Source organism: Leucoraja erinacea, chromosome 7 (genome assembly GCF_028641065.1).
Source record: "Leucoraja erinacea ecotype New England chromosome 7, Leri_hhj_1, whole genome shotgun sequence".
In the NCBI taxonomy this organism is placed as follows: domain Eukaryota; kingdom Metazoa; phylum Chordata; class Chondrichthyes; order Rajiformes; family Rajidae; genus Leucoraja; species Leucoraja erinaceus.
In genome coordinates, this window is record NC_073383.1 from 66,488,337 (window position 1) to 66,560,425 (window position 72,089).

Here is a 72,089-nt window from a genome sequence, read left to right on the forward strand (position 1 = left end):
TACAAATTTGTATGTTAATCCCTAGTGGATGTAGGATAGTGTTAATATGCGGGGATCGCAAGTCGGCATGGGCCTGGCCCGTCGAAGGGCCTGTTTCCATGCTGTCTGTGATGGAGTGGAAGGCAAGAGGAGTTGAATGATGTGATGCATGTGGTGATGGAGGAAGGTGTTAAAGGCAACTGAAATTAAAAAAAAAAGAGATGTAAATGGGCAAAGACAAATACTGTCCAAAATTATCAGTAAAACGAAACAGTGAATGCAAAAAATGTGTAATACAAAAAGGCAGGTCTTTATAGTAATAATGCCTACAAGGACTGTAGTTTGAGTGGTGAACCTTTGCAAGATTTTGACAGTATTCAGTATCATTCAGGAATAGCAGGCAGCGACTGGCAGAGTACGACGTGATGACATATTTTTCCAGATGTTGCTCAGAACCTTAGGGAGTTCGATGATGGTGATTAACATTTTCCATGGAATTTGAGCAGAAATAATCTGTCACTAAGGGAGCTCCTAACACCATACCACAGGTCCAAGGCAACCGCACAAACTGTCATCAACTCCTGGTGTTAGTCCCTGTAGCAATGGGCTGATGGAAATGTAAATATACTGTGGTAGCATAATGTCAAAGGTATGTTAATGAATAAGTAATCCAGAGAACGTCAGTTCAAATCCCATCACTACAGTTTAACAACAAATTCAGAGAAACAAAACCTAGAAATTTAAACGAAGCCTACTTTGAGAATGCATTTAACAATTTGCGTGATAGAGAAGATTTAAAGCGGATGTTGCCAGGACTCGTGGGCCTGAGCTATAGGAGGGGTCGAGGAGGCTAGGACTCTATTCTTTGGAGCGCAGGAAGAAGAGGGGGTATTTTATAGAGGTGTACAAAATTGTGAGATGAATAGATCAGGAAGATGCACAGGGTCTCTTGGTCAGGGCAGGGGAATCGAGAACAAGAGGGCATAGGTTTAATGTGAGTGGGAAAGATTTATTAGTAACTTTTCACACAAAGCATGGTAGGTGTATGGAACGAGCAGCAAAAGGAGGTATTTGAGGCAGATACTATCGCAATCTTTAAGAACCATTTAGACAGCTGCATGGATAGGACACGTTTTGAGGGATATGGGCCAAATGCAGGTACTGTAGGTCTAACTAGTGTTAATGGGTCTTATTGATTAGTGTGGGCAAGTTGGACTGAATGACCTGTTTCCACACTGTATGACACTATGACGCAGCAGATGCTAGAATCTTCAGCACACCACAAAGTGCTGCAGGAACTCAATGGGTCAGGCAGCATCTGGGAAAGAGATGGTGTGAAGTCTGAAGAAGGGTACCATCCTTAATAGTCAGCTGTCCCCGCCCTCCCAAGATGCTGTTTGACCTGCTGAGTTCCTCCAGTAATTTGTGTTGTGCTCAAGTTATCTTATTTATTATTTTGCAGGCATTAATTGTCTACTTCTAATTGCTCCCAAACTGAGACGGCATTTTAAAGTCAACCACATTCATCGACAAATATAAGCAAGATCAGGAAAGGATGGCAGTTTTTATTTATTCTTTGAAGGGAATTAGTAAAATCGACAGGTTTTTAAAACCAAATGCAGTTTAGTTTAGAGATACAGCGCGCAAACAGGCCCTTTGGCCCACCACTATCCTACACACACTAGGGACAATTCTTTACCCATACACCAAGCCAATTATGCCACATACCTATACGTCTTTGGAGTGTGGGAGGAAACCGAAGATCTCGGATAAAAACCCACGCAGTCACGGGGAGAACGTACAAACTCCGTACAGACTGCACCCGTAGGCGGGATTGAACCTGGGTCTCCGGCACTGCAAGCGCTGTAAAGCAGCAACTCTACCGCTGCGCTGTGGCTGTGGTGGGTAACTGCAATGTGGAACCCCTGCATTTAGGGGTTCCCTGCCGGAGACCCTGTCGTCTTTTATATTCCATCTCTTGGCTCCCATTTTGGCCTGTCTGTCGGACCATGCAAAACAACACACCAAAGGAACATCACCTGCTGTAGATGTGAAGATAGACACAAAATGCTGGATTAGCTTTGCAGGTCCGGCAGCATCTCTGGAGAAAAGGTATAGGTTTCGGGTCGAGACCCTTTTTCAGACTAAGAGTCAGGGCAGAGGGATACTAGAGGTATGAAAAGATTCCGAATAAACCCGAGCTGGCACCAATGACCAAGGAAAGGTGGAGCCCACAGTGGTCTGTTGTTGGCTGTGGAAGAGGTGATAATGAAGGCATATGGATGTGAACAGTATAATCAGCAGGACAACAAATACAAGAATTACGTTGTTCCTGGTGCTTATGACAATTAAACATGTCAGGCAGGACTTGTCAGGCAGGAAGTCATTGTACAAACACATTGCTTTTAATCCGCCTGTAGAAAGACCCAAAACGTTGCCTATTCATTGTGTTCACGATGCTATCTAACCTGCTGAATTACTCCAACACTCCAAAGACGTAGGTTAATTGGCTTGGTAAATGTAAAAATTGTCCCTAGTGGGTGTAGGATAGTGTTGATATGCGGGGATCGCTGGTCATCGCGGACCCGGTGGGCCGAAGGCCTGTTTCCGTGCTGTATCTCTAAAAGCTAAACTAAACTTGGTATTTTACTCATGATTCCAGTATCTGCAGTTTTACGTGTCTCCACATAGCTATTAATATTGTCTCCCATGTGATGATAGTGGAATTGTCTTGTAGCATTGGTGTAATTCTCCTGTGTATTGTGAAATTGTTCTTTTTCCTTATTGCCTTCATGTAGAATTTTTCTCAGGTTTAATATTTCTTCAAGCATTGTTGCTATTGCTGCTTAATTCAGAGATATCAAAAAAAAATGTTTTTAAGCAATCATAAAAATATCCATAATCAGGCTAGTTTATGTCTCTATAAAGTGCTCTCCTTCTATGATATTGCCACATTGGAGCATGCAGATGATGAGGCAAATTTCTTATCTGTAAAAAAATTAACTTACTGCTTGCTTGTCTGATCATCTGCAGATTTCTTGAATTTTCTCTAATTAAAGCTTCACTTTGCTAGCTTTGTCCTTGGTAAAAAAAAACATTCAGATCCTAAAGGAGAAAGACCAGCAAGTCTGCAATTGAAAAATAAAGATATATCCCAATCTTTAAAGGAATCCATTGTGAATTCAACAGAGCTTGTGCTTTCATGTAGCAGTTGCCTTGGCAACAGAAAGGACTTGGAGTCTGCCTGCACAATGCAGTTTGTTTGGTGTTAAATTCGTAGCAGTCTGGAAATAACCAATGAAGGAAAGGTACATTTGTCTGCAAAATTCAATTCAGAAAATGAATTTTAGGTCATGGTAAAGTGAATAGTTTAATTAATCAGCTTTCCTTGACCAATTCAAAGCACTAATGGTTTTTCAAAATTCTATTACGCTGAACTTTGTTGGCCGGAGATATCTAACTCCAATATGATCATTTAAAATTAAGCATTGTGGATTGAACTACAGTGCAAACAGTATTCCTCTTCAAGTCAATTATAAATTGATAAAACTTGGTATTAAAATAGTGAAATGCCAATTTATCCACATGATAATTGCAGGAAATTATTGATGTATTCTGGAGAGAGTTAGATAAAGCTCTCAGGGCTAACAGAATCAAGAGATATGGGGAGAAAGCAGAAATGTGTACTGATTTTGTATGATCAGTCATGGTCATATTGCATGGCGGTGCTAGCTCAAAAGGGTGAATGGGCTACTCCTGCACCTATTTTCTATGTTTCTATGAAATGGTCCTCTCCATGTATAAACCCAGCCCTAAAGTCTTCAGTCATTAATTTATCCAAATAGGCAATGTTGATTTTTGGCTGCTGGGTAGGTGGATAGAAGCTGATCAAGAGAGCCTCGAGCCATGATGAATGTTGATGGATGGGTCCTCCCTGTTTGCTGACCTGGAAGTAATATTAAGTATCCAACGAGAGCCACATAATCATACTTGTTTTCTCACTTTCCCTGCTATATCCTTGTTGTAGAAATGAGGTCCTACGACATGTCCCACGAGAGGAAGCTGTATTGTGTCAAAACAAAGAGGATTAAGATCAGGCCCAAAGGGGTCAAATTCAATTTGACCTTTTTAATTAGGAAACTGAGGAGATCCTGTAGAATGTAGAAACAAGGAACTGCAGATGGCTGGTTTATACCAAAGATAGGTACAAAGTGCTGGAGTAACTCAGCGGGTCAGGCAGCATTTCTGGAGAGAAGGAATGGGTGATGTTTCGGGTCGAGACCCTTAAGTTCAACCAGCATCTGCAGTTCCTTGCTACACCCTTAAGTTCATTCCCAGTTTGCTATTCAATAAAATCACAGTTCAGTGTTAAATAATCCCTTGATTCCCTTTTTTCTTCCTATTCCCTAAAATATATTGATCTCTGTCTTGAAGTTGCTCAGAGACTGAGACTCCATCTGAATGACGGATTCAACGTGTACACAACCTAGTGGGTGAAGGTATTTATTTTAATCTCGATCCAAAATGGAGAATCTCATATTTTGATGGTTCGAGACACCTTAGCCTGAAAAAAAGTGTCATTCCTGCATCTACCCTGTCAAGCCACATTAGAATATTGTATGGTAGACGCAAAATATTGGAGTAACCCAGCAGGACAGGCAGCATCTCTGTAGAGAAGGAATGGGTGATGTTTTAGGTCGAGACCCTTCTTCAGACTCGGTCTCGACCCAAAGCGGCACTCATTCCTTCTCTCCAGAGATGCTGCCTGTCCCGCTGACTTACTCCAGCATTTTGTGTCTATCTCCGATTTAAATCAGCATCTGCAGTTCTTTCCAACACGAGGAAAATATTAATCTACAACCCAATCATTGGTCTCTTCCATGCCCTCTTCTCACCACCCCCACTGGCATGCCTTCTGCTGAGGTTATAATGAAAGCTTCATGACATTCCCAACATATTTCATATATTTGGGACACTAGATTAGAACCTAATGTCTCCTTAGTTTTTTTCCCAGCGGTTTAGCGATCTAATGGTGAGAAGGGAACTCCAAAAGAACTCCATCCGGCACTCAAATACACCTGGACCATTTCGGAAATTTCCCTACCATTTCTCGACCTCACTATCTCCATCGCAGGTGATAGACTACTGACCGACATCCATTATAAACCCACTGACTCCCATGGCTATCTAGACTATTCTTCTTCCCACCCTGCTTCCTGTAAGGACTTCCATCCCCTACTCCCAATTCCCCCGTCTACACCGCATCTGCACCCAGGATGAGGTGTTCCACACCAGGGCATCGGAGATGTCCTCATTCTTCAGGGAACGGGGGTTCCCCTCTTACACTATAGATGAGGCTCTCACCAGGGTCTCTTCTATACCCCATGACTCGGCTCTCACTCCCCATCCCCCCACTTGTAACAAGGGCAAAGTCCCCCTTGTCCTCACCTTCCACCCTACCAGCCATCACATACAACAAATAATCCCCCAACATTTTTCGCCACCTCCAACATGATCCCATTATTTGCCACATCTTCCCTTCTCCTCCTCTGTCGGCTTTCTGCAGAGACCGCTCCCTCCTTAACTTCCTGGTCAATTTGTCACTTCCCACCCGAACCACCCCTTCTCCGGGCACTTTCTCTTGCAACCGCTTGAAATGCCACACTTGTCGCTTTACCTCCCCCCTTGACTCCATTCAAGGACCCAAGCAGTCTTTCCAGGTGTGGCAGAGGTTCACCTGCACCTCCTCCAACCTATTGCATCTATTGCATCCGCTGCTGTAGGTGTCAGCTGCTTTACATCAGTGAGACCAAGCGTAGGCTTGGAGATCGTTTCGCCGAACACCTCCGCTCGGTCCGCATTAACCAATCTGATCTCCCGGTGGCTCAGCACTTCAACTCCCCCTCCCATGCCGAATCCAACCTTTCTGTCCTGGGCCTCCTCCATGGCCAGAGTGAGGACCACCGTAAATTAGAGGAGCAGCACCTCATATTTCGCTTGGGCAGTTTGCGCCCCAGCGGTATGAACATTGACTTTTCTAATTTCAGGTAGTCCTTACTTTCTCCTCCACTTCTCAGCTCGCCCTCAGCCCTCTAGCTCCACCTCTTCCTTTCTTCCTCCCCCCCACCCTCACATTAGTCTGAAGAAGGGTTTCGACCCGAAACGTTGCCGATTTCCTTCGCTCCATAGATGCTGCCTCACCCGCTGAGTTTCTCCAGCAACTTTTGTCTACCTCCAAAGGATAGGTTTAATTCTGTCTTGTTGCCAGAGTTTAAATTGTTTACTGCATTTTGAGACCCTTATCAGTGCTTTCATCACCTTCATTTGCTGACTGAACGCTGTATGTGGCTGAGAGATACAACATCAGAGAATATAATGCATTCAGAGCTGATGTGGTACATTATATAGAAATGTTGTGGGACGTTATGTACACTTTTGTAGCAAAGTGAATCTCTATTCACTTTTGCAACAATGTAACTTCCATTTCTCATTCTCTTTCTCTTTTGTCTATTTTCTCAAAACTTTAATTTGGATGATCTATATTACTAAATCTCTGATCTTGACCGCTTTTGGCCTACTGTGCTGCGATTTCCGACAGAACGCCACCACCTATGGACGTCATTTTTGGCCACCTCGCCCAGAGCCCCTCCCTCTCCGCCTTACGGGTGCGGAGGATTTTTCCCATTGATGACAAATCAGAGACTGTTCACCAACTGATTTAAAAAAAAATGTCAGGATGTCTATGAAGAAAGACCCCTGCTGGTTTATAGGACTAGAATTTAGGGACTTTTTCACACAGAGAGTGGTGAATCTCTGGAACTCTCTGCCACAGAGGGTGAGTTGAGGGCCAGTTCATTGGCTCTGATTTACACTAAGGGAGTTAGATGTGGGCCCTGTGGCTAAGGGGATCATGTGGTATTGAAAAGGCAAATATGGTTTGTTTGAAGTGATCAGCCACTGATCAAATTGAATGGCGGTGCAGGCTTGAAGGGCCGAAAGGCCTACTCCTGCACCAAATGGTATGTTTCTATGTTATCGGTGCACTTCTCACTTCATTTGCTGGCTGAAGGCTGTATGGGTTGATAGATACAACATCAGAGAATATAATGCATTCAGAGGTCATGTGGTACATTACATAGAAATGTTGTGGGATATTATGTACACTTTTGTAGCAAAGTGAACCTCTATTCACTTTTGCAACAATGTAACTTCCATTTCTCATTCTCTTTCTCTTTTGTCTATTTTCACAAAACTTCAATTTGGATGATCTATATTACTAAATCTCTGATCTTGACCGCTTTTGGCCTTCTGTGCTGCGATTTCCGACCGAACGCCACCACCTACGGCCGTCATTTTTGGCCACCTCGCCCAGAGCCCCTCTCTGCCTTACAGGTGCGGAGGATTTTTCCCATTGATGACAAATCAGGGAGATATTAACGTTTAAAAAAAAAAAAATCACCATTCTCTCTGCTGCCCCTGCTGGAAGGTTGAAAGGGACTACTAAAACTGCAAATGGTGGTGGTGAAAGGCACTCAGTCTCTGCAAGATGGTGAAGCCTTGGGTCTCTTCGCTTGAATAAGTTGAACAAATGTCTACACTACTGTGAGTACCCTTAAATGGTTTGGCTTGAAAATATGGTTTGGTTTGGTAAAAAGGCACTGCCTGCAAATGGTGGTTTGGGTGCTTTGGCTTAAAGTTGAAAGGCACTATTTACTGCAAATGGCTTGGGAGCTTTGGTTTAAAGTTCAAATGCACCACTTACTGCAAATGGTGGTTTGGGAGCTTTGGCTTGAAGTTGAAAGGCAAAAATAGGTGGGGAGTAGGGCATTTGGCCCTCTCTGCTGCACCTGCTTCAATATGGGGAGGCTGACTATAAAACCAGGAAGTGGTGTGCCTCACAGTCTCCCCAAGATCCCTTTAGCACAAGGGTCACATCTCTCTGAGCTACAGCTAACTTACTGAACAAATGTCTACACAACTGTGAGTACCCTTAATTGGCTTGTATGAAAAAAAGTTTGGCACTTCTTACTGCAAATGGTGGCTTGGGTGCTTTGGCTTGAGGTTGAAAGGCACTACTTACTGCAAATGGTGGCATAGAGTTGAAAGGCACTACTTACAGCAAATGGAGGTTGGGTGCTTTGGCTTGAAGTTGAAATGCACTACTTACTGCAAATGGTGACGGGAGCTTTGGCTTGAAGTTTAAAAAAATCACCATTCTCTCTGCTGCACCTGCTGGAGGGAGGGGGAGGGACTATAAAACCAGGAAGTGGTGTGCCTCAGTCTCTGCAAGATGGATGAAGCCAAGGGTTACGTCTCTCTGAGCTCTGAATAACTGAACAAATGTCTACACAACTGAGTACCCTTAATGTGGTTTGAAAATAAAAATATGGTTTGTTTGAAGTTGAATGTCACTACTTACTGCAAATGGTGGCTTGGGTGCTTTGCTTGAAGTTGAAAGGCGCTACTTACTGCAAATGGTGGCTTGGGTGCTTTGGCTTGAGGTTGAAAGGCACTACTTACTGCAAATGGCAGCTTGGGTGCTTTGGCTTGAAGTTGAAAGGCATGAGGTTGAAAGGCACTACTTACTGCAAATGGCAGCTTGGGTGCTTTGGCTTGAAGTTAAAAGGCACTACTGCAAATGCACTTACTTCCTGTTTGCACTGTATATTGATTTTAGATAAAACGCTACACTTACGGCTGTGATTTTTGGCCATCTTACTAAGTCCCCCCTCCGCTGAGCAGGTGCAGAGAATTCTTCCCATCAATGTAAAATAAAAGTGTTATTATTGTAAAAAATGTTGAAAATCTCTCCTGTCAATCACGCCCTGAAAGCCACACCTTTTCCTGTGGGAGGGGGAGGGGTTATAAAACCCGGAAGTGTGGGTGTGGCTCAGTCTCTGCATGATGGGGGAGGGAGAAGTCATGACTGTCTGAGCTGTGAATCAATTGAACACACTGAATGTCTACTGAACTGTGAGTTTGGCGTTTTGTGTGGTTTTATGGTGGTTTCATCCTGCATGAAATGATGCGAAGCTGCATTTGAATTTGGTGGCCTTGCACCCTGCTGAAAGTGGTAATGAAACTGCACGAATTTGGTGGCCTTAAACCCTGCTTGAAATGGTAGGAACATGGATTTGAATTTAGTGAACTTGGATCCTGCTTGAAATGGTAGGAACATGCACTTGAATTTGGTGGCCTTGCACCACTGCTTGAAATGAATGTAGGAAACATGGTCAACTTTGCCCACCATTGAGTGACTTGCCCCTGCTTGGAAGCTGGAATTTCAAGAACCCATACCAGCACTCCAAAAAAGCCCCCCCCCCCACCAGCCAATATTGGAATTGGTGGAGAGGTGGAATATTGCGTCGGGGGAACCAGCCCTCCCATTTGAACATGGGACCCAACGGGTCCCACTTAGTCTAGTATATTTTAAAAATTAGACTCATCCTTCTTAAAACAACTCTGACAATGCCATCCCCTCCGGTGTGTTTCTCCTGTACCCCTCTCTCTCCTACCGAACCTTCCCTGGTCTCCACATTTTGGATCCCTTTCCCATGCCCCTCTCCATCTACTACCCATCGCTCATTTCTGTTCTCCTACTCCTCCTGTTTTCATGTATCTACTTTACACAAGTATCACCCAAAGGTCTTCCCCCCCTAATCCCCAATCTGGTTCTGGTTCCATCTGCCTCTCATTCTTTTCTTCCTTACTTCTTCCTAGCAGCACTGGCACATGTATTTTTTAACTACCTTCTAGCTGTGTTGTTGTGTTGGCTGCAGTCCAGATTATTTACCAAACCCCCCCAAAAGGCTAAGTAGTCAAGGGATTTTGAAGTAGAAAGTGTAGTTCAAAAAGATTGTCCTGTAAGAATTTTATTGTTCCGTTTCAGTAAATATGACAATAAAATGTCTCCTGACTCCCTTGACTCTTGTAAAATGCCCAAAGGCCACTTTATGATTCACAAAAGAACAGTGGCCTGATAAACATGGCCACAACAGAAGCTTGCAACTTAGACATTTGTGACAAGGTAGCAGTCAAGGAGCAAGGCAAGGATGGGCATTCAGTGAAGAGAACACAGACTACATGGACAATCAGAAGGCTACATCAGTGGATGGTGGGCATGAAGTGGTGGAGGTGGATGGTGTGAACATTCCTGTACTGCAGAGAGCGGACTCGACATCGTGAGTCTAACTCAGTCAAACCGTATATTTCTGAGAAATGTCCAGGCACAGCAACCATCAGCTTGGCTGAGGATTTGCAAATGGAGTAGTTTAGATAGATGATATTTCACCACTCTCTGTGTGAAAAATGTTTTTCTCATCTCGGTCCTAAAAGATTTCCCCCTTATCCTTAAACTGTGACCCCTTGTTCTGGACTTCCCCAACATCGGGAACAATCTTCCTGCATCTAGCCTGTCCAACCCCTTAAGAATTTTGTAAGTTTCTATAAGATCCCCCCTCAATCTTCTAAATTCTAGCGAGTGCAAGCCAAGTCTATCCAGTCTTTCTTCATATGAAAGTCCTGACATGCCAGGAATCAGTCTGGTGAACCTTCTCTGTACTCCCTCTAAAACACCATCTGGAACCTCATCTTATTGAGTTTTTTCTATGATTTTACTCAGTTCTGAAGGTATCACAGCTCCTGGTTGGTGGTAATTTCACATTTAGACCTCTTGTCTCATGTATCCTCTGTTGTGACAAGCATGTTCATGTAACAGCTAGGAATATCTCTTTGGTTTGTGTTTCAGACTGGAATTATAACTCGGGAGTAATCTTTGTGATTTTATTGGCTTTTCACAAAGGTTTTTCCTGTAGATTTACTGTGAGGGTCAGTGACTGCATTTTATCACAAAATTCTCTCCGTTGGGACTGGAGTTGAATTTCTCAAATTCATGTACAATTGAAAATAGCTCTTTATATGTTGAAATATATTATTTCTGCCAAAGTGAGCGCTTCAGATGGAAATAATATCAGTTTACCATCTTGTACCAGATTTGTTCTCGGGCCTTTAATGGAATTGCCTGCTTGTGAAATGACTTTATATTCTACAGTAACATGACAAGCTGATTACAATGCACACCTTCTATTCCAAATTTGTTACATTGCATTTCAAGGGGTCTTGGCCACTATGTTCAACAATGTCCTCAAGTTTGCCATATGTTCATAATATCATAAGATTATGTGAATTAGGCTATTCGGCCCATCAAATCTACTCTGCCATTCAATCATGGCTGATGTATCTCTCCCTCCTAACCACATTCTCCTGCCTTCTCCCCATAACCTCCGACACCCGTACTAATCAAGAATCTATCTATCTCTGCGTCAAATATATCCACTGACTATGCTTCCATACAGGGGCGGAAAACCCGGGGGGGGGGGCAGAAGGGGACACGTCCCCCTCATGTTTTGTGAGGTGGGGGAGACACCCCCCCAAGTTTTTGAAATCCGGATTTTAAAAACCTGGTGAAAGTGGGGGTGGGACTGATGATCGAGGGCGCCGATTGGACGAGAGATGTCAGTCAGCAGGCAATGGGGGCGGGACATGATTCAGCACGATGATTGGAGGAGGGAGGAGTGGGGGGGTGGGACTGAGGATAGTGTGCGGTGATTGGAGGAGGTAGACGTGGCACAGACCTGCACTTCATCCACAGCCACGATCAATCCCGGCCGACTCTCCGGTGCTGTCCCGAGTGCCCCCACCACCCCCCCCCCACGGGTGGCCAGAGAGGTCGGCAGCAAAGATCCTCCACTATAGGATCTTTGGTCGGGAGTCAGACGGGCGTGGTGCCCCCAGGCCCACAGCCAGCGCAGAGAAGCAGCGCTAAACCCAACTCAACTCTGCCTGTCCAGCCAGGTGAGCCCACAGCCCAGCTTGGACTTGCGGGAAATATGGTCAGCGCGGAGAAGCAGCGCTGCTATCCCGTCAGTCCAGACAGGGCTGTAGTTAACCCGGTGAGATAGGCAGAGTTAAGCTGCATTTAGCGCTGGATTGAGCCTCCGAAGACTCGCGCGTGTATGCGAGTGTGTGCATGCGCGCGTGGCCGCCAAAAAATTGTGTCCCCCGGTCACCTCCATGTTTTGATAGCGAGTTCCGCTCTTGCTTCCATAGCCTTCCGTGGCAAAGAATTCCATAGATTCACCAACCTCTGACTAAAGAAATTCCTCATCTCCTTCCTAAAAGAACGTCCTTTAATTCTGAGGCTATGCCCTCTAGTCCTAGACTCTCTCACTAGTGGAAACATCCTCTCCACATCCACACTATCCAAGCCTTTCACTCAACTGTACATTTCAATGAGGTCCCCTCTCATTCTTCTAAACTCCAGTGAGTACAGGCCCAGTGCTGTCAAACGCTCATCATCATGTTCTAGCTTGTAAAGAACAAAATAAATAAAACATCAGCTTTATTTGCATATTTTGACATAATGTAAGAGTCCATTGTGTCTATGCTAGCTCACAGAGCAATCCAAGCATTTCTTCCCCAATTATTTCCTTGTAACTTATTCTTCAGTACATGTCCATCAACTCGGTTGGCAGGGTGGCACAGCAGTAGAGTTGCTGCCTTGCAGCGCCAGAGACACAAGTTTGATTCTGGGTGCTTTACGGGGTTTATACTTTCTCCCCATGACCTGCCACACTCCAAAGACGTACAGGTTTGTAAGCTAATAAATTTGGTATGACTGTAAATTGTCCCGAGTGTGTGTAGGATAGCATTAATTTACAGGGATCGCTGGTTGGCGCGGACTCAGTGGACCGAAGGGCCTGTTACCACGCTGTATCTCTAAACTAAACTAAACTCCCTCTCATTCACCCATTACTCCCACCAAGCTGCATGTCCCAGAAAGTGGGAGGAATCCCACTTGATTAGAGGGAAGCCTGCAAACTCCACACAAACAGCACCAGAGATTAGTTTCAAACTGGCATAACGAGGAAGAAACTTCACCTACTGCACAATTCTGCTGCCCAGTTCCAGCCACTACAGGCTGCTATTCACTTCACCACTGCAATGATTTTTGAAGGCTGCAGAAGTGTTTCATGGTTTACTGATGAGGGGGGGGGGGAGGCTGAGAAATCACAATATCTGGAACGCGGATGACAGGGGCATGAGAAGGCTTTTTTTTTTTAAATAAAGGGGTCCATTTTTATGACTATTTATAATCTATTGGACCTATCGGAGATATCTTATTGGCAAAAATATTACTGAGGCAATTTATTTGTTAGAACAATTAGGTTAAAAATAAATCTGATCATTGGAGGCAGAATTATGATTAAATGATGATTGTTAGCAATATAATGCAAGTAAAAATTGGCATTGGATGACATGACATATAGAATTGTATTTATCATTCATCCTTAATTCCTCAATGCAGGCAAAAGCTCTCCAAAAACTAAACATCACAGGATGATGCAAAAAAACCTTGGACAGTTGTGGATGAGATGTTTAAGAGCACATCATTGTATTACAGGGAAATAAATGTATATAGTACGTTACGATACAACTTTATTCATGTTGTGCAGCCTACTGTATACAAAGCCCATGGTGATGCAGCAGTAGAGCTGCTGACTTACAGCGCTGGAGACCCAGGTTCGAACCTGACTACGGGTGCTGTCTGCACGGAGTTTGTATGTTCTCTCCATGACTGAGGGTTTTCTCCGAGATCTTCGGTTTCCTCCCACACTCCAAAGACGTACAGGTTTGTAGGTTATTTGTCTTGGTATAAATGTAAATTGTCCCTAGTGTGTGTGGGATAGTGGTAATGTGTGGGGATCGCTGGTCAGTGCGGACTCGGTAGATTGCAGGGCCTGTTTCCGTGCTGTATCTCCAAACTAAACTAAACTAAACATAGCGATTTGTTGCTGAGGTAGTTGTGATCAGGATGGTTCAAGCGAGTGTCTCTCCCACACTGCACAAAATACCACAGTTGATTCTGGGCCTACCAATTCAATCAGCATATATATATATATATATATATATATATATATATATATATATATATATATATATATATATATATCTCTCTATCTCTATCTCTATCTCTATCTCTATCTCTATCTCTCTATCTCTATCTATCTCTCTATATCTCTATCTCTATCTCTATCTCTATCTCTATCTCTATCTCTATCTCTATCTCTATAACATAGCACAATAAAATTGCATCCATCATTGGATTCAATCATACAACTCCAGAAATACAATTGACCCAATGATTTGTCAAATGTTCAAACGGGGCCTTTTAAAGAGTTTATTTATTATAGACTGCATGTACTGAGATGCACGGTTAATCATTAAACTAATTAACAACCTTTATACATGCCTGTCAATAAGCGAGTTCGGTATCTCGATAAATGCAAAGAATCATGGGATTTGTCAAAGGTCATTCGGGATTTAAAAAAAAAGCAAACAGTGCTCAATAAACTGTGAGTACATTTTTGGTCTGAGTTTTATCTTCTTTGAATCTTATAGTGGTTATGGCTGACACAAATTACGACGATATGACACTGGATAATCGTCTGTGATGGAAAGTCAAAGCTTTGAACCATTTTTTAGCGGACAGGGAGTTGAAAAAGACGGGACGAAAATACAAACTTACGCTGCATCATACATGAAGAAGCCTGTGCTACCGACTGCCGGTGAAGAAAAACGTCATCATACTGATCTATGCAAGGAACTCTTGAAATGTGAGAAAAATCTTCCCGATCCCATGAGCGAACTGAAAGATGGTTGGCTTGGAGAATCGGAAGGACTAAACTGCTGGCCTCCCACATCCATCGTCAAAGCTGTCAAATCACCTTGCCAGTTATGATGAGGTTGTGGCGCTTTCATGCCCACGTTGGTGTTGCATACACCTGTCACCGCTGGCGACTCGCCAGCAGCCTCATGGGAAGGTCTAGTCACAAGAGCTCAGCTACTCTCAGGGTAAGCCAAGCCAATTAGTGTGTCTGACCTTGGAGTTGTTAATGAGCTCTTGTGGCTGGACCTTCTCGTGAAGTTGCTGGCACAGGCAGTGTGCAAAACCAACGTGGGTGTGAAGGTGCCCAAGACTAACCAGCCAGCTATTTCACTGAAGTCTCGCCTGCTTAGCGACTACAAAGAAGGCAAGGCCTATAACTATTTTGATGATAAATGGCTGAAAGAAGTCTTCTTTCATCCCATATCCGATAATCCGGCAGTGTTTTTTGAAAGCAGACTGTACACCATTAGCACATTCTGAAAGAGTATGGCAAATCATATTACATGTCATGCCATGTTGGGGCATTTCACATTAAATTTTTCCAATATCTTTCAGGCTCTGCTCGACCTGCAATCACATGGCTGCTATTCTCTTCAAACTTGATTATGCTTATCAAAGAGGATGGACATCTAAAGCACGTACCTCACGACCAGGATCCAGGGCCTGATGGTCTGCATCCCCGGATACTTAAGGAAGTGGCTCTAGAAATCGCGGATGCATTGGTGATAATTTTCCAATGTTCTATAGACTCAGGATCAGTTCCTATGGATTGGAGGGTGGCTAATGTTATCCCATTTTTTAAGAAAGGCGGGAGTGAGAAAAAAGGAAATTATAGATCAGTTAGCCCGACATCGGTGGTGGGGAAGATGCTGGAGTCAATTATAAAAAATGAGGTAGGCGCACATTTGGATAGTAGTAACAGGATCGGTCCGGGTCAGCATCAATTTACAAAGGGGAAATCATGCTCGACTTACCTTCTGGAATTTTATGAAGATGTAACTCCGAAAATGGACAAGGGAGAGCCAGTGGATGTAGTGTACCTGGACTTTCAGAAAACATTTGATAAGGTCCCACATAGGAGATTAGTGGGCAAAATTAGGGCACATGGTATTGGGGGTAGAGTGCTGACATGGATAGAGAAATGGTTGGCAGACAGGAAACAAAGAGTAGGGATTAAACGTGTCTCTTTCAGAATGACAGGCAATGACTAGTGGGGTACCGCAAAGCTCGGTGCTGGGACCGCAGCTATTTACAATATACATCAATGATTTGGATGAAGGGATTCAAAGTAACATCAGCAAATTTGCAGATTTACACAAAGCTGGGTGGCAGTGTGAACTGTGAGGAGGATGCTATGGAAAAAGCAGGGCGACTTGGCAGTTGCAAGGCAGATGAAATTTAATGCGGATAAATGTGAGGTCATCCACTTTGGTAGCAAAAACAGGAAGGCAGATTACTTTCTAAATGGCATCAAGTTGGGAAAAGGGGAAGTACAACGGGATATGGGGGTCCTTGTACATCAGTCTATGAAAGTAAGCATGCAGGTACAGCAGGAAGTGAAGAAAGCAAATGGCATGGTGGTCTTTATAACAAGAGGAATCGAATATAGGAGCAAAGAGGTCCTTCTGCAGTTGTACAGAGCCCTAGTGAGACCACACCTGGAGTAGTGAGTGGAGTTTTGGTCCCCTAATTTGAGGAAGGACATTCTTGCTATTGAGGGAGTGCATCATAGGTTTACTAGGTTAATTCCCGGGATGGCGGGACTGTCATATTCTGAGAGAATGGAGCAGCTGGGCTTGTGCAATCTGGAGTTTAGAAGGAAGCGAGGGGATCTCATTGAGGGAGTTGTTGAGGGAGTCCAGAACCAGGGAAATAGGGAGTAAGCCATGTAGAATGGAGAAGAGGAAACACTTTTTCTCATGGAGTGGTGAGTCTGTGGAATTCTCTGCCTCAGAGGTCGGCGGAGGGAGGTTCTCGGGATCCTTTCAAGAGAGCTAGATGGGGCTCTTAAAAATAGTGGAGTCAGGGGATATGGGGAGAAGGCAGGAACGGGGTACCGATTGGGGATGATCCGCCATGATCACATTGAATGGCGGTGCGGGCTCGAAGGGCCAAATGGCCTACTCCTGCACCTTTTGTCTAATGACCATGTACGTAGAACCTTCCCCCCCCCCCCCCCCCCAAACAAAAACAATAAATGGTTGTTATTCATTGTCACACTCGCTCACTCACCAAAGCATAAAGCAATAAAACCACAAAAATCATCATAGTTTGGTACAAATGAAGCCTAAATACACCTAGTTAATAGTTTTGAAAGCAGTATTTTCTTACCTCGAAGAAGCAAAACTGGAAAATACATATGAAACGCTAGTCCGTACACACACAGCAGCTCAGCTGCTGAGAATTTTTATCCCGAATGACCCATGACCTGGGCATACGCAGTTGTAATACTGAACTTGCTTATTTCACCAATGTGTGATTTCCAACCATGATGGAAATAGTGCAACAAAATCATGTTGTGGCAATAAAAGATGGAAAATAGGGAGTGATAATCAGGTTTTTAACAAGTCACAGATTAATATTAAATGTTCAAAGATGCATTTTCACTATCACTGAAAATCCATATTTGTACCAATTTGTATTTGAATTCTGGCTCTGGAATGAAAATGTGATTCCACTTTATAACAGCCCATTCACAGAAGATCTAAATTGGTGAATAGAATGTTCCTTTACTCATAGATTCATAGAGTGATACAGTGTGGAAACAGGCCCTTTGGCCCAACTTGCCCACACCAGCCAACATGTCCCAGCTACACTAGTCCCACTTATCTGAGCTTGGTCCATATCCCTGGAAACCTGTCCTATGGATAAGGCACATGCCGTGAGTAATTACTCAGGGTAGGCACTAGGCAGTCAGTTGACATTTTAAAAATCGTAAAACCGTGCATGCGCAGATCGGTCCTATTGGCAGACAGTCGACATTTAACAACCATTTAATAATAAATTCAGAATTTAGTAAATGATTTATTTACTATTTATATTTAATAATTATATTTAATAGTGTTAGTCAGGATAGGCACTGCCTACCTTACCTACCCTGATGGCACATGCCTGCTATGCATGTACTTGTCTAACTGTTTTTTAAACGTTGGGATAGTCCCAGCCTCAACTACCTCACCTGGCAGCTTGTTCCATGCACCACCACCTTTTGTGTGAAGAAGTTACCCCTCAGATTTCTATTAAATTATTTCACCTTCACCTTGAACCTATGTCCTCTGGTCCTCGTTTCCCCTACTGTGAGCCAGAGGCTCTGTGCATCTACCTGATCTATTCCTCTCATAATTTTATACACCTCTATAAGGTCACCACTCATCCTCATGCGCTCCAAGGAATAGAGACCCAGCCTACTCAACCTCTCCCTATAGCTCACACCCACTAGTCCTAGCAACATCACAAGTTAATTCACATTCTCTCTCTGAATAACTGCCTTTTAAAAACTTTGTCTGGTTTTGTACACAAATATTACTGCAGCTACTGTTTCATTTACAAACCGACACTCATGCAGATAAAATAATTATAGGGCTTGCTGGAGCAGAACAATGTATAACCTATTGAGTTGCATTGACAAGATGCTGGGCGACCAAATATTCAGGTTGCCTCATATTTATTCAGTCTAGTTCAATCTATTGACAGCTGGATTGCTCTAAATTTTTAATTACATTTTTTTGCATTATTTTGAGTTAAAATGGGAGCCTAATCCCTGTTGTTTAATTTTTTTTTTAAAGAAATGCATGCACTCATTTCATATTAAAGCCTACCCTAGGGGAGCAATACTTCATACTGATTTATTCAATAACATTGGTGCTAGGAACACCCTGCCATATGAGATACCCATGTTCTTATGTGGAAAACATGAGCAGTTCTATCATCCTAATTGATTTTGCTTTGTGATCTGAAGTATTTCAGCTTCTGTTGGCTGCTTGTTATTTACATCCAGTTTCCAATAATTGCACATTTGCTTTTTGCATGGGTGTTTCTACCTTTCCACCACTTCTCTCAGTGCCTCCATTGTCTTTACCTTGACTGACAGTCAGTCCAGAATGAGAGGAGTCTTCCTCCAGGTGGACGTTTGGAGGATATGAGACGTTGCTTTTGGTCTCTGTCACCAATTCATTGCCGTTGTTTCCATCCCCACCTTTGACAGCTGTCTGAAGTGGTCACAGAATCGGTGTCACATTCAATCCTAGGTTGAGCTTTGGCCATTTATTTGTGCCATCATTAAGATCACTTGTTTACCACTTTGTGACACCAGCCAACTCGAACCTCATCTCAGCTCCATTATCACTGGAGTATTCGCTTATGACCTAGTGTCTCCGAGACCTGGCTGTCCTCAGTCATTCTTGCTGCCACCTCCTATTTTAAAGGTTGTAAACTAGAAACCACTCAGACTCAGCTATCTGTTTATTAACAGGATCCAGGTACATGTATCACACTGGATTAACTATCGGTTGTGCAATCTTGAGGATCTCAACCTTGTTTTCAAATCTCTCCAGGTGCCAGCCCTTCCCCAACTCCATAATTCCCTACCCTAACTCTTCTCCTTTAATTCTGATCATTTGATGATGCTCATATTTTTTCAGTTGGCCTCTCATCAATGCCAATGTTCTTAACTCTAGAATTCCCTCCTTTGACATGTTTACCTCCCTTTCTACCCCTCTTCCTTCAAGATGCATCTTGACCAAGATTTTCATTGTTGGCGTGTGATTACTGATTAGGGATCTATTTTTGCTTGAAACTCGTTCAATAACAAATTAATTGGCTTTTGGCTCTCCAACAATCAATGGACTCGATCCAAACTTCATGCTGACTCGGCAAAGCCGCCAGCATAACCAAGGACCAATCACACCCCGGTCACTCCCTCTTCCATCAGGCAAGAGGTACAGATGTTTGAACACGCATACCTCCAGATTCAGGCACAGATTCTTCCCAACTATTATTAGTCATCTGAACGGTCCTCTCATCAGCTAGAGTGTGGTCCTAGCCTCCCATTTACCTCATTGGAGACCTTTGTTCTTCCTTTAATCAGATTTTATTGGACTCTCATATTATATCTTGCATTGAATTGCATCCCCTTTATCCTTTATCTGGGCTCTGTGGATGGTTGGATTATATTAATGTATAGTCTTTTCTTTGACTGGATAGCACACAAACAAATGTTTTCACTAAACAAAAAAATTATGAAGGGGATAATAGTCTATACTTTTGAGGGAGTTGCAAAATTTTGGGCTGTAAATATAAGAGAGCTAATAATAAATAGACAATGGGTGCAGGAGTAGGCCATTTGGCCCTTCGAGCCAGCACCGCCATTCAATGTGATCATGGCCGATCATCCCCAATCAGTACCCCATTCCCGCCTTCTCCCCATATCCTCCGCTATTTTTAAGAGTCCTATCTAGCTCTCTCTTAAAAGCATCCAGAGAACCTGCCTCCACCACCCTCTGAGGCAGAGAATTCCACACTCACCACTCTGTGAGAAAAAGTGTTTCCTCGTCTCCATTCTAAGGTCCGTCTCCGCTCTAAATCTAATGAAATAAATCTAATTAAGAAAGACATTAACCAGAGGGTGATTTGATGTGGAAATGACTGCCACTGGAACAGTTGGAGTGAATAGCAATGATGTTTTTAAGGGGGGGGGAATGACAGAGAAAGGAACATTTCCCCAAACTCCACCCCCCACCATCAAGAAAGGCAAGGGAAACCGTGTGAAGATTACTACCTGCAAGTTCCCCATCCAAAATAAAACCTAAAAGACAGGTATATGGGTAGGAAGCGTTTAGAGGAATATGTTCCAAACGCTAGCATATGGGACTAGTGTAGATGTGACATCTTGGTCAGCATGGGCATGTTGGGCCGAAGGGCCTGTTTCTGTGCTGTATGACTCCAAGTGGCACATCATATTGACATGGAACTACAATATTGCTTCACTCAGTCTACAAAGTGGAAGTTATTATCGAGCACCAAGGGAGTCCTCACACCAGATCTGCAGCAGTTCAAGCCGTTGACTCGTTATGACCACCTTGAGGGCAATTAAGGATAGGCAATAAAAGTTGTCATTGCCAGCTAACCCAATATGAACAAATACAATAAAGAAAGAAATACAAATCTGCCAAAGACCAGTCACGTTGAATGGCTCATTTTGTTCTCTAAATACTCTGCTGCGTTCTTGCTAAAAATGATCTTATTTCCATGTATTCGCTGTCTGTAGAAACCATATCTTAACAAAGGTCAAATGAGTGATTTTCGCTTGTCAAGGATGTAATTTGCATTTTACATGTTCCACTTCAGTGAGTAGTAGTTGTAAATTATTGTGTGAAAGCATGGAAATGCCATGCATGGTGTTCGTGGCATTTTACAGACAGTTAATGTAAAAAGACTGCAAATGTTGGAACATGCCACAAAAGTCGAAAGGTGAGCTGGGTCTCTTCACCTACAAGATTTGCACTTTGTGGGATCTCTGAATGCTTCAAATATCCTGAATATCCTAAATGTGCAAGAGGTGTGTACAGGAAGATACTGGTTTGAAAGAATTGCAGATACTGGTTTAAACTGAAGATGGGCACAAAAAGCTGGAGTAACTCAACGGGTCAGATAGCATCTCAGGCCAGACAGTAATCTCCCAACACCATTCTTCCGCCTTATCCCCATCTCAAGGAATGGGTGACATTTCGAGTCGAGACTCTTCTTCAGTCTGAAGAAGGGTTTCGACCTGAAACATCACCTATTCCTTTTCTCCAGAGATGCTGAGTTATTCCAGCTGTTTGTGTCTATATTATGCAGGAGGTTGGTTGAAATAAAAAAACTAAAAATTCAGATAGATACTGGAAGTATGAAATATAAACTGATAATGCAGGGTGTAGTCAGCAAGTCAAATTGAATCCATCGAGACAAACATAGAGAACAATAACCAGGAAAAGTTATAAGTAAATAATGTTCAATTTTACTCTGAGCTTAGTTTTTTTTCCTCTCCTACTTTATTCCAAGATCGATATTTTCAGAATAAGCATACGGCCAGGATTTGATATTGGATTTATTAATTTCAGTTAACAAAACCTTCAGCTTGTGTCAGACTTTACCAGTTCTGTAGGCAGGTTATCAACCTGAAGAAGGGGTTTGACCCAAAACATTACTCATTCCTCTCCAGAGATTCTGCCCGTCCTGGTGAGTTCAATAGTTTATGTGAAAGGAGCATATTTAGGCCATTCGGCCCATGAAGCCTACTCCGCCATTCAATCATGGCTGATCCATCTTTCCCTCCTGACCCCATTCTTCTGTCTTTTCCCCCATAACCCCTGACACCCAGCATTTTGTGTCTATCATTAACCCGATTAATTCAGATTCTTTGTCTCTGTGGATGCCGGTTGACTTGCTGGGCATATCCAATTTCCTCAGGTCTCCGTAGTTCCCCCCATGTTTTATTTTTCCATCTCACCTCTGTCCCGTTTCAATTACATTTCTTCCAAATAGGCTATTTTCCATTGTCAAGCTTCACTGCCTTTGCTCAACAATCTCCAGCATTGCAGCATCTTTCATTCGCTCTTAGTCTCCACTCTACTGCAGATAATCCCTTCTTGCAATCGCTCTCACTTCACAGAATCTCAAGTTCTACCTTAATCAGCTTATGATGAGAGATCACCAACCTGTAGTCTTCACTCAGTTTCTATTTCGATTGAATCAGTGACTAATGGGCTACCGCAAGGCTCGGTGCTGGGACCGCAGCTATTTACAATATACATCAATGATTTAGATGAAGGGATTCAAAGTAACACTAGCAAATTTGCAGATGACACAATGCAGGGTGGCAGTGTGAACTGTGAGGAGAATGCTATGAGAATGCAGGGTTTCTTGGACAGGTTGGGCGAGTGGGCAGATGCATGGCAGATGCAGTTTAATGTGGATAAATGTGATGTTATCCACTTTGGTAGCAAAAACAGGAAGGCAGGTTATTATCTAAATGGTGTTAAGTTGGGAAAAGGGGAAGTACAACGGGATCTGGGGGTCCTTGTTCATTAGTCAATGAAAGTAAGCATGCAGATACAGCAGGCAGCGAAGAAAGGGAATGGCATGTTGGCCTTTATAACAAGAGGAATCGAATATAGGAGCAAAGAGGTTCTTCTGCAATTGTATAGGGCTCTGGTGAGACCACATCTGGAGTATTGTGTACAGTTTTGGTCTCCTAACTTGTGGAAGGGCATCCTTGTGATTAAGGCAGTGCAGTGTAGGTTCACGAGATTGATCTCTGGGATGGCGGGACTGTCATATGAGGAAAGATTGAAACGACTAGGCTTGTATTCACTCGAGTTTAGAAGGATGAGGGGATATCTTATAGAAACATATAAAATTATAAAAGGATTGGACAAGCTAGATGCAGGAAAAATGTTCCCAATGTTGGGTGAGTCCAGAACCAGGGGCCATAGTCTTAGAATAAAGGGGAGGTCAATCAAGACTGAGGTGAGAAAAAACTTTTTCACTCAGAGAGTTGTGAATTTATGGAATTCCCTGCCACAGAGGGCGGTGGAGGCCAGGTCACTGGATGGATTTAAGAGAGAGTTAGATAGAGCTCTGGGGGCTAGTGGAGTCAAGGGATATGGGGAGAAGGCCGGCATGGATTATTGATAGGGGACGATCAGCCATGATCACAATGAATGGCGGTGCTGGCTCGAAGGGCTGAATGGCCTCCTCCTGCACCTATTTTCTATGTTTCTACGTTTCTATGCAGGAAACATGTTCTCGATGTTGGCCGAATCCAGAACCAGGGACCACAGTTTAAGAATATGGGGCAAGCCATTTAGAATGGAGATGCGGAAGCACTTCTTCACACAGAGAGTTGCGAGTCTGTGGAATTCACTGCCTTAGAGGTCGGTGGATGCCAGTTCTCTGGATACTTTAAAGAGAGAGCTAGATAGGGCTCTTAAAGGTAGTGGAGTCATGAGATATGGGGAGAAGGCAGGAACGACGGGGTACTGATTAGGGATGATCAGCCATGATCACATTGATTGGCGGTGCTGGGTCAAAGGGTCGAATGGTCAACTCCTGCACCTATTGTCTATTGCCCCCACTACTTGAATACATTGAGCACTTTAACAAACATAACATAACTATGCTACTGAACCCTCATGAATTGGAATCAGGTATTTAGCAACAAATGGCCACAGGGTAGAAAGCTAGTGAATAGATATAGGGGAAGGCTGAGTAGGTGGTATGATCTTACAGGGAGCCTTAGATAAGGTAGGAAACAGGTAAAAAAGGGACAGCATACGATTAAGGTGAGGGTTAGGGTGTACTGCATCACCTTCCCTTCTTCCCATTCACCCCATATCTCTGATGCCAAGCTCTCTGAACTGTATTCCACGAACAGTATCCCATTCTCCCCCACACTTCCATTTCCTCCACATCCTTGCCCCACTGCTTCTCTTTCCTCCATCTCCTTCCAAATTCCTAATATCCACTTTTAAGACTCAAAATCATTTTTCATTGAAAGAACATGTTTATTTAGTTCATTATTGTGTACCGAGGTTCATTGAAAAGCTTTATCGCTGCATGCGATCCAGTCAAAGAAAAGACCATACATGATTATAATCAAGTCATCCACAGTGTATAGATACTGGGTTGCACTAACATTTAGTGCAAGATAAAGTTCAATTAAAGATAGTTCAAAAGTCTCCAATGAGGTAGAAGGGAGGTCAGAACTTCCGTACTTCTTGCCTGATGGGAGAGAGGAGGAGGAGGGAGTGACCGGGGTGAGATTGGTCCTTGATTCCGCTGACGGTCTAGCCGAAGTAACCTGAAGGAGGGCCCCAAACCAAAACATCACCTATCCATGACGTCCAGAGATGTTGCCTGACCTGCTGAGTTACTCTAACACTTTGTGTCTGTTTTTTTTATAAACCAGCATCTGCTGTTCTTTGTGTCTTTCTCTTGATTACCAGGCTGCTTGCTGAGCAACATCTATTGCATACAGTATGCCCAGAAGTGTGGAGGATTTAACATTTTTCTGAAGGGAATGTGAAGCACATGTTTCATTCACTAGTTCATCCATCACAACTGAAGTAGAATATAATAGTCTATAACCAGTACAGAGGGACAATCTTTCAAGATTGGTAATTGCTAATGTATGTCCTGGAGCCCTAAATGATCTCTATTGCCCTGTAATTTTGTTTCCTTGACTTCAATCTCTCCAGGAGATTTCGCTTCTATAATTGTGCATAAATTCTTTTGATGGTTATTGTTAAACCTGGAGTAAGCACCAGAGACATTGTTACTGCCTGTCGCAAGTACAGGTGCCTATTGAGAATGGGAGCAATGCAAAATACACTGGTAAGCACTCTGCAGTGTATATCCAAGTCAGTCTCAATTTAATTGATTAAGCTTATCAGATTATGGTTGGGTTATTTGCAATTAGTTCACCGGTTTGTGGTTCAATCAGCTGCGAGCAGTGTAGAAGTGCTTTATCTTCTTAACTCAGCGATATTCAAAGCCTGCTGTGACAATCCTTATAAATCTGGGGAAAAAAATTAATAGGAAGCGGTTTTGTATTGACTTATAAATGGTTAGATTTGTTCTGCCTATCTTCTATGACCCTTTGATGTGTTTGCGTGTCAGAGAAAGCCTCATGGGGAACATAATTATATTATTTCAAAAGGAAAGGGAGGCACCTGCCCTGGCAGTTCTGAATACATTATTCATCACAAAGCAATAGCTGAGGTTTTTAATATCCAAGTGCTTCATTTCCTATTGTCGATGGCATTCAAACTATTGTACTGAAAAAATCCAAAAAGATACATTTTCCACTGTAACTTATTTCCACATACCTTTGCACCATCCTATCCCCCTCCCTCCCCTCCCCTCCCCCCCCCCCCGGTTAAATCCCTCCCTACCTATGTTCAAGACACCTCAGATACTCTCCGTCGTCTCCGGGCAATCCATTCTCTAGGCCCTCACCCCCTCATCTTCACCATGGACGTCCAGTCACTCTACACCTCCATCCCCCACCAGGATGGTCTCAAAGCCCTCCGGTTCTTCCTCGACCAGAGAAGCAACCTATACCCATCCACTGATACTCTCCTCCGCCTAGCGGAGTTGGTCCTTACCCTCAATAACTTATCGTTTAACTCCTCTCATCTCCTCCAAATACAATGTGTAGCTATGGGCACGCGCATGGGTCCCAGCTATGACTGCCTCTTTGTTGGGTACGTCGAACAATCCTTGTTCGAGGCGTACCAGGGCCCCATCCCCAACCTCTACTACATCGATGACTGCTTTGGTGCTACTTCCTGCACCCACACACAACGGACTGATTTCATCCGCTTCACCACTAACTTCCATCCGGCACTCAAATACACCTGGAACATTTCCGACACTTCCCTACCATTTCATGACCTCACTATTTCCATCGCAGGTGATAGACTTCTGACCGGCATCCACTATATAGCAATGTTACAAAATATTGAGATTTTAAAAATCAAGTCTATAATTTATCCCATCCGATAAAGCATAAAAATAAGTTTAATTTGACACCTAATTCACTTTCATATCTTCAGTATTATAAAAGTTATGGCCATTTTCATACTCGGAAATAAGCATCTTGTTCCCTATTGCTTTTCCATTGACTGAACACAAAAGCTGTGATGGAGGACAGTCAAAAGCGTATAACTTTATTAAAAATTAAGAGAACTGAAATAAATTTTCAGTTATTATAGATTGATGCATTCTGAAACAAATATGAAACAATCTTACTAGATGACTTGAAATTAAAGCATATAGTTAGTTACCTAATTGTAGCTAATTACAAAATTTAATTATTAGATCTAAACATCTATCAATTTCTTAAGAATAGATTAACATTTTTAAATAGCCTAAGTGTCCAAATAACATTCACACAAGAATTCACAATGAAACATGTTTTTTAAATCTCATTGTCATGGATTTATAGGCCAAATGGAAGGAATTTAATGTTTAATACCTGTAGATTAATGGTCATTTAAATCAACTTGCGAGTGGGTTTTACTGGAACGGGATCATTTGGAACGTTGAGGTTGTGGTGATTTATACCCCCATATTGGCATGCCGGTTCGTATGGGGACTATATCACCGTTTCGCAACTTAAAATGTGAACTAAAGGCATCTTAAGAAACACTTTTATACATAAAAATAAACGACTTTCATTTACCTGTCACCTACATGAAATCCGTCCCTGTTGTCAGCATTTACGGCTTTAGAAGCTGGTTTTAAAATTGAAATTGTCGGGTGATTTAAAAAAAAAAGACACAGAACGGCCATCGGAACGATTCTTCAGCAAACGCTTGGACTCCGACAAAATATAATCCAGGACAAGGTAAGAGAAAATGGCGTTTTAACCCCGCCCCCCCCCGACTCAAACGCGCCAAAATTGTGCACACGGCCAGTGGCAGAACTGCAGAGCTGCTGAAGGTAAGTATTGTAACATACCTACACTATAAACCCACTGACTCCCATGGCTATCTTGATTACTCTTCTTCCCACCCTGCTTCCTGTAAGGACTCCATCCCCTATTCCCAATTCCTCCATCTACGCCGCGTCTGCCCCCAGGATGAGGCGTTTCACACTAGGGCATCGGAAATGTCCTCATTCTTCAGGGAACGAGGGTTCCCCTCCCCTACTATAGAGATGAAGCTCTCACCAGGGTCTCTCTTCCATACCCCGTAACACTGCGCTCTCTCCCCATCCCCCCATTCGCAACAATGGCAGAGTCACCCCTAGTCCTCACCTTTCACCCCACCAGCCGGCAACTACAACACATAATCCTCCGCCATTTCCACCACCTCCACCGTGACCCCACAACTCGCCACCTCTTCCCACCCACCCCCATCCCTGCCCTCCACAAAGACCCCCCCTTCCACACCCCCCCCCCCCCCCACCCCCACACCGCCCCCCCATCTCCCCCCCCCCCCCCATCCCCCCCCTGACCGCCCCGCCCCCCCCCCTACCCCACCCCCCCCCCCCCCCCCCCCCCGAAACCCCCCCCCCCCCCACCCTCACCCCCCCCCCCACCCCCCCTCCGAATCCAAACCCCCTGGGCCTCCTCCATGACCCAGAGTGAGCACCACCCGAAATTGGAGGAGCAGCACCCTAGCGGCATAAACAATGAATTGTCCAATTTCCGGTAGCCCCTGCTGTCTCCTCCCCTTCTGAGCTCTCCCTCAGCCCTCGGGCTCCTCCTCTTCCTTTTCCCTTTCTGCTCCCCACCCTACATCAGTGTGAAGAAGGGTTTGGGCCCGAAACGTAGCCTATTTCCTTTGCTCCGTAGATGCTGCTGCACCCGCTGAGTTTCTCCAGCACATTTGTCTATCCCAATTTTTATCTTGTTTCATTGTCCGGAATAGGATAAAAAATATCACAAAAGTCTTGACTAGAAGGGACTATAGCAAAATGTGCGAAAAAGAACTGTAGATGCTGGTTTAAATCGATGATAGATACAAAATGCTGGAGAAACTTTTTTTTTTTTTTTAATATTTTTATTAGAAGCAAGCATGTTATGGTAAAATATAGTTACATATGATAGTAAAAACTATATAGTAAAAAAATGCTGGAGAAACTTAACGAGATAGGCAGCATCTCTTGAGAGATGGAATGGGTGATGTTTCGGGTCAAAGAATGGTCTCGACCCGAAACGTCACCCATTCCTTCTCTCCGGAGATGCTGCCTGTCCCACTGAGTTACTCCAGCCTTTTGTGTCTATCTTCGGACTATAACAACATGTCTGTATCATTCCCATGGGCTGGGTATAGATCTTCATGGGCAAATGATATGTGATTTCCATCTCACTGTGACTCGAGCTGTCCCAATCATGGACTCTAGATAATTTCTCTTTGTCACTCTTGATGACAGTGTCCTACGTGGGAGTTTGTGTTGTAGAGCCATCAGTGCAAATTGGCCAGCAACCGCTGTGTCTCATTTGTGCTAATCTCCAGGGAAGCATCTGATGAATATTTTTGCTCTCCAGTTGTCATGTAACAACATTGTTAGGTTTATCATAATCAATGTGCCCAAAATAATTTGCGATATGCACAGAAAAATGAATATCTAAATCAGGTCATATACATTTTAGATGCACAAACGTGGAGTTTATTTCAACTATTGCTACCTTATATTACAAGCTGAGGCTCTTTCTCCCTTTCGTAAGATAACATACAAGGTCCGTGGCATAATGTGCAGAACACTGCCAGAATCATTCATGACCAATATAGAACCAGCATCACACAAAAAAGATTATACAGTCATTTTGTTTGGTGGAGCTTGCTCTGTACAAATAGCCTGCTGTGTTCGCCGATATTACAACAGCAACTACATTTAATTGGCTGTAAAATTCTGAAAATATGAAAGGCATTACATTATTACGATTCTGCTCATTCTTGTTTTTAAATGTTTCATTACATTCAGATGATTCCAAGTATGAATTCAACATGCCTTTGAAAATGTAAATTTCACAAGTCAAATGCAATTCTCTCTGCACTCTTATTACAGAAGGAAGATATGGAAGGCTGGTAACCTTGACCTCCAGGTTGGAGAACAGCTTCCTACCACCAACCATCAGGTTTGTGAACTCCACAAAACACAAACTAAATCATGAACTATAGACTGTCTTGGTAGCACTGGGAGGATTTGGATTTTTTCCAATAGTATTGCAGTATTTAATTTATTACAATTTATTTTTGTTTTTATACATTATCTATGAATATTGTGTTTACAGGCCTATAATGCTGCTACAAGTAAGAATGTCATTGTTCCATTGTCAATTAAACACTCTTGACTCTTGAAAGTATTTATATTAGGGACATAAAGAGTGAAATCCATGGCTAAAAAAAAAATTAACTACTGCAGGTAGTTTCCCTCAGAACTCCTATCATGTTCACTGAACTAAAATAATTGGTAATTATTTTTGAAAATGCAATTATTCATTTTGGATGAGATGATGGCTTTGTGCAGGAATGGATGCTTTTTATTTCTATCTGGAGAGTGAAGCCAAGGAAGTCTCACGGAAAGATTCTAAAAGGCAATTTTAGAAGAACTAACAAGATTGATAAGACAAAAAAAAAGTATGGATGCAGGAAATTTAATGTAAAATGACCCAACAGATTGGCCAGCATCTTTAGACTTTAGAGATACAGTGCGGAAACAGGCCTTTCGGCCCACCAAGTCCGTACCGACCAGAGATCACCCTGTACCGCCCACCCCGACACACACACACACACAAACGTGAGACTTTTACACCTTACCGAAGCCAATTATATACGTTTTAGGAGTGCAGGAGGAAACCGGAGCACAAGGAGAAAACCAATGTGGTCACAGGGAGAACTTACAAACTCCAGACAGACAGCAACCATAGTCAGGAATGAACCCGGGTCCCTGGCACTGCAAGGCAGCAACTGTACCGTTGCGACATTGTGCTGCCGTCTGTGGAGATGGAATCAGTTGATGCTCCAAGTCAATTACTTTTTGGAAAATTTAGAAATGCAATGTTTTTAAACAAGAAAAAAAGGCTGAAGTAAGAGTATTTCAAAAGGCCCAGGTACGTGGTAAATTACAGAATGACGTCTGACTGATTGAAGTTTAGGATGATTGCAAAAATGTTATAGTCAGCGTTGGTCTCTCTAAACATGCTGCTCTGGAACCTTAATGCAGGAACAGGAGCGCAAATCATTCAATCTGGAGCATGTGGGAACCTTTCCGATCGAAGTACATTGTGAAGCTTAAAAAAAAATAACCATATGAGCGTTGAATTTTAGATACACTCCAACTATCCCCCACTCCTTCCTCACCTGCACCTCATATGGGCTCAGCCCCGATTTCTCCCCCTACCTGCCCCCTCACCAGCCCCCCCAACCGCCCCACCCTCCCCTCCAATCCCCCCACACACCGGGGTCTCCCCACCAAGACCCCACCCACCCCCCCTACAACCTCCCCTCGACCCCAAATGTCACCTATCCATGTTCTCCAGTGATGTTGTCTGACCCACTGACTTACTCCAGCACTTTGTGTCCTTTTGTGTATTGACCAGCATCTGCGGTTCTTTGTTTCTACATTTAAAACTACCTGAGGTAGAGGTGACCGAGTCACATGTCTCCATTAAGGAAGGAGAATTGGGGAGATTGCCAAGGTGAGCATCTTTACACCTTGCTTATTTTTAGCAATGGGCCTCAGGGTGTAATGCCTGCAAGAGTTGACAATCACCTTGGTGCTGCTTCTCTGAGGCAGCTCACAAAGCCCATTGGAACCTCTCTTTGCTTAACATATACATTTACATGTCGGCATCTGTGCATTGCTCACTTTTGTCACTAAGTACGCCTCTTGTGTTACACACATAATATCCTGCTAACAACCTGTGCACCACATATCCACAAGGTGCCACGTAACTAGGAAGTCATTGGGTGACATTGTCTCTGCTCCTTTCAAATTCCATCATTTGTTTATTCCGATTCTACCAGCCGGAGAGTGCCACACACAAAAAGATGAGACCGAATACATACCGACAGCTTTCACCCATCAACTCCCAAGGAGAAGACTGCCACAGGCCAGTTGGGGATATAAGGATGCAGTTGTCAATTAAGTTGCAAGGGGCATAAATATTGTTGCACATATGTAACTGTTGTGCGAAGATAAGAATGCACCTGTTGAGTGTTCGGGTAGCACCTGCCCACAGGGAGCCCCCAGAGACTGACCTGACTATCTGTGAAGTGCCAGAAGCTGTTTGAAATCTGTCTTTTGAGAATGGAGGTCTGTGCCACCTGATAAGAGCATTTTCAAAAATGTGCATAATTCAGACAGATGTTTCTTTCCTCCAGATTTCAGACATGAATATTTCACTAACTTTAAGTCCTGGCATATAACTGTTACTTACATTAGTTACAGTAATGAAATTCTAGCTACTGCAATAAAAATATCTTGCAATGTTTTTTGGGAACATATTTTAGAGCTTGACATATCATTTAAACATTGTTAATTTGTTTTTTTAATAATTGAAAAGCATTAAAACAATTGATGCAATATTAAGAAAACAGATTGAATACCTTTTGCAGCAAACTGCAGTAAATGGTGGGGCAGCGGTAGAGTTGCTACAGCGCTTACAGTGCCGGAGACCCTTGTTCGATCCCGACTGTTTGCTGTCGGTACGGAGTTTGTACATTCTCCCGGTGACCGCTTGGGTTTTCTCCGAGATCTTTGGTTTCCTCCCACACTCCAAAGAGGTACAAGTTTGTAGGTTAATTGGCTTGATACAAATGTAAATTTTTCTAACAATGTTAGGACAATGTTAGGAGAGTGTTAATGTGCGGGGATCGCTGGTCGGTGCGGACTCTGTGGGCCAAGGGGCCTGTTTCCGAGCTGGAAACTCTAAACTAAACTTTAACTAAACTAAACTAAAGAATTAGCCATTAATCTCTGATCGAAAGATCTCATTATTGAAGGTTGCACAAATATTCTGTGTTATTTGCTTGGTGGTTAAAAATGTAGAATAAAGGAATAAAATCACTCTGCCAGTGGTATAATGTGTTTTCAGTTTTATGATGTTGGCCAGTACACAAAACACTGTCCCATGCAACACGCCATTTATTGACGGGTCCCCCGACTTCAGACGAACTGTGAAACTAAATTGTTATTTCCAGTTTCTAGACGTACTCGTGCTGCACTTGGCCATTAATTCTGTAATTATTTGCATCTTCTTGTGGAAACTGAAGCAATGACCTTAACTCTAATTAACTTTAATTAGCTATCTAATTTGCTTCATTACGTTTGTTTAAAGTCCAAGGTGCAGGGGAATTTGATGAGGGAGAGATATTCAACTTTATGAAGGATGGAAAGTGAATAGCAGCAATAATTAATGTAGAAGTTCTATGGCCAAACTTAAATTGGATTCATGTTAAGTTGGGCACATGAAGCTCTGATGAAAGGGCCTGATTACCTAAAATGTTAACTCTGATTTTTATCTGAGAGTGAGGCCCTGATTGACCCGTTATGTTTTACCAGCATTTTCTGCTCTCATTTGTTGGAAGAATGTCCTTGCATCTTATTATGAAAGAAGGAGAGGGCCATTGCTCTGAAATGCTGTCCCTCTCTTCAAATGTTATGCTCAGTTTCTGACTATTTACAGCACTTAATGTTTTTTATATAAAGAGGTGATGAGTTATTTTTTTGGTCGAAGTTGAAGTAACAAGAGCTCAAAAGTGTTTATTTCTCATATGCACGCAACATGAACCGGAGTAAGCACATTCAACTTGCTGCAGCTTTAGAAACATAGAACATAGGTGTAGGTGTGTAGGCCATTTGGCCCTTGAGCCAGCACATTCAATATGATCATGGCTGATCATCCAAAATCAGTACCCTGTTCCTGGTTTCTCCCCATATTCCTTGATTCCGTTAGCCCAAAGTCCTCTTTCTAACTCTCTCTTGAAAGCACCCAGTGAATTGGCTTCCACTGCATTCTGTGGCAGATAATTCTACACATTCACAGCTCTCTGGTTGAAAACGTTTTGCTTATCTCAGTCTTAAATGGCCTACCCCTTAATCTTACACTGTGATTCCTGGTTCTGGACTCCCCCAACATTGGGAATATTTTTCCTGCATTTAGCCGGTCCAATCCCTTAATAATTCTATATGTTTCCATAAGATCCCTTCTCATCTAAATTCCAGAGAATATAAGCCCAGTCAATCCATTCTTTCATAGTTTCTTTACAGGAACATTGAATGCAAAAACAATAACGATTAATATAAATAAATTATTAGTTATTCTGAGTAAACCTGACCATGATAGTGCAAAACTAAAGTAGGCGGCAGGGCAAAGTCCGTGGTGGTTCAGCGATAGGGTTGTGCAGGGTGGTTCAAGAATCTATTCTTCAAGAATTGATGGTAAAAACCTGATCTTGAACCTAAAATCAACAGTACCCAGGCTTCTGCACCTTCTTCCCAATGGAAGCAGCCAGCATCTTGAGGAACTTTCTGTCGATCTTTTTAAATGGTGAAGACTTCAGTACCCATGATGGACAACCTGCAACGTTCACCACTTTCTGCAGTCTACTTCATTCCTGAGTATTTTAATTACCAAACCAGGCCATGCAGTTAGTATGCTCTCCAACAGAACTTGTAGAAGGACCTAGGCCCACCAACATGTCTCCTGTCACAACCACATCACCATTCAGTGACATGCTGAATCCCCTCAAGCTGCTGAGGAGGCGGAGATGCTCGCTTGCTTTCTTCAGATGTCATTAATGTGCTCAGCCCAGGACAGTTCATCAGGGAAATGCATGCTCAAGAACTTGAAGCTGTTAAGGTTTCTACTGCTGCCCCACAAATGAAGGCAGGTGCATCCTGACGTCAATAATCAGCTCCTTGGTCTTGCTAATGCCTAGAGCAAGATTGTTTTTCTTTCACCACTCAACCAGATTATCAATGAGAATGCCAAGGATCCAGTTACATCGAGAGAAGCGGAGATCCAGCTCTCCAAGTTTAACAATGAGTTTGGAAGGGATGATGATGTTGAATGCTGAGCCACAGTCGATTAATAACAGCCTGACATATGTATACCTGTAGTTCAAGTGCATAGTGGAGAGCCAACAAGATCACATTTGCTGTGGATCTGTTTTGGAGGTAGCTGAACTAAAGCGAGTCCAGGTCATTATTGAGGCAGGAGTTGATTGCCTCTCGAAGAACTTCATCACCACGGACATGTGTACCACCAGTCAATATCCATTGAGGTATGTCATTTTGCTCTTCACAGACATTGGTATTATGGATATTATTTTAAAGCAGGTAAATCAGTCTGAAGAAGGGTACAGACTCTAAACGTCATCTATCCATGTTTTCCAGAGATGCTGCCTGATCTGTTGAGGGTCCAGCACTTCACAAATACTCCGGCCAGTTGTTTCACACAAGTTTTGAGAATGTGGCCAGATACACCATCAGGGTCGGATGCTTTCCGAGAGTTCACTCTCTTGAAGGATCTTCTGATGTCGGCCTCAGAGACTGAGATCACAGGGTTGTCAGGGGCTGTGGGGGCTTGTGAAGGTACATCATGATTTGTTTTTTTGAAGAGAGTATTGAAGATATTGAGCTGATCTGGGAGTGATGCATTACTGTCACTTGAGCTGTCACTTGGATCCAAAAGTAAGGAAAAGACTGTCATGATGTTTGACAGTGGTTTGATGTTACGAAAGAGGTGCCAGCATCTGGCATGGCTGCTGAACTACCATAGTGAAATGACTCCTAGAGTGTATGATCATTGTCAAATAACTGCCGGAGTGTTCAAGTGTTGGGGGTTTATGCTCTACAATAACAGAAGCAGAATGTAGAGGAACTGGCGGAAGCAGTGAATGGGGCAACAACAAGGCAATGTGAAATGTTGAGTAATTTCTTTTTCTAGAGAGAAGATTTGCTTGAGGGCCAAAAATATAATCTGACATGTTTAGTACGATTCCAAATAAGAACTAGTTTATAGATGGATAAAGCCATTTAAGGATAAGGGGGAAATCCTTTAAAACCGAGATGAGAAGAACTTTTTTCACACAGAGAGTGGTGAGTCTCTGGAACTCTCTGCCACAGAGGGTAGTCGAGGCCAGTTCATTGGCTATATTTAAGAGGGAGTTAGATGTGGCCCTGTGGCTAAGGGGATCAGGGGGTATGGAGAGAAGGCAGGTACGGGATACTGAGTTGGATGATCAGCCATGATCATATTGAATGGCGGTGCAGGCTCGAAGGGCCGAATGGCCTACTCCTGCACCTAACTGAGTTTGGATGATCACTGCCATGATCATATTGAATGGCGGTGCAGGCTCGAAGGGCCGAATGGCCTACTCTCCTGCACCTAATTTCTATGTTTCTATGTAGGAGCGAAAATTTGCCTGAGATTATCAGTGCAAGGAATTCCTTCCTTGATATTATTGATACAAAGTACTGGAGTAACTCAGCAGATCAGGCCACATGGAGAACATGGATAGGTGATGTTTTGGATCAGGACCCTTCTTCTGACCGATCGTCGGGGGGAGGGAAGAAAGCTGCACAAAGCCTGGTAAGTGATAGGTGCATATGGGTGGGGTATGGGGATTTGTTAGACAGATGGTTGGATAAAGGCTAGGAATGTAAAGACCATAAACCTTATCTATCCATGTTCTCCAGAGATGCTGCCTGCCTGACCCCATGAGTTGTTCCAGCACTTTGTGCCCTTTTTTTGTAAACTAGCATCTGCAGTTCATTGTTTCTACCTTCTTCGATATTATTGATGGTTGATCATCAAAGCCTAGTTTTAACTTGAAGAACTATGAGGCAGGTAAACCTCCAGAGAACACTGAAACTGCATAAAACATAGTCACATTTTTCTTAGTGAAATGCTTTGCGATTACGTTATATAGAACCAGTTAAAGAGGTGTGTGATCCAGTGGGAAGGAACAGAAAAGAAATTCATTGCTGCTGATTTTTTTTTTAACGTTACCTTTTTATAAATAGTTGTATGCTTTGAATTAACTATCTGATTGGGGGCATTTGGTGATGATGAATTGGAGAAAATAAGGCTGGAAATGTCCTATTTTATCTTTTAAAGCAGGGATAAGCCAAGCTTTGATAACTGAAGTAGTATCAGGGTTGCATAACGACTATAAAGAGGATGGATATGATTTAAGGTGATTTAACTGATGTTCCTAATTTTAATGAGGATATACACTTACCCGAGAAATACACTGTGCACAAAATTACTCCCAGATAATAATTTCAACCAGGAGCTCTTAATAGCATGAATTGTGTCTTTCCGGTTTACCCTATCATTAGGTCTCTGCAATCTTTACCAACTGCTTAATAATTTATTTCCAATTGCACTTAGGTAATAACATTTGGTATGAATTAAAATTCCGTAATTAGAAGCACATTTTCATCACTATTCCAAGAATACTCTTTGGGTCATTTCCATCACTAGTTAAAAAGGATTTATCACTCAGCAAGCCAACAATAATCTTTGCCATTGTTTGCCTTAAATGGTATCACGACTCAAGGCTCCAAATACCTTCATATTAACGCTATAACAGTTGATTGGAAGTTGATGCACATGGAGGGAAGAGCAGTCTGGAAATGTTACTTGGCAAAGGTTGCGGCATATCATGAAGAAAATTTATTTTGAAGATTCAAAGTGAACCAAATCTTCAAATGCAGACGTTCATAATATTTTGCCAGTAATGACTAACATGGCAGTCTTTCCACCGTGCACAATTTGTAATAATGTTAATATTCAGGATTTATTTTTCCCCTTGCTGCAAATGTGAAATATTTTGGAATGAGTTTAATCTTTCTTGCCAGGGCTAATTTAAAGATCCTTCAAAAATTAGAGCTTGCGGATATAATTTGCTGCTTTAGATCAAACAAATGCTATAAAAACAGATTGCTATTAATCTTCTTATACAGCTGGGTAAATTCCATATTCATGAAACCAAATTTCTTAAACATAATATAGCTAGAATTTTTGTCATAAAGTCATAAAGAGACAAATTGTATGCAAGCTATCAAGAAGATTAAAGCATTGTTTGCATTAAAAAGAAATTTAAATAGTTTCATTTGGTTGACCAGTATAATATTTCTCTTACTTCCTTCAGAGATCCTTGTGGTGTGTATAACTGTTAACTGCCAGGGAAACTGGACTCCTAAGGTAATATCATGTGGTTATATCTTATGACATTGCTAAAGATGTAACGGGTATAGTTTGGACCCAATAGCAGCACAGAATCAGGCAGGTATAACTGGTAATGAACTTTATTACGCTACCATAACCCAGAGTGGAAACACAGGAATGGGTACACCGTACTCACACAGAGGCTCAGGATTGAGCGAGGGTTCCGAAGAGGGGCAGGCAGGAGACGTAGTCGCGGTAGCGGAAGGTCCGGTAACCAGGAGAACCAACACACGATGCAAACAAACCAGCGAGGGACAGACAAAAGGAGAGTCAAAGCCAGGCAGGTAATCGAGGAGCCGTTGCAGGGATACACCAAACAGCCCAGGAGAGAGGCAGACAGAAACCAGAAAGTCGAGGACAGAAGGCTGGTCCCGGGAAGTGCTATCCGGGAAGACGACAGGACGGTATGGTCAGGGGCAGGCAGGTTCGAATCCGTGTAGGCAGTCGTGAAATCGCTGGAGAGTCTTGCATGAATGCTGAGAACAATCTGGCACTGTGTGAACGGTGAGGAGAGTCTATATACCGGGTTAATAGGTGATCAGAGGCAACTGAGTGCAACAGGTGAGGAGAGTTAGGCTGATGAGAGGGGAGTGGCAGGCAGGTGAGGAGAAGGAGGGACCGGTGGAAAAGTACTGGGAGGTGAAGTGGATGAGAATGAGGAGAGGGCAGACTGTGATAAAAGACTGATTGTTATTAATAAAGAAACTATTCCTGAGTCTTGTTGTTTGCAGTTTCAAGCTTCTGTATCTTCTGCATAACAGTAGTGGGGAGAGGGAGTTACCAGGGTGGGACCAGCCTTTGATTATGTTGGTTGCTCTTCCATGAAGTGTAGTTAGATTGGCGAGTCTGGTCTGTGTGATGGACTGAGCTACATCTACAACTCTGCAATTTCTTGTGGTCTTGCGCAGAATTGTTGCCAAACCAAGATGTGGTGGAAATCGACAGTATGCTTTCCATGGTGCATCTGTAGAAGTTTGTGAGAGTCATTGGAGACATGCCCAATTTTCCCAGTCTCCTAAGGAAGTAGAGACGTTGGTGTGCCTTCTTGGCTGCCACTTCAATGTGGGTGGTTCATGACCAAGTTTTAAGATTTCAACTCCAGTGGCCTTGATTTCTTTAATTCACCTCAGCTTGGTCAGGAGTGGTGGCAAGGTAGGTCTGATTGGCTGCTATGAGATGGAGCCCAGGGCACTCAAAACAATGTGTGCAGGAAGGAAATGAAGATGGTGGTTTAAATCTAAGCTAGACACAGAATGCTGGCAGTTTAAACCCATTCCTTCTATCCAGAGATGCTACCTGCCCCGCTGAGTTACTCCAGCATTTTGTGTCAATCTTTATTCAAAACAATGACCTGTTTCGAGCATCTTTAGAGAATTTGAAGGTTGAGGCATCTTCAAAGCATTTCTTCCATTGAGTGATGCCTGACTCTCTGTCCCTGATGTGTTCACTCTAGTTCATGGCTCTCAGTGGGGTGAAGCCATGGGTTTTATCCCTGGGATATAGATGGTGTTAACAGCATGGAATAAACCAAATAAATAACCTGTCCATGAGTTGCTGAGCCTCCAGTGCAGTGACCATCCATTACAATTACATGTATTTGTATTGGTAGTGTCATGTGTGCCATGGTACAGAAATAATTGTGTACTATCCATTCAAATCATACTATATTTGAGTACAATCAAGCCATACACAAGTGCATCAGGTAATTCAAAGAAAAAAATAGAGTGCGGAATATAATGTTGCAGCATTGCAGTTACAGAGAATGTGCAGATTTAAAAATATCCAAGCTCTGCAGTAAGGTAGGTCAGAAGACCAAGACTACACCCTAGCATATGGGAGAATTAGTCAGTAGTATGATATCAGAGGGGGGAAAATCTATTAATTTTCAAAAAAATTGCAGATTTTTAGGTACCACTTTTCTGCTGAATCTCTGTCTTTGGGATAATTGGCTCTTTTCCTTTGAAGGAAAGGTGGCCTTCCAATCCAGGAACACCTCGCAGTTAATTTGCGCCCCCCCCAGATTCCTGGTTATTCTCAATAACCCAGTGCTGGTTCACCTTGTTAGGGTAGCCTAAGGTTTCCCTGCAAATGGCAATCACTACAGCTTCACTGATAGCCACTTACTGTGACTATGATGCACTTGTACGTTGAGTATTGGCAGGGTTATAGAGATGGATGTTTTTTACAGCATGGAAGAACCCAAATTTAAAAAACGCCTGTCGATGTCAGGGTGTTTGTGAGGAGCTGCCTAAACCAGATTTTTGGGATCCTTAAATGAACCTCAGATTTTTTGGGGAGAAGGCAGGAGAATGGGGTTAGGAAGGAGAGATAGATCAACCATGATTGTATGGAGGAGTAGGTTTGATGGGTCGAATATTCTAATTCTACTACTATTCCTTATGACCTTGTGAACATAGACCATCCTGCCGCAATGCTTTTGTTGACGATGTTTTGGGGCCAGGTTGTGTGATGTGCGAATTCAGTGGATTGTTACTACCTTGAGACTGTGTCACCTCTTGTAAGTCTGTTGTTGCAGTCCTGGTGAACACTGACTGTGAACACAGATGGTTGTGTTTACTTGTCGCTTGAGCGAATATAAAAGAGCTCGACGGGCTTGTTCAAAATGAACCCACTGTGCACAACATCTAACACCGTGTTTCAGGGTCTGTGTCATTTAGCTGACTATAATGTTTGAGCATCTATATTTAATGGCCACTTCTTTCTGTGCAGGATGAGAAGGGTGAGAGCAGGTAGGTCTGTCGCACTGAGTGGTACACAGGTCAGCAAGAACCAAAGACAAACCAGCTGAGACCCACAACTAACTGGAAGGAACTGACATGGAAATAAATGGATTCTGACTCCGTGCCGATATGGAGCTCGATGAGGTGTGACTAACTGATGATTGGTACAGGATCCATTATGGCAGGCACCTGACTTATTGATGGAGAAGCTTAAAAAATGGATGCTATGTACAAAGGCAATCCCTCTCTACTTTATTTTAGGTTGGATAGGATCTGTGTGTTCATTGATTTTTATATTTTTTTCAATAAAAAGAGATATTCATTTCATCAGACAAGGTTTGTGTGTCCGTAAAAAAACCCTAAAGTGGTTGAACCTAGATGGTCCAATATTGAAAGAACTTCAATTCTTGTAGAAAAATAGATTCTTCAACAGATTTTGAAAGGGTGGGTTCTTCAGCATTATCAGACAATGTTCATTTATATGAAATTCTTCACAATTTATTTTTCAATTTTAAGCACAGTGGTGCAGCGGTAGAGTTGCTGTCTTACAATGCCAGAGGCTCCAGATCGATCGTGACTATGGCTGGTGTCTGTACAAAGTTTGTACGTTCTCCCTGTGACCGCATGGGCTTTCTCCACTTCCGGTTTCCTCCCACACTCCAGAGAGGTGCAGGTTTGTAAGTTAAATTGGCACTACGGTGCAGAATAGTGTTAGGGTATGCGGTGATCGCTGATCGGTGCAGCCTCAATGGGCCGAAGCACCTGTAGCCATGCTGCATCTCTACGGTCAAATTGCAGTTTTGATTATGTAATATTTGCAATAAGATCAGTCAATTTGCTTCTATTCCCAACTTTGAAAAGAACAGAATTTTTTTTTCTGATGAATGTATCTTTATTGTTCCCTTCAGAACATACCATTAAGCTGGAAAGAGTGCAGAGAAGATTTTTGGGGATGTTGCCAGGACTCACGAGCCTGTGTTATAGGGTTATAGGGACAGGTTGCAAAATTTTCTCAAGGTCTGTTCTTAAGGGATTGGAAAAGCTAGATGCAGGAAAAATGTTCCCCATGTCGTGGGAGTCCAGAACCAGGGATCACGGTTTAAGAATATGGGGTAGGCCATTTAGGACTGAGATGAAGAAAAACATTTTAACCCAGAGAGTTGTAAATCTGTGGAATTCGCTGCCACAGAAACAGTGGAGGCCAATTCACTGCATCTTTTCAATAGTTAGATTTACCCCTTGGGGCTAAAAGAATCAAGGCATATGGGGAAAAAAAGCAGGAACGGGATACTGAATTTGGATGATCAGCCATGATCATTTTGAATGGCGGTTCTGGCTTGAAGGGCCGAATGGTCTACTCCTGCACCTATTTTCTACGTTTCTATGTCACCCATCCTTTTTCCCCTGAGATGATGCCCGACCTGCTGAGTCACTCCAGCACATTGTATCTATTTGCAAGGGGAACTCAGTTTGAGCAGCAATTGTGTGTGTGTGGGGAGGGAAGGTGGAAAGAAATGCCCTCATTTTGGGTTGTAACTCAGCATGATTTTGCATGACTCTGATTTTGACCCGTGACATCGACAGTTCCTTACCTCCTACAGATGTCCCTTGAACATGTATGTTCTGCCAGCAAATTGTATCTTGTCTCCTGTAAGAGGAAGATGAGTCACTAATAATTACATTGAGATCTCATGAACCTAATGGGTTTCAAATTGCCTGTATGGTTAGGTACTAGCAGGAGGGAAAGGAGATGAAACACAATATATGAATTGTTGTCTATAGCTATGCTGTGGGCGCAGAGATAGAGTTAGCACCTCTGAATAGGTGTTACAACTCAAGGGATGATTTCTCTCACAACTCTACTTCCTGTCACACCATGACCTGATGCAGGGAATCTAGGACAGACACAACATGCTGGAGTAATTCAGCGGGTCAGGCTGCATCTGGAGAAAAGCAATAGGTGACGTATTGGGTTGAGACCCTTCTTTGTACTGAGAGTCAGGGGAAAGGGGAAGGAGATATAGATGGTACTTGGGACAATTGAATGGAAGATATGCAGAAAGCAAAGTTAATCAAGCAAATGTGGAGTCCGCAATGGTTGGCTGTGGTGGGGACTCTAGGTTAAAATGTGGTCATAGATCCGGAGAGCAGGAGGAATCATCATCAGGGATCTGTAGTGTGAGAAAATACTTCAAAGTGGTTGAAGGAATGCTCCTTTGCCTTGATGCCATGGAAGGTTATTGCTGCATGAAGTGAGAGGAAAAAAAAACAACGGAAAAAGTTAGTAACAAACAAATTGAATAGATTTACGTAGGAAAGACTAATGATACAAAATTGTTCAAATCCATATGTCCCTCATCAATAAGCCATTGGCACACTCCTCATTTTATTATTCTTTGATTGAGCAGCACTTCCCCAGACATGCTCACGATAGATAAAAAGCAGCAAAGATATTGGAGCTATTATTGAAATATTAGACCATTAAATGTATACAGAGATGCAAGGCATCTGGAAATTATAAGAATTATGGATTTTAAGAAGTAATTTAAACAATTAACTCCCTTTAAGTGGGAACACTGTATCCTAGAGGCACTTAAACTCCTGACTGTGCATAACACCATGAAAAGATAAACCTTCCTTAAATATCATGCCAAAAACAGTGCAATAAATTATAATGGCATTGCAAGTCATTTGCACATCAAGTAAATAGACTGATGTTTGCAAATTGCAACAATTATTTGCATCAACTGAATGAAAATGAAGAATAATGGTTCTAAAATTCTCTTTACAGTTATTGGCATAGCTCATTCAACTTTGAAATTAGTGGCTGGCTATGGCCAAAGATAGAGATCTAGAACATGTGGTATTTGACATCAATCTGATATACGTTTATAAAGTCATTATGTCAGTGGTAGAGTCTCAGGTCATTATGGGGGTTGGGAGCAAGGGGTTGCCTTACAAGAATTCCTTGGATAGGATTTGTGAAAAAGATTCTGACCGGAGATTATATGATTGAGCCATTTCCAAAACGAGCGGGTGATACCCTATATCCATCCTTTCAAGAAGATGAAAAGAAAGGATTGGATATGAAAGCATTTCCTTGTTTTTGGATGTGCGTAGGGTTAGTCTTGGAAAGCTGACATAAAATGGGCCCGGGCTTAGGGAAAAGTGTTTTCTCAGCCAGCAAAGGGGAGGATTGATACATTTTCTTGCCATTCTTGCCATAGAGGGAGTGCAGAGAAGGTTCACCAGACTGATTCCTGGGATGTCAGGACTTTCATATGAAGAAAGACTGGATAGACTCGGCTTTTACTCACTAGAATTTAGAAGATTGAGGGGGGATCTTATAGAATCGTATGCAATTCTTAAGGGGTTGTACAGGCTAGATGCAGGAAGATTCAGATTCAGATTCAATTTTAATTGTCATTGTCAGTGTACAGTACAGAGACAACGAAATGCATTTAGCATCTCCCTTGAAGAGCGACATAGCAAACGATTTGAAAAAAAAAAAATAATAAGTGTCCGGGGGGGGATGATTGGCAGTCACCGAGGTACGTTGTTTAGTAGAGTGACAGCCGCCGGAAAGAAGCTGTTCCTCGACCTGCTGGTTCAGCAACGGAGAGACCTGTAGCGCCTCCCGGATGGTAGGAGGGTAAACAGTCCATGGTTGGGGTGAGAGCAGTCCTTGGCGATGCTGAGCGCCCTCCGCAGACAGCGCTTGCTTTGGACAGACTCAATGGAGGAGAGCGTGGAACCGGTGATGCGTTGGGCAATTTTCACCACCCTCTGCAATGCCTTCCGGTCGGAGACAGAGCAGTTGCCATACCATACTGTGATGCACATACTGTGATTGTTCCCGATGTTGGGGAAGTCCAGAACAAGGGGTCACAGTTTAAGGATAAGGGGGAAGCCTTTTAGGACCAAGATGAGAAAAACATTTTTCACACAGAGAGTGGTGAATCTGTGGAATTATCTGCAGTTGAGACCAGTTCATTGGCTATATTTAAGAGGGAGTTAGATGTAGCCCTTGTGGCTAAAGGGATCAGGGGGTATGGAGAGAAGGCAGGTACAGGATACTGAGTTGGATGATCAGCTATGATCATATTGAATGGCGGTGCAGGCTCGAAGGACCGAATGGCCTACTCCTGCACCTATGTTTCTATGTTTCTTATTCCCCAACCCATACCCAATCAATATTCCAAGTTAGATACAAAATGCTGGAGTAACTCAACTGGACAGACAGCATCTCTGGAGAGAAAGAAGGGGTGGAATTTCGGGTCAAGACCCTTCTTCAGACTAAAGGCTCTGAAGAACGGTCTCAACCCAAAATGTCACCTATTCCTTCTCTCCAGAGATGCTACCTGTCTCGCTGAGTTGCTCCAGCATTTTGTGTCTAACCAGTTTAAACCAGCATCTGCAGTTCCTCCCTATACAATATTCCAAGTTTGTCTCTCTCAGTCTTCCTCATCTCCACATTTCAGATTGGAATGTTTCCAGATCAAGTATGACTTTAATACCACATTCTCACCATTTTGAAAGAATCACTTTTAGGTTTCTTGAGTAATCCCCTCCTGATACACATCTCTATGTAACATAGAGAGAGGATATTTGACTTAGCAAGCCTATGCTGGCTCATAAAGCAATCCTAAACTGAAACCCAAACCAATTTTCCCTGTAGCCTTCCATGTGTGGATAAATTCCCCCAGATTCATATGGGCGGCATGGTGGCACAGCGATAGAATTGCTGCGTTACAGCGCAAGAGACCCGGGTTTGATCCTGATTACGGTGCTGTCTGTATGGACTTTGTACATTCTCCCCATGACTGCATGAGCTTTCTCCGGATGCTCCGGTTTCCTCCCACATTCCATTGACTTACAAGTTTGTAGGTTAATTGGCTTTGGTAAAAATTGCAAATTGCCAGTGTGTAGAATAGTGCCCGTGTGTGGGTGATCGCTGGTTGGCGCAGACTCGGTGGGCCTGAGGGCTTGTTTCCGCACTGTATCTCTAAAACTAAAGAAACTGAACTAAAACAAAATTTATCACACTATACAAAGGAAGCAATTTACAGTTGCCTATTAAACTACCAATTTGCATAACTTTGAGGCATGAAGGGAAATTGGAGTGCTAAGAAGAAATCCAGTTGTTTACAGAGAATATGCTAACACCACATAGACAGGATCACAGGTCGGAATTGAGCCAGGAATGTTGGTGCTATGAGGGAGCAGCTCTACTAGCTGTGTCACTGTGGCACCCAAGATTGGTGGCCAAGTATGCCAGCCAAGTTTCAGGCAGAGTTCCTCACACAACACACACAGCATGGGGCAGAAACCCATGCGCGGTTCCCGTCACAGCTTTAGACCTACTGTCCAAAATATTGTTTAATTGATGTTTCATAGAATAAATAATTAAGTGAAGTTCACTATAGATGGGGGTTAAACTATATATCTCCTTGTGAGGCAGCATTACCTAATTGGAGATAGATACAAAAAGCTGGAGTAACTCAGCGGGAAAGGCAGCATCGCTGGAGAGAAGAAATGGGTGATATTTTGGGTCATCTCCCACTGAGTTACTCCAGTTTTTGTATCAATCTTTGGTTTAAACCAGCACCTGCAGTTCCTTCCCACACAATACCTCATTGGAGACCCTCAGACTATCTTTAATAGGATTTTACCTTGCACTAAACTTTATTCCCTTTATCATGTATTTGCACACTGTGGACTGTAATCATGCTCAATTGTAATCGCATATTGTCTATCTGCTGACTGGTTAGCATGCAACAAAAGCTCTTCATTGTTCCTCGTTACATGTGACAATAAACTAAACTAAATACCAATATCAAACTCACTAAATAATTTAATAAACTGTTGATGGTAACTTCTATTTTACACATAGTACCCAAATTCCTCTTCGACTTTATGCAGTACAAGCATTATTTTACACCTGTGAAATATTTTTTTATTTCAAAATATACTTTATTCAAGTAAGAAATATATATAATCCAGGAACCGTGCAAAAAAATCCATCCGACATTCTCGGAGGCTATACAAACATTCAATACTGTTGACACAAATTACACAAATTTATCCCCCACCTCTGCCACTCATGTGGCCCACTGACATGAAACCCCTTCCCTTATTTTTTGAGGGGCGTCTCCTCACACCCTACCCCCCCACATGTCCAGCAGTGGAAGGACCCTCGACTGTGGTTCTCCCCCACCGAGCCTTGGCGTTGGCTACACCAACCTTCAGTGCGTCCCTCAACACGTACTCCTGCATTCTGCAGCGGGCCAGTCGTCAACATTCCCGGACGGACATCTCGCTCCGCTGGGAGGTCAACAAAGGTCGAGCACATCAAAGAGCGTCTTTCACCGAGTTGATGACCTTCCAGCAGCACTCGATGTCAGTCTCTGAATGTGTCACTGGGAACAGTTTGTAAATCACAGAATCCTCAGTGAGCTGTTCGGAATAAATCATGTACTGGGGATCTGGTTCTAGGGGGATGAGATGTGTGTTAAGAATTGGCTGGTGTGGATGGCCAAGGTGGGGAGGAAAATGGAGCTGTCGAAGCACATGAAACGCAAGGTGGAGAAGAAACTGGAGCTGTGGAAGCTCCCTCTCTATAACAGGAAGAAATTTGGTCATCAGGTGTGAGGTGGCCTCGGGGCTGCTGTATTTGGCGCAAGTGTGGCCTGTCCCTCCCTCCTACACCACAGGGATCACCCGGGCCATATTCCAGTTCATCTGGGGGTCGAGGATGGACCGGGCGCGATGGGCCACAATGCACGTTGGCAGACAACGGGGGTAATAGCATACCCATCGTCACCCTCACCCTGATGGCCACCTTCGTGTGTGGCTGCATCAGGCGGAGTGTAGAGCCAAGGCACGTGGGCACCAAGTGTCACTACCTGCTGAGGTTCGACCTGTCCCCGGTGTTGCAAAGGATGGGCCTGGCGCAGATGCCACGCAATGTGCCAGTCAGCTGGACATTGCCGCACCATCTGTCACTCGTGGAAAGGTTCATCTGGACCAATACCTTTGACTACAAGTCCATCGGGCAGTGGTCAGCAAGAAACGTCCCACTGCAGGGAAATGACTCAATGGATCCTGTGGCATGGTTCCCAGAGCAGACTGCCCAGCTTGTCTGGCGAAATGCCCCATCACCATAACTCAGCAACAAGCACCAAATCGTAGCTTGGCTGGCGGTGAGGGGAGCCCATCCAGTCAGATCCTTCCTGCACTGTCGGAAACTCACTATCAGCGCACGCTGCCCTCGGGACGGCTGCTATGGTGAGGAGACTGTCGACACCTCTTTGCAGAGTGTGGATTTGCAAAGCAAGTCTGGAGAGGTTTGCAAGGGTCCCTGTCACTATTTACACCTGTGATTTAAGTGGTTTCTAAACAAACTTCCTAACAACACAGATAGAATCTGGAGTCCCAGAGATTAAACCCTTTATAGCCCATAAAGACACAGATTAGCAGAACACAGCCCTTGTTTGATCTATCTTTTTTTTGTAGTCTCATATTCAGCTGATAAAGGACTTACCAGCTTCCCTTGTTCAGCACTTGCTGATTTTTAGCATTTTAATATTCCTATCAGAATATTCCTTTGAGTATTGTCAAAAACCACACTGTAAACCCAATTGTTTTAGAATATATAAACACATCTCTTCTGGTGTCTCTCTTTGCTGTTGTTTTGTGATTGCTTTGTTTGGGTAACGTGGTCCATATTTGGCTCAGCTTCCTACGTGTCGCCCTTTCATCATTTCTTTCCCTCTTGGTTTATTGATCTTTTCTCTAAACCTTGCATTTTATTTATCCTTTCTCTCTGCCTTGCATGCATAATTACTGCAAGGCTGGGTTCCTCGTCCCTACTAAGAAATGCACATCTTGGGAATCTTTGATCTTGTTAACAACATCTTTCTTGCGGCTGGAGTGCCAGTTAATGATCTTACTAATAGCTTGCAAGCCTAAAGCTCACGCCTCTGCATTTTAAAATCAAATTTGACCATTTTTCAAACCTGTCTTGCCTCTACCTTTCATCTGAGCAATATTGTGTGCCTTGATGTCACTTTCTTGTCACGCAATATTATTCCACTGCTCCCTTTTCTGAACAATGCATTGTTATCTTTACTTTTTTAATTAATTTCAGTATAATGCGACCTTGGGTATTGATCATTCTAACCTTTCAGTGTAGAATTAGAATGATGACAAGGCGGAAGATCGATTGATCGACTGACCGAATGGAGCCAGAACAACCACCTCGCTCTCAACTTCCTTAGCATATTGAGGAGATTCAGTATGTGGATGAATACACTCTTGAACTTCTACAGATGTACACCAGAGAGCATATTGTTGCATCATGGCCTAGTTCGGCAAATTGAATACCCAGAAATGAAGACGATTGCAAAAAATGGAGAACACTGCCCAGTCAATCATGGGTACTGAGCTCCCCACCATCGAATGGATCTGCAGGAGTCATTGCCTCAAAGGCAGCTAGCATCATCAGAGATCCACAACGCCATTAGACATGCTCTCATTTCACTCCCGCCATTGGGAAGAAGGTATACTGTAGGAGCTTGAAAACTGTAATGTCCTGGTTCAGGAGCAGCTTCTTCCCAACAGCCATCAGAATATTAAACAGGAAAAGTAATATTACAATTATGTAAATCCACTGATCCAGTTACTGCTTCAACTCTGGAGGTGATTGTACACTGGAGATAAGATGACAAATTAGATTGGCAGCAATGAAGATCAGTGACAATAATTGAAGCATCACTATGGTGCAAAGCTTTTTACAATGCTATTGCATGGTGATGTGCTGATTCTAGTAGTGGCTGGAGTGATAAAGTAAAGCATCTCAAATCTAGTATTAAATCTGATGCATCCATCATGGAAACACAGAAATATTTTTCCTTGTTTGGTACGGTGGTAGAACTGGAATGGAATTTTTAACTCCTGTGCAAAAATCCATTTGTTTTGCGAATGTCTGTCACCCCATTCATATCCGCTCTGTATATGATGGTACTCGAGTGCAATAACGCAAGTTGCTAAATTTCGGTCTAATATCCAGTAATCAGTAATCTAGTATCAGCAAGAGAAGCAAAACAAAAAGTTGGCATCAAGAATAAAACAATGAAAATACCACCTACTTCATTAATTCTTTTAAGGGAAAGAGATCTGCCATATTATATATACAGAGCATCCAGAAAGTATTCAGACCCCTTCACTTTTTCCACATTTTGTTACGTTGCAGCCTTATTCTAAAATTGATTACATTTTTTTTTTTTTATCATCAATCTACACATAATACCCCATAATAAAAAAATTAAAACAGGTGTTTAGAAATTTTTGCAAAGTAATTAAAAATAAATAACTGAAATATCACATATACATAAGTGTTCAGACCCTTTACTCAGTTCTTTGTTGAGCCACCTATGGCAGCGACTACAGCCTCAAGTCTTTTTGGGTATGTTGCTACAAGCTTGGCACACCTGTATTTTGGTAATTTCTCCCATTCTTCTCTGCAGATCCTCTCAAGCTCTGTCAGGTTGGATGGGGAGCGTTGATGAACGGCTATTTTCAGGTCCCTCCAGAATTGTTCAAGCGGGTTCAAGCCCAGGCTCTGGCTGGGCCACTCAAGGACATTCACAGACTTGTCACAAAGCCACTTCTGTGTTGTCTTTGCTGTGTGCTTAGGGTCGTTGTCCTGTTGAAAGATGAACCTCCGCCCCAGTCTGAGGTCCAGAACTCTCTGGAGCGTGATTCCCTCCACGATCTCTCTGTACTTTGCTCTGTTCATCTTTCCCTTGATCCTGACTAGTCTCCCAGTTCTTGCCGCTGAAAAACATCCCCACAGCATGATGATAATAATAATAATGTTTTGTTTATAGGGACAGTGCATATTAATTAACATTTGCATGTAAATATGCGAGATTGTAGCCAATCAGTAGCTAATTTCCGTCTCTAGTCCCAGGCAAAGGTAGGTGAAGTGTCTTGCCCAAGGACACAACGGCAGTACACACTCCAATCAGGATTCGAACCGGCCACCTTCAGGTTGCCAGCCAAACACTTAGCCCATTGCACCATCTGTCGTCCTATGATGCTGCCACCACCATGCATTCAGGCCAAAGAGTTCAATCTTGGTTTCAGCAGACCAGAGAATCTTGTTTCTCATGGTCTGAGAGTCCTTGTAGTGCCTTTTGGCAAACTCCAAGTGGGCCGTCATGTGCCTTTTACTGAGGAGTAGCTTCCGTCTGGCCACTCTACCATAAAGGCCTGATTGGTGGAGTACTGCAGATATAGTTGTCCTTCTCCCATCTCCACAGAGGAACTTTGGAGCTCTGCCAGAGTCACCTCTCTGACCAAGGCCCTTCTCCCCCAATTGCTCAGTTTTGCCAGGTGGCCAACTCTATGAAGAGTCCTGGTGGTTCCACAGTTCTTCCATTTAAGAAAGATGGAGGCCACTGTGCTCTTCAGGACCTGTAAGAAATTGTCTTACACCCTTCCCCAGATCTGTGTCGCGACACAATCCTGTCTCGGAGGTTCTCGGACAACTTTGCTCAATTTTAAGTGTCATACCAAAGGGTCTGAATACTTATGTAAATGTGATATTTCAGTTATTTCTTTTTAATTACTTTGCAAAAAATTCGAAGCACCAGGCCATCTCGACCCTTCTAGTCCGTGCCGAACACGTATTCTCCCCTGGTCCCATATACCTGCGCTCAGACCATAACCCTCCATTCCTTTCCCGTCCATATAACTATCCAATTTATTTTTAAATGATAAAAACGAACCTGCCTCCACCACTTTCACTGGAAGCGCATTCCACACAGCCACTACTCTCTGAGTAAAGTAGTTCCCCCTCATGTTACCCCTAAACTTCTGTCCCATAATTCTCAAGTCATGTCCCCTTGTTTGAATCTTCCCTACTCTCAGTGGGAAAAGCTTATCCACGTCAACTCTGTCTATCCCTCTCATCATTTTTAAAGACCTCTATCAAGTCCCCCTTAACCTTCTGCGCTCCAAAGAATAAAGCCCTAACTTGTTCAACCTTTCTCTGTAACTTAGTTGCTGAAACCCAGGCAACATTCTAGTAAATCTCCTCTGTACTCTCTCTATTTTGTTGACATCCTTCCTATAATTAGGCGACCAAAATTGTACACCATACTCCAGAATTGGCCTCACCAATGCCTTGTACAATTTTAACATTACATCCCAACTTCTATACTCAATGCTCTGATTTTAAAGGCCAGCACACCAAAAGCTTTCTTTACCACCCTATCTACATGAGATTCCACTTTCAGGGAACTGTGCACAGTTATTCCCAGATCCCTCTGTTCACCTGCATTCTTCAATTCCCTGCCATTTACCATGTACGTCCTATTTTGATTTGTCCTGCCAAGATGCAGCACCTCACACTTATCAGCATTAAACTCCATCTGCCATCTTTCAGCCCACTCTTCCAACTGGCATAAATCTCTCTGTAGACTTTGAAAATCTACTTCATTATCCACAACCCCACCTATCTGCATACTTACTAATCCAATTTTCCACACCATTATCCAGATCATTGATGTGCATGACAAACAACAGTGGACCCAACACAGATCCCTGTGGCACCCCACTAGTCACTGGCCTCCAACCTGACACACAACCATCCACCATTACTCTCTGGCATCTCCCATTCAGCCACTGTTGAATCCATCTTTCTACTCCACCATTAATACCCAACAATTGAACCTTCTTAACCAACCTTCCGTGAGGAACCTTATCAAAGGCCTTACTGAAGTCCATATATACAACATCCACTGCTTTACCCTCATCAATTTCCCGAGTAACCTCTTCAAAAAATTCAAGAAGATTAGTCAAACATGACCTTCCAGGCCTTACATGTTGACTGTTCCTAATCAGACCCTGTTTATCCAGATACTTATATATATTATCTCTAAGCATCCTTTCCATTAATTTTCCCACCACTGACGTCAAACTAACTGGTCTATAATTGCTAGGTTTACTCTTAGACCCCTTTTTAAACAATGGAACAACATGCGCATTACGCCAATCCTCCGGCACTATTCCCGCTTCTAATGACATTTGAAATATTTTTGTCATAGCCCCTGCACTAACTTCCCTCAATGTCCTAGGGAATATCCTGTCCGGACCTGGAGATTTATTGGAGATGATAAAAAAAAAAAGAATTTAATCCATTTTAAAATAAGGCTGCAACGTAACAAAATGTGGAAAAAGTGAAGGGGTCTGAATACTTTCTGAATGCACTGTATATACTGTATATGGGAAGGAACTGCAGATGATGGTTTACACCAAAGATAGACACAAAAAGCTGGAGTAACAACGAGTCGGGCAGCATCTCTGGGAAAAAGGTATAGGTGACGTTTCGGCTCGAGATCCTTCTTCAGAAAACATAATTATTCTTCAGAATCATAGTATATATGATTCCATATCCAATGACATGGTTGACTACTACCTGCCTTCTGAAAGATGCCACTTGTTTCAAGAGTATTTGGAAAAGCAAGAATCAATTATTCAGTTCACACACAGCACCAGCTTCTTTGAACAGCAGTGAAAATCACCAGAATGATTTCAGTAATTTAGATTGAGGGCCAGAACACTCGTATCATTAAAATGCATTTGTGAAAAAAAGGCAATGTTAGGACAATAGGAAAAGGATTTGGCAGATGGCACTTCAAGCCTATATTGTCATAGCAGTCAAAGAATTCTACAGCATGCAAACTAGGTCCTTTGGCCATCAAGTTAAATAAAACAATAATCAAATACAGGTACATGGTACAAGAATAGGCTTGGTTTTATACTCTTAGAATTTAGAAGATTCAAGGGGATCTTAAAGAAATACAAACTAATGGACAGGCTAGATGCAGGAAGATTGCTCCCGATGTTGGGGAAGTCCAGGACAAGGGGTCACAGCTTAAGGATAAGGGGGACATCCTTTAAAACCGAGATGAGAAGAACTTTTTTCACACAGAGAGTGGTGAATCTCTGGAACTCTCTGCCACAGAGGGTAGTTGAGGCCAGTTCATTGGCCTTATTTAAGAGGGAGTTAGATGTGGCCCTTGTGGCTAAGGGGATCAGGGGGTATGGAGAGAAGGCAGGTACGGGATACTGAGTTGGATGATCAGCCATGATCATATTGAATGGCGGTGCAGGCTCGAAGGGCCGAATGGCCTACTCCTGCACCTAATTTCTATGTTCTATGTTTCTATGTAAAAAAGAGATTGCCACTTTATTTTCATTTCTCATTTAACATGACATGCTTGTATCATGCCTTACGGTAGCTTCTCTTTTCGTCTTGATATCCTTTTCTTTTGGGGAAAAAAATAGCTCTATTTCTCCCATTCATCTTCATCATTGGTTTGATCAATAGGACAAGAGAGTACGAATATGTCAGAGCCAAATAAATTGTTCAACAATCACAGAGAGAAGAAAAGTACAAGATTAAGGGAGTTAATGACAAAAGTAGGGATAACCAAAATAAATCATCAAAACTGGAAAAACGTTACAATGTCCATTAAGTTATAAATCGTTTGATATCTAATGCAATCTAATAACTCTAATTAAAAGAAACCTTAGGATTTGATTCCTAATTATCAACAAAAAATTCTGGAATGATGTTATTAATAAGGCTTCACATCATGCCACCTTCTGAAGATATTTTCTTCTATTATTTAAGACCTGATGGATATTTTTACTAACTACTGTGGCTGTTGATATGATTGTGTTAAAGGCTATCGATCATTCAAGTCGTAAGGAATAGGGATAGAATTAGGTCATTCGTTCCACCAAGTCTACGCTATTCTATTAAGGCTCTCCCCCCTAAACCCATTTGCCTGCCTTCTTCCCATAATCTCTGACACCTGTACTAATCAAGAAGCTATGCCTTCATTTGCAGACACTGCCAGCCCTGTGACCTGCTTGGGTTTTCTCCGAGATCTTTGGTTTCCTCCCATACTCCAAAAATGTACAGGTTTCTAGGTTAATTTTAAATTGTCCCTAGTGTGTGGAGGATAGCTCGAGTGTGTGGGGATCGCTGGTCTAGTCGGACTCGGTGGGCCAAAGATCCTGTTTCAAGTTCGAGTTCAAGTGAGTTTATTGTCATGTGTCCCTGATAGGACAATTAAATTCTTGCTTTGCTTCAGCACACAGAACATAGTAGGCATGTACTACAAAACAGATCAGTGTGTCCATATACCATAATATAAATATATACACACACATGAATAAATAAATAAACGGATAAAGTGCAAATAACAGATAAGAACATACACACATGAATAAATAAACTGATAAAGTGCAAATAACAGATAATGTTATTTCCATGCTGTATCTCTAAACTAAGCTGAGAAAGCTAAACTATGCATACCCAGACCACTTTGCAAGCATCAATCCATCCTCAGTGATAGTGGTTAACCAGAGATTTAACGATAACCTACGGACACGATTGGATAAGTTCACAAAGATGATTGCTAGCTCCCTGAGCAGATCAACAACATGAGATTATCAAGGTTGCAGCTGGAAATATTTTCTGTGAGCAGCCTGATCTGTTTCAAACAAAACAGAAGTGTTTGGCTTCATCATTATCCCATGTTCACCCTGACCATATTGCTGGACTGACTGCAGCTGTGTGTGCACTTTGCCAAAGTGTCTTGCCAAATAATTGTGCTACTTTGGCTGGAGGTTTCACAGAATTTGGATTTAAAACCATCACATCAGCATCTGGCCCAGCTTTCGCGAAGAATTCAAAACGTTCTTCTCTCACAAAGATTTAGCTCCATTCATCTCATTTGCCATCTCTTAGCTCAGGCTTACTTCAAAATGACTGCATTACAGTTTTTCTGAGCTTGACATTTGGAGACGTGGCTAAGTGGGATATATAAAAAAACCTTCATATTCCTTTTCTGAAGCATTTTGAAATCCGCTTTGCCTTCATTTTTAGCAATAATACTATTTTATTGATCATTTTATTATTTGAAACCAATTTAATGAACTGTTTTGTTAGGATTTAAACATGCTCCAAAGCCAATAATCCAGGTTTCGAGTACTACTACAACAACATCACCAGACTGTTATCTCCCCGCCCCCCGCCTGCCCCTAGAAAGGATGGTGCCAGGATGTCATGTACCATTGGCCAACAAAAGCTGGCTGTTGTGCATCAAGAGAAACTGAAGTTTGTTGGAGGTGATTGCAAATTCAAACCTGTCGTCTGAGGTACAAATTCAATTTGGGTTACAACGAGGAACCTGACACAATTGCTACCAGATCAAAGGTGAAGACTCTATGTTCAGTGGACTGATGAACGTGTGATTATGCAGCGAGCACTGATGACATTCTGGACCGTAAATCCTTCTCAAAGTGTACATTGCTTGATGTTTAATTTAGTTTAGTTTAGTTTATCGTCACTTGTAACAAGGTACAGTGAAAAGCTTTTGTTGCAAACTAACCAGTCAATGGAAATACAATACATGATTACAATTCAGCCTTCCACAGTGTATAAACACATGATAAAGGGAATAACGGAAGGGTTTCGGCCCGAAACGTTGCCTATCTCCTTCGCTCCATAGATGCTGCTGCACCCGCTGAGTTTCTCCAGCATTTATGTGCACATAACATGAATAACGTTCAGTGCAAGCGCGCGTCCGGTAGAGTCCGATCAAACATAGTTTGAAGGTCTCCAATGAGGTAGATAGTAGCTCAGGACAGCTCTCCAGTTGTTGGTATGTAATACGTAATAATTAAATACACCTCGATATGTACCCTTGCATTACCCTAAAGGTGACTTTAAGTGTATTTTGATTCTATTCTTTCACTCCATCCAGTGGAACGATGGCGTGGCAGTAATGAAATTAGTTTTGCACTGAGAAAGCACCCTTTTCCACAGATGAACTGTTAATGTTTATTTTAATTAATTTACTGTATAATGTGATATCTTTAACAGTACAAACATACATTTATGAGCCACATCTATCCCCCCTCCATATGCACAGTAATTTTGATGTTACATTTTAATAGGCCTTTCTCACGGGGCGACTTGGCGCAAGATGTAACCAGAGTGAAGTGGTCGTGGTCTAGCACGATATCACATGATATAACGGGGGGGTAGACAAAGAGTTCCCACGGTATTCGGCATTTCTGGTATTTGTGCGAGTGACTTGTCCGTCTCCCGAGCTTTCCCGTTAAATCTTGAAAGTACATTGTGAACTGTCAAGTGTAATTAAATCATCACGTGGCACAAATGATGGGGGGGGGAGAGAGAGAAATGCGGGGAGACGTATATACACACACAAAGCAGAGTTTTACTGTGTATGTGGGAGACACAGATGGAGTGAGCACAGTACCTCAGTCTTACTGTGTGTGGGAGAGGGGGAGAAAGAGATGTACACTCACAGAGGCAGAGTCGCTCAGCCTGTGTGAGAAGGAGGGAGGGAGGGAGAGAGAGAGAGGCACACACAAGGTGGATGTGAAATCTCACCTGCCTGTTTCAGTGACAGACACCTGCCGCCAGTAAATGAAGACACCCCCATCTGTCTCCCCCTCCTCTCCCTCGACTCCCCCACCTTTCCCTCCCAACTCCAGTCCCGTCCCGACCCCCTGGGAAACTGAAGGGAGCAACAATTAACTGCTGCCTGCCCGCTGAGTTAAAGAGTTCCCACGGTAGTAAGACGATGTTAGTTGCGCCCTAAGTTTAAATTTCCAACGTGTGTTTCCGAGTAAAGAGTCAGCGCAGAATCCTTGATAATCAAAAAACTGTCTGAATCAGCAAGTTAGACACAAAATGCTGGAGTAACTCAGCGGGCCAAACAGCATCTCTGGAGAAAAGGAATATATTCCATTTTTGGTCGGGACCCTTCTTCGGGATGATTGTAGGAGGGGAACTGGAAGCAAGAAAAGACCGGGACAAATCAAGGCCAACAACAGATGACCTCAGCAGGGTATTTTGAAGAGGGGTTCCGACCCGAAATGTCGCCTAATCCTTTCCTTCAGAGATGCTGCCTGACCCACTGAGTCACTCCAGCACTTTATGTCTACATTTTGTTCCCTGATAGGCCAATTGTTGGCTAGGGATAGTGTGATCCCAAGAGGGAACCAGCGTTGCAAACCTTGGACTGGTTAACCGACCTTTACTTCATGGGGGGGGCAGGAGGGGGTGGGCAAGGGAGAGAGAGAGAGAGAGTGTAAGTTACCTAAAATTAAATAATTCAATGTTCATAGTGAACAGACACAAAATGTTGGAGTAACTTAATGGGTCAGGCAACATCTCTGGAGAAAATGAACAGGTGGCGATTGTGTCTATCTTCGATAAAAACTAGCATCCGCAGTTCCTTCCTGCACAATGGATCTCAGTGTCATGTCTCTGACTCCCGTTGGCAGGCCATTCGGCCCACAGCCCGCCCAGCGATGACTAACCCATGTCACAGGGGGATGGTGTGCAGGCGGAGTTAGACAGAGCTTGATTAATGTTACGGTTGGGGAATGGGCCATAATATGGCCAGGGAAACGCTGTTATTCGTGACACCCCCTCTGCCCTTTCCCAGCTGTTCTCAATCGCACTCCTGGCCACACAAAAATTTATACTTTAAGAAGGAATACACGGAACATTTAAACTCAGAACGCTTCTAACAGAGTGAGCCATGTGAGCACTTTGATCATTCTCCTTGTATTTGCATTTGACAAAATAGTTGGAAAAAAATGTTTAAAAGTGTTCATACCTTTTGCTATGCCTAATTGGCCCTTACCTCTGCGAAAATAGTCTGATATTCGTAGGTGAAATGTCACCAACAATAATTGATTCTATTATTAATTGACTAATAATTGACTCTATTAGCGGAAAGATGCAATTCTGATCTAATATTATAAGTGCCTCTGTCTTTGGAAGCAACACCAGCAATTTATTAAATCTGACTACATGCGGCACAGTAGTTGAGTTGCTGCCTCACAGCCCCAGAGACCGGGGTTCGATCCTGACCATGGGTGCACCGGTTTCCTCTCACACTCCAGAGATTACAGGTTTGTAAGTTAATCGGCTTCGGTAACATTGTAAAATTGTTCCTGGAGTGTATAAGAATAGGTGGTCGGCGCGGACTCGGTGGGCCGAAGGGCCTGTTTCCGCGCTATATCTCTAAAATCTGAAGTTAGGTAATGTCTAAAGGAACTGCAGATGCTGGTTAATATGCACAAAAGGACACAAAATGTTGGTGTAACTCAGCAGGTAAGTCAGATCTGGGAAGAAAAACATAAAAAGCTGGAGTAAGTCAGCGGGTCAGGCAGCATCTCTGGAGAAAAAGAATAGGTGGCGATTCGAATCGGAACCCTTCTTCAGACATCCTAATCGGAATTGAGTCTGAAGATGTGTCTCGTCCCGAAACATCACCTATTTTTCTCCAGAGATGCTGCTTGACTCGCTGAGTTACTCCAGCTTTTTGTGTCTGTCTTCGTTTTAAACCAGCATATGCAGTTCACTCCTTTACACGGGTCTCTGGCGAACATTGATTGGTAGCGTTCCGGACCCTGTTTCGGAAAGGCATCGATCGCTGGTCGGCGAGGACTCCGAGCTGTATCTCTCAAAGAAGTACATGTGAAAAATTTCTCACGGACCATAAAAATGCGGGACCTTTCAGTAAAGTCCCTTTTAAAGAATATAGTTATTTTCTTGAATCTCATTAACATAACTCATGAATAAGTTGATGTCCATATGCGGATGCAAATCATTATTTTTTTAATTCAATCCCACAGAAGACAATTTTTACTCACCTTCTGTCCCCTCTGTCCAGCTTCCGGGTTCACCGTTCGCAGGAGTTCCCACGGTACACGCAAGAGTCAGTACGGATATCGCACTGGCCACTACGTGCATATAATGTTGCAATGTTCAACCACAAGTGTACAATTCACTCTTGGAGAAATTCAAGCTTGTTTGAATTTTCTCCCGAGTCACCAAGTTAAACGAGTACCTGCCGTTAGCACCACGGTGGTCCATGGTGGTCCACGAATGCCGTACGGTTATCGCAAGAGGTTCCCACAATGTTCAACTCTGGTTAACTCTTGCGTCAAGTGAGAAAGGGGTTTAAATATGTTCATATCTACAACTGCATGGAGGGAATCAAGGGAATCTGGTCCATGCCCTTAGAATTGGCTGTGTGTGTGTGTGCTCTTTTTAGGGAAAGTTCATATTACCAAACAAATCATTTCCAAGCAGTAATCCACCACAGGATTATTCTGTGTGTTAAGGGAGCTCATTAGTTTCAGCAAAATATGGCTTGTGGATAGTTTTATCATTCAGAAAAGATTTGTATCAGTTTAATTGTTTTTATATTTGTCAATATGTTCTTTCATGTGTTGCACTCAGCCTTGTCTATACTGTACATACCTGGGGTGCAATGGGCTTTCTGGATATATTGACTTTAGGGGAAGGCAATGTATATTCATGAGATGATGGTTAGATTCCAAAGGAATAAATTACAATGAGAAATAAAACAAACATGGACCATATTCTTTGCAATTTAAAAAGTTAGGGGTAGATTTGATTGCAGCTTTCAAGATAGGTGGGGAACTGGGGAATGGATAGAAAATCATCTACACATTGAGAATTGGGGCATAGTCTAAAATATGTCAGCCCATTGAGGGGTGATGTTAGTAAGCATTCCTCCAGACAGAGTAAGATAGATGATTGCAGTTTTCCTTTGCAATTACCTATTTATACCAAGTCAGTTATTAATTTAAAATTGGCAGTTAATGGATTTTTATTAACAGAGTAATGATGGATATGAGAAGAAGTAGGTAAATTCAATTACATTGTAAAGCATCCATAACCATATTGAAAGATTGAATAGGTAGCTGGAGTAACTGTCTATTCCTGCTCCCATGTTCCATTGTGAACCTCAACAGTTTCATGCCTGGATTTTGTTTCTCTTAATATTTAGTTTCGTTGAGAGATACTGGGCGGAAACAGGCCTTTCGGCCCATCGAGTCTGCACCGACCAACGATCCCCGCACATTAACACTACACTACACACACTAAGGACAATTTACACTTATACCAAGCCAATTTACCTACAAACCTGTACGTCTTTGCATTGTGGGAAGAAATCGAAGATCTCGGAGAAAACCTACACGGTTGTGGGGAGAATATACAAACTCTGTGCAGACAACACCTGTAGTCAGGATCGAACCTGGGTCTCCGGCGCTTCAAGCGCCATAAGGCGGCAACTCTACTGCTGCGCCAGATTAATCTGACTTTATTCTGCATGTTACACCTTTCACCCTGTAGCTGTACACTGTAGAGAGCTTGATTGTAATCATATATAGTCTTTTTACTGACTGAATAGCATTCAACAAAATGCTTTTCTCTGTACCTCGGTACACTGGACAATACTAAACTAAACTAATTAAACTAATCACTGCGCATTTGAGGGAGCCACCACAGTACAAACTTAGTAACATCATCCTAATGAAGAAATGGGCTGCCAACCCTCCAAGCTTGTGCTGTAGTCCCCAGAAAATAATTATGGGTCCTCTTGGAGACTACTTCCAGCAACCCTGGGGGAAAATTGTAAGGAGATTAAAGCTGTAACCAATTTGGTAACAGCTCTACAGTGAGTTGCCAGATTCTCGAAAACCACTGTGACATTACAACAATAAACAAATGAAGCCAATGATGTATCACCCATCTTTCATTCTTAGATGTTATCGCTGCCAGAAAATGTGAATCATCTAAATACCATAATGTACTGATTTGGAAGATTATTATACATTTGCAAGTGCCTAAAGCGAGACAAATTGCTGTTGAGTCAATGAAATGAATGGTGGATAGCAACTCATAAATACCCTATTCGTTAGCTCATGTGTGGACTCACTGATTGGATGTTTGGATGACTTTCAATGTATGTTGATGTAAAATCCATTTACGGTATGGGGAAAATATCTGAGTGTATTTCTTGCTTCATTCCTGTCGCAATAATGTGAATTTAATGCCTGGCTATTTCAAATCAATTGAATTATGTTCTGTTTTGAATCATTTGGGTGATGGAATTTACAAGTAATTTTTCACAGAGCTAGTTATAATGAAATAGAGTACACTAGAACTCAATTAAACTGAAAATCAGAGGTTCTCTGTATAAAGCAGTGGGCTCCAATTTTAGACTCAATAGGCACGATGTAAATCGACCCAGCTGACTTTTTAAATAATACCTACAAACTCGCAGAGCATGCAAACCGATACTTGTACCTGGCAATTAAGATTTGTGCTGATGTGATGGCATCTACCATAACACTTCCCAAAACCTCAAAATTGAAGATCTATTTTGAAATGCATGAAATTGTGGCCTTAGAAAGACTAGGTCCAATGGGGCAGAGAATTATTGGTGAGGATCACTGTTTATTACATTGATTGAAGCAAGCAGTCATTCCATGAAGATAGGAATTTCATGAACCTGCTGTCAGTCCATTGGTCATTACAACCTCAATCTGTAAACTGAATAGTTTGCTTGGTGTATGATCGACCTCAATTGATTACAGGAAATACCAGAATCAATGCTTTAATGATAAGAAATTGGTTCTCCTCTGGAATGATGTATTTCTGTCTAACATGCCGTTAGAGATTGAATTCTTAACTCATACATTTGTGATTCATTATCTAGTTTGAGGGGGGGGGCAGTATCTAGGGTGAAGGGGGGGGGAGGAGAGGGGGGGGGGGAGATGGGGGAGAGGATGGGTGGAGGGAGGAGGGAGGGGGGGGAGAGAGGGAGGGGGAGAGGGGAGAAGGGAGGGTGGGGGGGAGAGGGGGGAGGGGGGGAGGGGGAGGGGAGGGGGGGATTGGGGGGAGAGGGGGGGGATTTGGGGAAGAGAGAGGGGAGGAGAGGGGGAGGAAGGAGAGGGGGGGGGGGAGGAAGAGTAGGAGGAGGGGGAAAGAGGAGGACGGGAGCGGGGAACAGGGAATGGGCATCGGGGGCGCACGTCAACCAAAGGACTTCAGCGGCTCCAATCCAGAGCCTGGGGGGGGGGTTGTCACAGAGGAGGGTTGATTCCTGAATGTTCCCGTTGGCAGCACCCGGCTGCAGGCTTCAGGCTTCAGAGCCCGAGTATGGGGGGGGGGGGGTGGGGGGATGTAGTGGTGGGGGAGGGAAAGGGGGGGGGGGGGGGGGGGGGGGGGGGGGGGGGGGGGAAGGGGGGGGAGGAGGAGGAGGGGGGAGAGGAGGAAGGGAACGGGGATCGGGTAGCGGGCGCACGTCAACCAAAGGACTTCAGCGGCTTCAATCCAGAGCCCGGTGTAGGGGTGGTAGAGGGGTCGGAAGGTGATGTCACTCGCTGCGCATGGAATATAGCGCGAGCAGAGCCATTGTGATGTGCCCATCTCGTTTATTTTTAAACATTTGTGAACATTTTCATAAATAACTCAAGAAATAAACCTCAGGTAAGACGATCTTTGGCCACCGGATAAAACGCTACAAGAATATGTAAAATGTTACTGTAAGGGCATCGGTTTTTGGAGCAGATGTGATCACACACACACACACACACACACACACACACACACACACACACACACACACACACACACACACACACACACACACACACACACACACACACACACACACACACACACACACACACACACACACACACACACACACACACACACACACACACACACACACACACACACACACACACACACACACACACACACACACACACAGTTTTAATATATAGATAGACCAAGTGCAGACCCGTTGGGTCTGTTCCTGCAATGTGCGGTTGCGAGGGGAGGGGGCGGCCTGAGGCGTCACACACACACTAACCAACCTCTCACACACACACACACACTAACCAACCTCTCACACACACACACACTAACCAACCCCATTGATATTATATTAAGTAGGGAGGGAGGAGAGGGGTAGAGCCGCACAGCAGCCGTCGGCCTCAGAGTGAGCCTCAGCTCCATGGCCTCGCATTCTCTGCGCTTCAGACCCCGAGTACGGGGAGGGAGGAGTGGGCGGGCGTGATGCCGAGTGAGCCTGCGGGCCAGGCATACACCATCAAGACGCTGCGTACGACGTCAAGATGCTGCCTATACCCGTCGAGACACTGCATACGCCCTCAATGCGCCTGGATGTGGCGCGGGATTTTTGGACAGTGCAAGCGTGCGGGCCGCCAACGACGACGGCGAAAAGCAGCGGGGGAAGAGCCGATCTGTGCGGGCCGGCGGGGGGGGGGGAGGGGGGAGTGGAGGAGAGCCGGGCGGCAGCAGCCGTTATGGTCGTGTGGGGCACGCAATGAGAAGGTAGCCAGCATGAGGTGAAAAAATGAGTGAGTGGGCGTGGGGGAAGGATTTTATTAAAATGTGTACAGAAAAATGACTAAAAATGGATGAGCGAATGTAAAAGTAAAATCGCTAGTGAAGTGGTAAAAATCTCAGCGTTTTTGCGTGTGGTTTTGGCGGAGTAGCGAATCAAAGGCCAAAAATATGACATACACCCACACACAGAGGATAGATAGATAGATAGATATAATAGATAGATAGATAGATAGATAGATAGATAGATAGATAGATAGATAGATAGATAGATAGATAGATAGATAGATAGATAGATAGATAGATAGATAGATAGATAGATAGATAGATAGATAGATAGATAGATAGATAGATAGATAGATGATGAACTGCAAATCGTTTAGGTTTCCCCAAATTTTTTACTGAAATCTTGAACCTACAAATAGTTTCTGAAGATGTTTGCTCTTTAGAAGCACTCATTGTACAGCTCGCAAATACCAAAGATCAGGGTTTTGAATTGATGGATATGTTGAAAGTGAATGCATATACTGCTGCACCACATAGGAACAATGAAGTCAGTGTTCTGAAGTAAGAGGCATAAATAATCTGGGATGTGAATTTTTGAGTTTTGGTGCATTATTTCAGGTGAAAAGCAATTATGCTACCAATTTTCTCAAAATATTTATCTCGGGGAATAATCTGTATGAGTAATGGAATGTCATTTAGCCAACAGCATTTTGAGGCAGAGAGAGTAATGGGAGACCCAACTGTTTTTCAAGCAAAGTAAAGCTTGTGAAAACACACAATTCAGGTAATATTACATCCAGTGAGAAAGTATGAACTGTTGTAATTATGCTGTAAGTGCCCTATCTGATTAAACCATGATTATAGCAATTTATTCAGAGACATTTGCAAAATACTAGAAATATAATTTAACATTGAATGACCTTGTAAGCAACTTCCTATAGAAGCTAATGCAAGGAGGAAGCCTGTGTACATAACCTTAGCTCTTCATGTATTGTTCGTTCTACTGTATGAATAAGTGGCTTATTATTATCCAAATGAATCAGTGAATCTTTTTCATACAGTAACTAATTAAAATGTAAAATGCCTAATGTTACTTAACTAGATTCAGCATTTTCAGAATGCTATGATCCTTGACGCAATAAAATCATCTTCATATTTTTTCCGCTAATATACACACATCTCAATAATGATCATTAGCATGGTCATGACTTCTTCAATTAACTTAGTTCACTTCTGTGCAAAAATTGTGAAAAACATGAGGTGCTGTTCCTACAATTAAAGTGCTGAGCTTGGCGATCGTTTTGCTGCACACCTCCGGTAGGCGGGGCGGCTCTGGCCAGCAGCGGCCTCTGCAGCCTGTCCGCGTTTTATTATTTTTTGTCTGTGTTTTTATGTAGTTTTTGTTATTTTATGTTGGGGTGTGTGTGTGGGGGGATGGGGGGTGGGGGGTGGGAGGGGGGGAGAAACTTTTTGAATCTCTCCCTGCACTGGAGACCCGACCTTTTCTCGTCGGGTCTCGGTTGTCGTTGAGGCCGCAACGAGGAGTGGCCTCCAACGGGAAGAAGCCGGGGACTCTGGTGCCGACTCACCGTTGCCGTCCTGGAGCTGGCCGAGACCGGAGCGGGTGGAGCGGTGGAGGAGCGCTGCTGCTGCTGCTGCTGCTGCTGCTGCTGCTGCTGCTGCTGCTGCTGCTGCTGCTGCTGCTGCTGCTGCTGCTGCTGATGCGAAGGCTGCTACTGCGGGTCTGCGGACGGCGGCACCGGGAGCCCGCGGATCCCTGGAGGGAGACCGCTTTTCGGGGCTCCTGCAACGGCGAATTCTCCCGCCCGTGTTGCGGGGTTGAAGAGCTCCTGGAGCGGGGCCTGACACCACTGCCCCGCGCGGCTGGAATGGCCGCGGGACTTTGCGAGCGCACACCGGGGGCTCCAACACCAAGACCCGGTGTGCGACCTCGCACCACCCGGCGTGGCTTCAATGGCCGCGGGACAATCGCCATCGCCAGCCGGGGGCTTTGACTTTGACTCTGACATCGGGGGGGGGAGAGTGCAGTGGAGAGATACGTTTTTTTGGCCTTCCATCACAGCTATGTGATGGATGTTTATGTAAAATGTAATTATGTTGTGTCTGGGGTCTATTTGTGTGTAATGTATGGCTGCAGAAACGGCATTTCGTTTGGACCTCCGGGTCCAAATGACAATTAAATTGACTCTTGACTCTTGACTCTTAACATTACATCCCAACTTCTATACTCAATGCGCTGATTTATAAAGGCCAGCACACCAAAAGCTTTCTTTACCACCCTATCTACATGAGATTCCACTTTTAGGGAACTGTGCACAGTTATTCCCAGATCCCTCTGTTCACCTACATTCTTCAATTCCCTACCATTTACCATGTACGTCCTATATTGATTTGTCCTGCCAAGATGTAGCACCTCACACTTATCAGCATTAAACTCCATCTGCCATCTTTCAGCCCACTCTTCCAACTGGCATAAATCTCTCTGTAGACTTTGATACTCGACTTCATTACCCACAACCCTACCTATCTTACTATCATCTGCATACTTACTAATCCAATTTGCCACACCATCATCCATATCATGGGCAGTCACTGCCTTTTCTTTGGTATCTCACTAAATCTGGTTATTTCTCATGGGGATGTTCATCGAACCAGTTTAAATTGCATATAGACACAATAAACAGCACCCGTGGTCAGGATCGAACCCGGGTCACTGGTGCATCAACTGTACCCCTGCGCCACTGGGCCGGCCTGTGTTTTCCAATACGTAATACTTAAATTACATTGGGTTTTCAGAAATCTTGAATTAAATTCAACAATAAAGAAGTTAGCATTATCAGTAAGCAGAAGTTACAAGGTAATAACTTTACATTGAGTCATGTAAGATTCAGAATGGGATTGTCAGGATAATTGCAGTTTCCTGTAGTGTAGATGTACAGCGTAGAGCTCAGATCCAGCCTTGGGTTGATGAATCAACATTTAGGACTAAGATTAGGGATATTGGTATTGATTTATGATCAATATGTATACTGAGATACAATAAAAATAACTTGTTTTGCATGCTCTTCAGCCAGAATATACCATACGTGTGTGCAATTTCCAGTGAAGGTGGTGGAGGCAGGTTCGTTTTTATCATTTAAAAATAAATTGGATAGTTATATGGACGGGAAGGGAATGGAAGGTTATGGTCTGAGAGCAGGTATATGGGACTAGGGGAGAATGTGTTCGGCACGGACTAGAAGGGTCGAGATGGCCTGTTTCCGTGCTGTAATTGTTATATGGTTATATGAAGGCAGCATATGATTGAATACGGGATCAGGAGCCCTGGCTAAACTGGAATTGAAGATGATGCCAATGAGACTTGGAAGGAGGTGCGGTGGAACTCTCTGCTAGTTGGAATAATAACTAGTGCAAAAGAAGATGTCCTCTGGTTGAGATGAAGGTCAATCATCTCAACCAGAGGACATGTCTGCAGGAGTTCATCAAAGCAATGTCCTGGGCTCAACCATCTTCAGCTGATTCATCACTGACCTTCCTTCAATTGTAAGGTCAGAGATGGGGGATGTTTGCTGATGACTGCATAATGTTTAGCACCATTTGTGACTGATCTGACAGTGAAACATTTCACATCCAAATACAGCAAAGCCTGGACAAATCCAGACCTGTACTGATAGAAGGCAAGTTATATTCATGCCACCCAAGTGTCAGGCAGTGAAGATGTACAACAAGAGAAATGCTATCTATCACCCCCTGACATTCAATGGCATTACCTTCACTGAATGCTAATGCAGATGAGTTGAAAGCCTGGATTAAGGCATCGTATGTTTGTAAATGCTGAACAATTATATTTGAAAACCAATAAGCAAACCCAGATGACAGGCAAGCTATCTGGGTGAGAATTTGCTTTGAATTAACACAAATTACGTAAAAATAAACTTAAACACAAAGACTCAACAGAATGATTTCAATGAAAACCCTTGGCCGAATTGTTAGATCACGTCATGATCTGATGTATGCTGCTTTCTCAAATGACACTCAATACCACTTCAGTTACTTCAGTTGTGTGAAAGGGCAATTTTAGCACCAAAATGGACACAGCGCAGGCTGTCTTTTGAAGCTTCCTGAACAACTTGTGGAAGTCCAATGATAAATCCATTAACAGTATGACAAAGATCGATGAGGTGAACATTTTCCTCTTGGTATTCGTTTTGATATCTCCTGGGTTCCTTTATATAATCTTGAACCAAAAGGCCCACCAATCAGTAACTCCGATCCATTATATTTGGTTCAAGATTATCAGACCATCACATGTAATTGAGATTGTAATAATGGCACGTAATGCTTCTGTGAGAAATTGTCTTCATCCCTCAGATACCAATTATCCCATCTGATCTACCTTTACATATCAAACAGTTTTGCTTTCCAATAAGGTGCATGGACAATCACTAAAAGTTGGTGCCCTTAATCTTGAAACTTTATGCTTTCCCCACAGTCATCTATATGCTGGTTGCTCGAAAGTTGAAAATTAAAAATAATCTATACATTTTTACACTGGATTTTTAAATAATCTAGTCAATTCAGAAGCATTTCAAAAATGAAATCAAGTACATTTACACCTTGTACATATCTACTTATAAAAAATCACATTAAGTATAATTTTTGTTTACATTATTTTCAGTATGCATTTTATTAATGTTATCTTTAGTAAAACTGCATGATTTTAACCCCATAACGATATCCTATACTGAATTATATTATAAGATTATATATATAAGTTAGATGCCTGGAACGTGCTGCCAGGGGTGGTGATGGAAGCAGATAAGATAATGGAATTTAAGAGGCTTTTGGATAGGTACATGGATAAGCAGGGATGGAGCGATATGGATCATATGCAAGTACAAATGTGGCAGGCACACACTTTGTGGGCTGATACCTGGAGTGCAAAGCTTGGCATGACTAAGTTGTAACGACCCCATCTCAAATGACCAAGCAGTCTATTTTGTTCAAAGTGAGTTAGGGATGGAAAATAACTGCTGTTTTGCCTGATGAAACCTATATTAAAGATTTATTTCCTTGACATGGCATTTCCATTATTTCCATTCCTTCTCTCCAGAGATGCTGCTAGGCCCGCTGAGTTCCTCCAGCTTTTTGTGTCTATCGTCCATTATTCCAACATTGTGGATATCAAAGATTATAGGGCAGAGCAAGATGCACCACTCAGCGAAAAAAGCGTAGCATGACATGGGTATGACATGACGCCATTTTATAGAGCTGCAACTTACAATAATATTAATAACATTTACAATAATATTAACTAAATATGTGAAGTGATCGATGCTATGTAAAACACTGTTCCCTACAACACTGATTACGCCAAAGATGATAGAGCTGATCAATGTTTGGAACGGATTACACCAAAGATACTAGAGGAGCATTGTCCGCTGCCTCAGGAGCGCCGACCGCGGGCAGACACTTGAGGCTCTCCCGTCGGCCGCCTTCATCTGGTGTCGGGGGGACTGAGAATCAGTCCTGGATCAACTCAGGAGTGGAGGAAACGTCCTCTTCCCCCAAAGATACTAGAAGGACATGACTTCAGAATTAAGGGACAGGAGTTTAGGGGTAATATGAGGGGGAACTTCTTTATGCAGAGAGTGGTGGCGGTGTGGAATGAGCTCCCAGTGGAAGTGGTGGAGGCAGGTTCATTAGTATCATTTAAAAATAAATTGGATAGGCATATGGATGAGAAGGGAATGGAGGGTTATGGTACGAGTGCAGGCAGGTGGGACTAAGGGGAAAAAAAGTTGTTCGGCATGGACTTGTAGGGCCGAGATGGCCTGTTTCCGTGCTGTAATTGTTATATGGTTAAGAGCCTCGAGTATCTTTGCTTTTCCCTGCGACCTGATGTAAGAGCAGATTCTATAACTGTGGAGTCCATCCCTGCTACCAAAGATGCCGCGTTTGCCATTAACAAATGGCGGCCGTGACGTTCCGTTACGTACTACACGTCAGTCCATTGGATTTCGGAGGAGTGGTCTATCTTGCTCTGCTCTATAATCTTTGGTGGAAGCTACTATATCGCACTAGGCATTCAATGGTGATTTATATGTATTTTCCATTTTGCTTATTCTTGGCAGGGTGCAAAACTAGCTTGAAAACTAACAAAAGTTTCAAAAAGCTAACACTGCCTCCCAAAAAGCTGACGTATGTAACCTGTCCTGATCTATTTAAGCAAATCACGAGTAAGTTCCATGGGATACGCAGCAGCCACACACAAACTTCATCAGCCTGTTGGTGGACCCCAGCTACAACTGACAGAAATCCCAACAGAATTCCAGATCTGGAAATGCTGGACTTCTTCCAAATCCTTTTCATTGGAAATGGTCAAAATGTCTCAAGATATAAAACAGTGTCACTTTTACCCCTCCCTTCTCTGATCAATGTATTTACAATGATTCTCTTCCTCCACAACCGCATCCAATTCTGACAACTCATATTGTCTCTTTTTACTCTGGCATTTTCCCCTTCCTCTCGGTCAGTTCTGGTAATGTCAGCACTCTGCTCTCCTCCATTGTCAGTTTTGATTTCTATCCTTGTTTCATCTTTGAAATACTATCTACATTTTCTACCTTTGGTCATAAGCCACTTCCTCCACTTTCATAGGTAGAAAAAAATGCTGGAGAAACTCAGCGAGTGAGGCAGCATCTGTGGAGCGAAGGAAATAGGCAATGTTTTGGGTCGAAACCCTTCTTCAGACTGATGTGAGGGTGGGGGCGGGGGGGGGGGGGGGTTGTTGAAGAAGAAAGGAAGAGGAGGAGACAGTGGGCTGAGGGAGAGTTGAGAAGGGGAGGACAAAGTAGGAACTATCTGAAATTAGAGAAGTCAATGTTCATACCGCTGGGGTGCAAACTGCCCAAGTGAAATATGAGGTGCAGCTCCTCCAATTTACGGTGGTCCACACTCTCGCCATGGAGGAGGCCCAGGACAGAAAGGTTGGATTTGGAATGGGAGGGAGAGTTGAAGTGCTGAGCCACCGGGAGATCAGGTTAGCGTACGGGGTGATCACTGGTCAGCGCGGACTTGATGGGTCGAAGGGCCTGTTTCCGTGCTGTATCTCTAAAGTCTAAAATCCATCAAAGATTGTGCTTGAGAAATAAAGCAAAGCTGAATTGCAGCAACAAAGTTTGATTTACAAGGAGCTGATAGCTGAGATAGTCCATTGTGACAGTAAAAAAAAAAATGTCCTGTCTATTGACCTCAATCACTTTGACACGTAGAACAAGCAATCTTTGGCCTCTTGGACCAAGGATAGGATAGTAAGTCACCTTAATTTGGACTAGTGATACTTACTCAGGCACTGTCTGTGTGTGCATTTGCCCTATTCTATGTGGGCAGCAAGCGAAGGCAGATGGAGGTTCATTATGATGACAAAGGAAGAAAAAATCGAAATAAGAATTATTAACGGCATCACCATCTTTTGACCTGAGATTACTTTTACACTTTGGAAATTTAATTGCAATATATCAGGCACGTGATTGATTTTATAGATTACAAACGTGCTGAACCATTTAATCTAAAAACGTGGGTGCATATCTTTGAAAGAAGGAATCATCGATAGCAGTTGCCATAGGAACAGGTTTTCCCTGATTGAAAGAACAGGTTCCAGGCTCTAACCTGCTGCCTGAGCTTCACTCGAGAAATCTGACAGTGGCTGATTATCCAAAGCATATGGATCACTCTAAGGCTTAACAATTGTATCAGGTGCATTAACATAACTTTTTTTCATTTTTTCTTTTTTCTTAACCAGTTGCCAAACATTTTAACTCCTTTTCCCATTCCCATACTGACCATTCTGTCCTGGGCTTCCTCCACTGTCAATAGACAATAGACAATGGACAGTAGACAATAGGTGCAGCAGTAGGCCATTCGGCCCTTCGAGCTAGCACCATCATTCACTGTGATCATGGCTGATCATCCACAATCAGTACCCCCTTCCTGTTTTCTCCCCATATCCTTTGACTGCTATCTTTAAGAGCTCTATCTAAACCTCTCTTGAAAGCATCCAGCAAATTGGCCTCCACTGCCTTCTGAGGCAGAGAATTCCACAGATTCACAACTCTCTGGATGAAAAAGCTTTCCTCCCCTCCCTTCCAATTGGCCTACTCCTTATTCTTAAACTGTGGCCCTGGTTCTGGAATCCCCCAACATCGCGAACATGTTTCCTGCCTCTAGTGTGTCCAATCTCTTAATAATCTTATATGTTTCAATAAGATTCCCTCTCATCCATCCAAATTCAAGTGTATACAAACCCAGTCACTCCATTTTATCAACATATGACAGTCCCGCCATCCCGGGAATTAACCTCGTGAACCTATGCTGAACTCCCTCAATAGCAAGAAAGTTATTTCTTAAATCTGGAGACCAAAACTGCACACGATACACTGTGGTCACACTAGGGCCCTGTACACCTGCAGGAGGACCTCTTTACTTCTATACACAATTTCTCTTGTTATGAAGGCCAACATGTCATTAGCTTTCTTCACTGCCTGCTGTATCTGC